Here is a 71,390-nt window from a genome sequence, read left to right on the forward strand (position 1 = left end):
GTGGACCTCACCTCAGCATAAGCAGAGGGAAACCATAGAGGCCCATCTTCAAGTAATTCTAATCTCATCAAGTTGATAGTTGAGATTAACCATCACACACATGACATTTACCTTCCTGATTCCTCTCCTTCTGTGAATCACCTTCAGCTGTGGTGCTGGCCATGCTATGATGTCATCCTTGATGGTGGAACACAGGGTTTTACAGGGACAGAAACCACCCCCTCAGGAAAGGAAGGTGCTCCAATCTGTGAGGTAGTTACTGTAGCTATTGCTGTAAGATCCCAGTGAGAGGTCAGAGGACACACACACACATGCATACACACATGCCCAGAGCAAACAAGCAAGCAAACAAACAAAAGACAAGAAGTCAGTGCATGGGAAAAAAAAATCTTCAGAGGATCTAGACAGATGGCTCAGTGGCTAAGAGCAATGACTGCTCTTCCAGAGGACTCAGGTTCAATCCCAGCACCCACATGGCAGTTCACAACCATCTGTAATTCCAGTTCCAGGGAGCTGATGCCCTTTTCGGGGTTCCAAGGGTACTATACATGTATGTAGCACACAGACATATATGCAGGGAAGATGTACAGAGAGCCGGTGTTGCACACTTTTCTCCCAGCTGAACCAGCTGTTGCCTTCATGAGCTCGGCTATGCTTACAGAGGATCATCCCAGCTGGGTTCGCCGAGTTTCCACTCCCTCACAAAAGGAAGTGGCAGAGAGGGTCACGAGGCTCTCACTTGAGGATTCAGACATTCCTCCCAACCAGTTGTGTGTAATTCTGCCCTCACTGTACACTGAATCAGGGTCTCAGGGAGGGCCTAAAGTATCTGGGCTGGGAAGAACTAGGGGAAGGGGCTCCATTCGCACAACCAGGGAGAGTCATCTTTCATTCTGGGTGCTGACCTCCTAACAAGGCTGCCTAAGAGTGACCAAGGCATAGCCCTCGGTCTCTGCTCCCAAACTCGTTGGCTCCCCCAGGAAGAGGAAGGTCAATGCTTATTCTGTCACACACACCCCGGCTCCACTCCCAGCCCTAGAGACAATTCTGGCAACAGACGAGGAGGGAGGGGAGTGGACTGACAGCCTGTAGCTGCAATCCTCTCCTTAGTGGCGATAAGATCAGGCTGCGGTTTATTTAAAGAGACAGAGACAAACTGGATGTCTGTCTAAGATGTTTGTTCTTACTGTGTGTGATCTGTTGGCAGAAGCGAGGCAGTTGTTTGGGGTAAACACTGCTAAATGTAGTAGCCGTGCCCCACAGAGCACATTTGTGAACTCGATACTGAAAATAAATGAAAAATTAAAAATACCTAGCATGTCTTTGGCAAGCTGCCCCAACTGTATTCTCTTGGAAACACAGGCACCTTTGTCAACAGAATTCCAAGCACATTCGCCAACAGAGGTCAGGGTGGGAAGGTAAGAAAGGGACCATCACGCTCTGGTTCCTTAGTAAAGGTCGCGTGGACTCTTCTCCAAGAGCTAGTCAGGTGTTCTTTTTTAGTTTATGTTTGAGACAGGGTCACAGCCCAGGCTGGCCCCAAACTTGCTATATAGTCAAGGATAAACTTTTATTTATATATTGTGTGTATGTATTTGTTCATGTATCCATGTCACAACATGCCTGTGGAGGTCAGAGGACAAATGTGGGGACTAGGTGGGTTCTGGGAATGAAGCTCAGGTCAGCAAGTGCCCTTGGCCACAAGCAGTCTTTCACCTTGACCTTGAGTTTCTGTCTGCCTTGCTGGGATTACAGGTGTGCACCACAGAGCCTGGTTTCTGGAGTTGTGGGGATTGAACCCAGGGCTTCATGATGCCAAGCGAACACTCTATCACATGAACTACATCCTCAGTTGTATTTTAATTTTGAGACAGTATCTAGCCTATGTGGCCCAGGTTGCCCTCAAATTTGCAGTGATCCTTCTGCTTCAGTTTCCCCAAATGCTGGGATTGCTGGGAATGTACCACACCCTGCTTGGATAGTTTTGATAAATTCCAGACACAGTTGCTTAACACACAAAGACTAATTTTTTTTTAAAAGATTTATTTACTTTTATTAGGTATACAGTGTTCTGTCTGTATGTATGCCTGTAGTCCAGAAGAGGGCACCAGATCTCATTACAGATGGTTGTGAGCCACCACCATGTGGTTGCCAGGAACGGAACTCAGGAACACTGGAAGAGCAGTCAGTGCTCTTACCCTCTGATCTTGCCAGTCCATTTCAGAAAATAAGTTGAAAAAAATTGGGGGTGGGTGGGGAGGAAGGAGGCTTGGAAAGTTAACTCAGTGGTGGTGTTAGTCCAGTATGCACCAGGTACCGTGTTCAAATCCCAATACCACTGGGGGAAATCCAGTGTTGCAGGTTATGTGGTGTATGACTCTAAACTCAGCACTCAGGAGGCAGAGGCAGGGAGATCTCTGTGAGGCCAGCCTGGTCTAGATAGCAGGTTCTAGGCCAACTATGGCTACATGGTGAGACCCTGACCAAATAAAAAAAATAATTCCAGTTACATTTTTTATAGATATTGCTGAAACTGATGAATGGGTAGCTAAAGGGTGTAAGTCTCTTTTGAGGTTGTAAAAATGTTTTAAAACAGTGCTGTGGGGGGCTGGAGAGATGGCCCAGTGGTTAAGAGTACTGTCTGCTCTTCCAGAGGACCCAGGTTTAATTTCCAGCACCCACATGACAGCTCACAACTGTCTGTAACTCCAGTTCCAGGGCACCCAATACCCATGGCAAAACACCAATGCACATAAAACAGAAGTAAATTTTAAAAAGAAGAGTAAGAAATAAAAGGGATTAAAAATAAAAAATAAGTGAAAGTATTTTTTTTTTTTTAAAAAAAATAGTGCTGTGCTGGATGGTTACATTTACGTCAACTTGACAGAAACTGGAGTCATTGGTGAGGAGTTGAGAAACGCAGTTGAGAAAATACCTTCATAAGATCAGGCTACACTGGGGGAGGGGTGATGCACATCTCTCTGAGATCAAGGCCAGCCTGGTCTACTGTGGGGCAACGGTCTGTTCCCTGTCACTTGTATTTTAAATAAACGCTGATTGGCCAGTAACCTGGCAGGAAGTATAGGCAGGGCCACCAGGCAGGAGGTAGAGGTGGGGCAACAAGAATTCTAGGGAGAGGGAAGTTTTAGTCTGCAGTTGTGACCCAGACAGAGAGGAAGCAAGACACAGAGCAAGCAAGATGTGACTGCCTCGCTGAAAAAGGTACCACGCCACAGACAAGAATTATGGGCTAATAGAAGTTATAAGAGTTGATAAGAAGCCTGAGATACTAGGCCAATCAGTTTATAATTAATGTAGACCTCTGTGTGATTTCTTTGGAACTTAATGACTGTGGGAACTGGGAAGGACAGAAACCTCAGTCAACACTGGTCTACAGAGTGAGTTCCAGGACAGCCAGGGTTACACTGAGAAACCCTGTCTTGACAACCAACCAACCAACCAACCAACCAACCAACCAACCAACCAACCAATCAACTATCACCAACAACAAAAACCAACCAGGCTCCAGGCCAATTCTTAATTGGTTATTGATGGGGAGGACCCAGCCTGTGATGGAAGGTGCCATCTTTGGACTGGTGGTCCTGGGTTCTATAAAAAAAGCAGGTTGAGCAAGCCATGGGGAGCAATTCAGTAAGCAGCACCCCTCCATGGCTTCTTCATCAGCTCCTGCCTTCAGGTTCCTACCCTGTTTGAGTTCCTGCCCTGACCTCCTTTGATGATGGACAGTGATGTGAAAGCATCAGCCAAATAAACCCTTTCCTCCCCATGCTTTGGTCATGCAGTATATAACAACAGTGGTAACCCTAACCAAGACCAATGAGTTATATATGTGAACTGTATCTTAACAAGGCTGTTTAAAATTACTGACAAATCTTGGTAGCATACAAGCTACAAGACAAATCAAATATTCAAAGAATATATATTCTACACAGTATTTAATGTAAGTGCTATATTATGGTCATATAATTTGCATATATGTATCACTTGCAATATAAAATATAAATGCTATATAACAAGTCAAGAGCAAGCTGACTTTAAAACAGAAGGGATGAGCTAGGGAGGTGGCTGGGGGGCACAGCACTTGCCAGGCAGGTGTGAGAGAACCTGAACGCCTTCTCTAGCACCTATGTGAAAGGCAGTGCGCTTGGCAGACAGAATATGACTGTCAGCCCAGCTGAGGGGGCAGCAGGAGGGTCCCCGGAGCTTATGAAGCCATCCAGTCTGACCAAATTGATGAGTCCCAGGCTCAGTGAGATATTGTCTCAAAAGATAAAGTAGATCTGCGTGTAATGGCGCACGCCTTTAATCGCAGCACTCAGGAGGCAGAGGCAGTTGGATCTCTGTAAGTTAGAGGCCAGCCTGGTCTGCACAGAAAGTTCTAGGACAGCCAGGGCTACATAGACAGACCCTGTCTCAAAAACACCAAAATAAAGTGGAGAGCGATTGAGAAAGACCCTTGACTTCCACCTCTGGTCTCCACATGCAGCATCCCTATGTGCACAATCCACATAAACACGCACACACACACACACACACACACACATCAACAGTTTGGCAGAAAAATCACCCGAGGAGACGTAGTCAGTTCCCAAAGGAAATCAGAAGAATCCATGAAAAGAAAGAGGCTTGAACCTCTTGAAATGAGAAGTAAACTTTGAAATAACAATCAGATGCCATTTCCATCTTTCTATCCTACTGGATTGACAAAAGGCTATACACAACTGGAGGATGCAGGGTGCCAGCCAGAGCTTAGGGCGGCAGAATGGACTAAAGAAAGGTTTGGGGGTAGGGGTAGAGGTGGGGACTGTTTCTTTCTTTCTTTCTTTCTTTCTTTTTTTTTTTTTTTTTTTTTTTTTTGGTAAATTTGAAGTTAAGAGAAGTTTCACCCATGTTTGTGGGAGGCAGGCACAGAAATTATTTTTTCCATTGTGTATGTGTGTATCAATACAAAACAATAGACAATTTAATTCACAACAGTAATGAATTACTGGAGTGTATTGTTATAACAGAAAATTAGATAGCAGAAAAATGGGTTTGCACCGAGGTGGAGCATTTGCCTGGAATGCACAAGGTCATGGGTTTAATCCCCGGTACTGTCAGATGAGCAAGCCATTATATGCATTGAAAACACTTAGAGCATGAGCCATATTTTGTCTCCTAGAAAAAGCACATTAAAGAGAGTAAAGGATGGGGCGTGGTTGTAGCTCAGTTGGTAGAGTGCTTGTTTAGCATGCAGGAAGCCCTAGATTGCATCCCAGCAGCACATAAACTAGGTCTGGGGAAAACGGCTATAATCTCCACACTTGAGGGTGGAGGCGGGGTGATCAGAAGTTCAAGGTCAACCTCAGCTGTGCGTAGAGTTTGAGGCCAGCCTGGGATACGTGAGTCTCTCTCTCTCTCTCTCTCTCTCTCTCTCTCTCTCTCTCTCTCTCTCTCTCTCTCTCTCTCACACACACACACACACACACACACACACAGAGTTATGGAGTAATCTTCTTGTACACTATGAAGATGCGTCTTTTCCAAGGTGCCTTCTGATTGGATTAATAAAGAGCTGACTGGTCAATAGCTAGACAAAAAAAAGATTAGGCAGGAGAGCCAAACTGAGAGGATGCTGAGAAGAAGGGTGGAATCAAGAGTTGCCAGCAGAAAGAAGCAAGATGAACATGCTGTGCTGAAAAAAGGAACCACATAGCAGAGTGTAGATAACAAATTTGGGTTAAGTTGTAAGAGCTAGTTAGTAACAAGTCTAAGCTATTGACGAGCATGTATAATTAATATTAAGTCTCTGCATGGTTATTTTGGGAATGGGTGGTAACAACAAAAAACTGCCTGTGGAGGAGGAGGGCTGAGGAGGAGGGAAGGGAGAGGAGGAAAAGGGAGGTGAAGAGGGAAAGTTATGCATAAACTCATGTAACTATTGCTAGTCTGTGGCTTGCATCATTTCTGTCATACTGCACGGACTGAGTGAGTCTCAAGGGCAAATGTAGGTCTGCACAGCTGGAAAACAGTCACTGGGAAGACACAGATTAGGGTCAGTGAAGAACTGGGGCTGCGATGGAAAGCTGTTCTTTCACCGTCACTGCCTCTTTCTGGGCTGGAATGGCATGTCTGTGGTTGTCACCTCTGGGTGGACACAAAGGACACAGTGAGGATGGGCAAAGCCTCTGTGTTCAGAGAGCTCCACTCCATCCAGGAGATTAGGACATGTGCGAAAGAAATGGGTGAGACGTGGCGCTTAAAGGGACTCCACCCACCTGCTGGAGGTAGGATGTGAGGGCCAGTTCTGGGAGAGGTGGCTTGAGGAGATGACGGCTATGACAGTCAGCAGAAACTAGGAATGGGATTCAAGCCCTTGTCCCCCTCACACTCGCCAGTGTCCCTCCTCCATCACTCACCTTCTGGACTCTTCCTCATTGCAAGCTTGTCACCCTGTCCCCTTTCCTTGCCGCGCTTCTTCCTCCCCCATTCAACTATCTCCCTGCATTAGATAATTTTCTGGTTGATGTCACAGAAGCAAACTTTTGGGAGAAAGAGTTTATTCCAGCTTACAGTCCCAGGGGATGCAGCCCATCAAGGTGGGGAAGCTACAGTGGCAGGAACTTCAGGCAGCTGGTCATGTGCATCCACAGGAAGCATACGGTGCACGCTGGGGCTCAGCTGGCTTTCTCTTTATATTCAGTCGAGTACCCCAGCCAGGGGATGGTGCTGCCTGCACTCAGGATCCATCTTCCCATCCCAGTTAACCCATCTAGAAATTCCCATAGACATGCTCAAAAGTAGTGTTTGAAGGCTTACTTTATTATTTAATCGTGTGTGTGTGTGTGTGTGTGTGTGTGTGTGTGTAATAACCCTTGCAAAGTGCTACCCTCAAGTGGTGACTCTGGGTAATGCATCAGTTAACTGACACATCCCAATGGCTTTCCCATGTATTGGTCCAGATCCAAGTAGAACACAGCGTGGGATCCCGGACTTAAGTTTGATCCCTAAGACTCACATGGTGGAAGGAGAGTACTGACTCCCAGGCTGACCTCAAACCCATGAAGATCCTCCTCAGCCTCCTGTGTTTGGGGGTTACAGGTGTAAGCCACCATGCCAGGCTGAAGTATTTCTTTCAGAAAGTGTCCTTAATTTCTAGAAATGCAGCACAACTCAGGTTTTTTAAAAGAAGAACTGACCTATGTAAAACTATTAACTAAGTGGATAAAAAAAAATAGTGGCCAAATGTGTAACTCAAGTGTTACAGGAACCAGAGACACAGGTTTTGTGAGTTTGAGGTCAGCCTGGTCTACATAGTGTAATGGAGTAATGAAAAATGCTGCGGATCCCTGAATAGCTGCATTGGCAGAAATGCTGCAGGTCCCTGAGTGACTGGTCCTTGGCAGCGAGCCACGTGACAGTGGTGGGCGAGAGATAGACAGGTAGGCATGCCATGCAGAGTGAGGTTAGATATTTATTTAGTGGGTTATGGAAGGGACAGGAGAAGGGGAGAAGAGAAGAGAGGGAGAGAGAGAAAATAGAAGAGAGAGGAGAGAAAGAGAGAAGGGAGAGACAGAAGCTACCTTTTCAAGAGGGAGATGGAAAAGGAAGAGACTCAGGCTTCAGGTAGGAAGATTTGCCTGCCTCAGCGGAGGGGGGGAGTGGGTGTGGCTTGTCTCTTAGACCTGCATCAAAGAGGAGGAGGAGGAAGAAGAAAAGAGAAAAAGATGAGGAGGTGGAAAAGGAGAAAGTAGATGAGGAAGAAAATAAAAAGAGAGCCAGACATGGTAGTGCATGGCTGTAATCCTAGCTCCTGGGAGATAGAGACAGGAGGAACAGGAGAGCCACCTGAAGCTCTGTACCAAGTTTGAGACTAGCCTGAGCTACATGAAACCCTGTCTCATTAAACCAAAAAGTAAAGTCAGAGAGATGGCTCAGTGTAACTGTCCAGCCACGATGAGTTCATCTGTTCCAGGGTGGGGCATGTGGATTAGAAATGTTAGGCAAGCCAGGAGATGGTGGCGCACGCCTTTAATCCCAGTACTTGGGAGGCAGAGGCAGGCAGATCTCTGTAAGTTCGAGGCCAGCCTGGTCTACAGAGCTAGTTCCAGGACAGGCACCAAAGCTACAGAGAAACCCTGTCTCGGGAAAAACCAAACAAAATGAAACAAAATTGAAATGTTAGGCAAAATAGGCAGAGATACAAAAGAAACACAGAGACATAGGATAGTACCGGGAGGGCAACTCAGTGAATACCGAATCTGCCTGTGTTTATTTTCCATACGCTTTTATACCCCAATACAAAAGGGGGGGGGGAGGCAAAAGGCTACTTTAACATACACAAAGGACAACCAGGACAGTTACTTGCTTCAGTACTTGAGACACCAAGCCATTATTTCCTGAGTAAAGCATTTTGGTGTTTTGGGCAGGATATGCAGCAAATACACTCTAGACCAAGTATCCTGTAGGCAGCCACTCTCTGGGTCAAACCTATTTTAAAATGAAAGAGCAGGAATAGGTTAGAATTCTCTGACCTTTGGTCAGGGTGGAGCGGACCCACCTCTATGGGCCATCTTAATGTCCAAAACACCAAGAAACCACAGCCTAGATCAGGGCTTCTTGTTTGGTGCCATACCAACAGCTTTGAAAGAACAAAAATAAGTCCAAACTCTCTGCCCTTTAGTCAAGGTGGAACAGGCTTGTGTTGTGCGCCTCCACAGTTCAGCAGTTAAGAGCATTGGCTGTTCTTCCAGAGAACCTAGGGTGATTCCCAGGACCCACTTGGTGGCTCCAACCATCTGTAGCTCCAGTTCCAGGGGATCCATTGTCCTCTTCTGGCCTTTGAGGGCACCAGGCATTCTCATGGTGCAATAATACATGTAGGCAAGCATTCATATACTTAAAATGCAATAATAAAATATTAAATTGTAAAAACAAGAAAGGAGAAAAATAGGCTCCATGGTACAGGTTTGATCGGTTGTGTTTATTAAACCAAGCCTTTAAATTATGCACCCACCTACAGTCCACAGCCGTGCATACACAGTACATATGGAAGTAAGAGGCTCGTCAAGCAGAGCTGGCAGAGAAACAATTGTGTCTGGACACGGCTCCCTCACCTCAGCACCCTCCGTAGGCCAGGTCTTAAAACGCCAGAAGGCTGGCTTCCCAGACAGACTTGTCCCCAAGTGCTGCGGGGAGGAGAGGAGCAAGGCAATACTTTCGTTTTACATCCACAGATAAAGGATCTGTCTAGGTATCTCTGTTCCTCCTACCACAGCTCATGAGAAACATCGGTCAGCAGTGGTTACAGAGATAGGTAACGTATGGAGCGATGCTTCTGGCTATCGGAACACACGCTTAAGAACGGTATCTGTTTCCATCAGTGTGGGTTACGATGGTGAGGGGTATTCATGAAGGAAAGGAGGAAGGGCCCGGAAGGACGAGGCCTAGAGAGAAAGTGAGTGCCAGATGGGGATGTCCATGAGGATGCAGAACACAAGAAGTTACCAATTCCTCACTGTCCTACTTTGTAGACACCACAGTAGCTTACAGCCCTTTGGATATCTTAAAAAGTAACTCTTCGTTACCTATGTACAAAGTTTAAAAAAGATTCATTAGGAGACAAGGAAAGAACCAATCAACAACACCATTACAAAAACTGAACTTTCAGCTGTGCGCTTCCATAGGCTCTTAGGTATGGGACTCTACAGTGCTCCAAAAGTCTTTTTGGATAGTTTAAAAATTCCCATAAAAACTTATTTTTACAATCATTTCAGTTAGATAAGGGGTGTTGACTGGGGTGGGGTGGGGATACCAAACCCAAGATGAGGGGGAGGAAGTGGAGAATCTCAGAAGTTAGAAGCACATGACTATATGACATTCATTCATTCACCCTCATGGGATGCCCAACTTTTAAATAAAGATATGATCATTCACATTCTGATTCAGAATCCAAAGCACTTACTACATATCGTGTGCGTCTCAGTGAGGCTGACCTCAGCTTGTCTGCTCGCGACCCTGTCACCTGGTGACCCTGTCACCTGGAAGCTTCCTCAGGGGTTCAGAAAGTCTAGAAACTGCTATCCCAGCTGGGGATGGCAATCCCAGCTACCCAGGAGACAGAGGCAAGAAGTTGACAAGTTTGAGGCCAGCCCAGGCTACATAGAACAAACTCTCACAGGTAGTTAGTCATCCTAATTTACTGTGGGGAGCGAGGGCCACCTCACCCTATAACAGTCTTCTCTAGACATTTTGGCTGATACTCTGGTCCCCGTGTTGGGGACTTGTTAGCTTAGCAGGGTCTGTGGAGGTGCTGGCACCCAGCTTACACCCAGGAAAGTGTGCAGAGGCAACCATTCCCAAACTCACTTGGCCATCCCAGGGGCCACCTGGAATAGCCAGAAGACCTCAGGACACGTGCCCGAGAGAACACTGCACAGTGAAGGTCACGCTAAGGTATATTCTCTAATGTGGTGGCTCTCACTGTAGTGAGCATCAGAAACACATGGAAGGCATGTTGAAACACAGCCATTCTTGAGGCCTGGGAACCCACTTTCTTAAGAGTACCATGACCCTGCTGGATTGGGGACATCACTTGGAGAAGTGACCTTCCCCAAGACACTCTGCCCTACAAATCTCCAAGGCAGGAAACCCTCCTGTGGCCTCAGGAAAGGATGCACATAGCATTCCTATAGGCAAAGAGGCCCAGTGACATCCTAGCAGGTCCCGTCCTGGAAGGATGGAGGAGTGTGGATAGGCTCCTGTCTACGTCGCTGGGTGACCAGGGACAACTGTAGCTTCTAACATGAGGAGAGAGTGACAGCAGTCCTTCCGGGCTCCATGAGCCTGAGGGGACACAGGTGCAGAAAAGCCCACCCAACACAGAGCATGGTAAAGTGTCTGTCCCCAGAAGGATGTCAGCCACTGCAGGGATGTCTCCTCCCTCCGCCATTGCTGGGCAGAAGCCCATTCCGGCAGCTAGCGATGAGGAAAGGGGCAAGAAATGTGGCATCTTTATCGCGGAGAAATGTGTAAGTGGACTATCTAATTAAAACACCTGATTGTTAAGCGATCAACCCACAATCCAAGGAGTTCGCTGGATAACTGTATCAGAAAAAAAACAATTCCACCTTCTACTCACATGTAAGTGAGTCACATCCATACAATCCATAATGTTTAGCTGAGTTAGTTCCAATCTCACAAGCTTCCCTGCCTGGCAGGGAGATTTCAAATGTGATCATTAAAATAGACACCTGATTTGGGTTTAGAGACACACCCACAGAATGAGAAAGGAGCACACTTTCGCACACACATGCACACACGCACACACATGCACGCACGTACGCACACCTCTTAGACAGGGAAGTGCTTCTCCCAGCATGGGATCAAAGTTGGGACAATCTGTAAGTGTTCAGATCACAGTACAGTTCAGCAGGGATCTCACTGCCAAGCCCTGGTTTCCTGGGTGACCACAGATGAGACTGCTCCCTGCTGGCTGCCCGACTTCCTTCAGATGTGCTCCGGGTGGCTCTGCAGGCAAGACAGCATCTCTGTGACAGGCTTGCCTTCATAGCAGATCTGGTACACCGCCGTGAAGAGAGGAAACCTAGAGGGGCAGGAAGGGAAGGACACGTTAGGTTGTGCGCCTTGACTGAGTGAGTGTGTGTGTGCGTGTGTGCGTGTGTGTGTGTGCGTGTGAACAGGCCTCCAGACAACAGCACCACTGATGCCATGATGAAAGCACAATTTATGGCTAGAAACCCAACACATAGGCGGCATCACTTATCACAGGGAGAACAAAGATGTAATCCATCAACATCCATAGTTCTGGGAAAGTCCCTGAATGTACAAACCTTGTGTTTTTGGATTCTGTAGTTGTGATTCGGGCTAACTGAGGTGTGGAAACCCAGGATATGGTTTTTGTGCCTACAAACTCGCCCTTGAGAAATGCTCAGGGCTGTCCTGGGATCCTGAAAGACCAACATGGTCACCAGCTGGTTAATAAGACTTCCTGTTGGCCTAACCTGTGTCTGAGCAGTCTTCTCTGGTGGATACTTGCAGGCAGGTACTTAGGTACACATGTGTGCAGAGATCAGAAGACAACTTTGGATGTTGTCTTCAGAAACTGTCCATTCTTTGATTTGTTTGTTTAAGACAGGGTCTTACCATGCGGACCTGGCGGCCTGAAATTCACTATGTAGAGCAGGTTGGCCTCAAACTCAGAGATCTTCTTGCCTCTGCCTCCTGAATACGGGCATTAAAGTTGTGTGCCACCATGCCTGGTCCACGTTTTGTGTGAAATATGATCTCATGCCACCTCCTGAGTGGAGGGAAGTGCATGTACTGGAGTGGCCAGTAACCTCCTGCCTCCCTCCAATCTCTGGCATCAGGGTTTCCCCTCTCTAGAATTAGGGGACGGTTAATGCTACATGCCACTATGGTTTGGTACCTGAGCGCACCCCTTCATTCTTTGAATGACTGATCCCTACTCTATTGGGAGGTGCTGGGACCTTGAGGACATAGGACCTGAGAGAAGGAAGTGAGTCATTTGGGGGGTGGGGGGACAGGCCCCTTGGGAACCTTCCTGACTCTCTACCTCCTGGTCACCACAAACAGACCTGCTCAGCCATGTGCTCCTGTGGTGACTGATGTACTGCACCTGCGGGGCTGCACCTACAGGGACGTACAGAGACTATGCTCTCCTCTTAGGCCAGCCTCAAATCCTGGATGTGGACTCCTGGTCCTCCTGCATGCGCTACCATGTCCAGCTCACTCCCCTTCCCCTTTAAATACATGGTCTTACTCTGTAGCGAAGGCTGACTTTGAAATCCCTTTGTAGCCTAAGCTAGCTTCAAACTTGCAGCAATCCTCCTGCCTCAGTGTCTCCAGTGCTGGAGTTTCAGGCATGAACCATCACATCGAGCTATACTTGTATTCCTTCGTAAAAACCAAAAGTACCTGGGCATTGAAGCTTTAGGGTTAAGACACTTTAAGTCTTGACACTCCAGAGACAGATGCAGGCGGATTTCTATGAGTTCAAGGGCAGCCTGGTTTATATAATGAGTGCCAGGCCAACCAAGGCATGTAGTGAGACTCTGCCTCAAAAGAAAACCAGCTGCAAAGGTGACCCCTGTATAGCAAACCAGAACCTAGCAGGTGTGTCTAAAGTTCCTCAGGGTTGGTTATGGATATAGCCCAACACACAGAATTATATACTGACTTAAAACATTGAGACTTTTTTTTTTTTGTTACTCAACTGCAGAGTTCTCAAGTGTAAACCTTGCAGATGACAATGTCATGTCACAATGTAAAAAATGTTGGGCACACTTGACTAACATTTCATATTCTATACCATGCTTTTTCTAAAGAATTAAGCTCTTCTCAGTGAAGTTGAAATTGGTTTTGTGTAAGTAGCTCTTTCCCACCAGAGATGTCCACATCACATAAGACAGATCCGGTCAAACCCTGAGTACCCTGGCTGAGCAGCTTCCCGCACCCAACTGCGGCAGCTGTCTGAGGAACTAGCAGCCCAGATGACAGGCGACTCACTTGTCCAGTAGCCCCTTCTGCTTGAGGATGCGGTACACCTCAGCAGAGGTCTGAGGGCCCTGGAGCTTCTGCCCGTTCAGCATCTCCTTCTCCAGTTCTTCAATGGTCTGAGGAACAAAGGACAAAGAAAGGAGTCATTTGAGAATTGTTCCTCTCCAGAGAGGTAGAGAGGAGAGCTGACATGTCCTGTTTCTAGCCAAGGAAAGGATAAGGACATTTTGTAAGGGAAGATGAAACCATGAAATCTGCAGGCAAGTGGGACTGGAAAGTGTCACATTAAGTGAAGTGAGGTGTCACCCAGGTTCAGGAAGGCAAATAGTGCATGTTCTCTCATACGAGGCTCTTGCTTCTAAGTGTGTGTGTGTGCGTGCACATGTATGTGTTTGTGTACTTGTGCGTTCATGCCCGTGTGTGTATGTAGAGGCCAGCGGCTGATGTCTGTGTCTTCCTCAGTCACTTACTCTCTACCTTCCTCCCCGACGCTCACCAGCTGAGCTGGGCCTGCTGAGCTGGAGGCCTGGAGCATCCTCCAGTCTCTGCTTCCCAGGTTTACATGGCTACAGCCAGCTTTCCATGTGGGTGCCAGTGAGCCACTGTGAGGTCCTCATGTTTGTGTGTCTGAGCCATCTCCTCAGTCTCCTAGCTTCTATCGTCTATATCTATGCATTTATGTTGGAGTGGGTGTGGGCAGAGGCCAGAGGCCAGGAGACTAGAAAGGAGCCCCTGAGAAGGGGGAAAGAGGCTTCTTGGGATCAGGGAGGGTAGCAGAACACACGTGATATAAAAACGGAGGGGGGATTCTGGCAATAGAAGGGCACAGTCAGGATGGGGTGAGGAGAGGGAAGTTGGGAGGCAGAGGGCTTGGGGGAGAATCAACCTAAATTAAGTATTATAAAAATGCCATCACAAAACCTGCTAAAGTATGCTACTTTACAAAATAAAAAAGAAAGAAAAGATAAGGACATTTAAGGGCCAGAGCAGTCAGGCGAACACAACCAGGGCACACAGATCAGGTGCCATTATGGGAGTTTCTGTGGGGACAGGTCTCACTTCCCCCAGTCCGGGAGGGTTCAGATGAAGAGGGTCTCAGTATCAGGGAGAGCAAGTGGGGTTCGGGGTACCTTCCCAGTCCTGGCGAAGGCTTCTGCCACCTTGCGGTTCCGCCCTCCATAGCAGGTGGTGATGAGGTCAGCTACCCCACAGCTCTCCAGGAAGGTGGCCGTGGACACCTGGCCTTTACAAAAGATCTTGGCAAAAGCGATCATTTCCATGAGTCCCAGACGGATGACGGCTGCCTTGGTGTTGTCCCCACAGCGGAGGCCATCGCAGAAGCCAGCTCCCACAGCAACTATGTTCTGCAGAGACCACAGAGGAGGAGCTGACACCAGGGCTCACACAGCCCTCAAAGGGTCAGCATGTGGGCCAGTGTGGGCAGTGGGGGAAGCGTGTGGAGCATCGGCTGGACAGTCCTTGGGCGCATTCTCTCTGGATGAACGAGTTTGCTTTTTAGATTTTATTATTTTATTTTATTTTATTTTATCAAAACAGTGCGAAACTGGGCTTGGTACCTCACACCTTTAATCCCAGAATCGGGAGGCAGAGGCAGGTGGATTTCTGTAATTTTGAGGCCAGCTTGATCTACACAGTGAGTTTCAATCCAGTCAGAACTGCATACCCTGTCTCAAACATGCACCACCATCATTAACTCCATAACCACCACACTATACTACTACCACCACCATCACCACCACCAGCACCACCAGCACCAGCACCACCACCATACCACCATCACCACCACCAGCACCACCAGCACCACCATCATCACCACCACCATCACCACCACCTCCACCACCTGAGTTTAATCCTCAGAATTCATATTTTTAAAAAACAGCCCCCAAACTGAAATCCACCCCAGTCAAAGAGATGGGGAAACAGGCAAACTGCACTGCTTCACAGCAGTTAACGCAGCACCAGGAGCATCTGTTGGTGACACAGGTGGACCGTTCTCTTGGGTGTGGGCTGGGACACGGCTCTCAACCTTCCTGATGCTCTAGTCCTTTAACATAGTTCCTCATGTGGGGATGACCAACCATAAAATTCTCATTGCTACTTCATAACTGTAATTTTGCTACTGGTATGAATCATAATGCAAATAACTGTTTTCGGACAGTCTTCGGCAACCCCTAACGGGGCCTTGACTCACAGGCTGAGAAGTGCTGGTCTAGGAGATGGCTGGCTGGGTTACTAGGTAAGCAGACATGCAACTATAGTTTTAGCCATTAAAATTCCTCCCAATGAATATTCATGGGGTACCCACTCTTTCCGTTGTATTGCATCTGCTCTACTACGTACAGGTAAATCAGATACCCATAGTCAGATACGAGACTCCCCTTCCATAGGCGATGATCTGGTATAGAGGATATCAACCTACTAAGGCATCCTATGGGCGCCTGTCCACGCCGCCTACTGATGACAGCTGTGGATGGTGGAAATGGGGGCCAGAGACCTAAAGCACTTTCTATATAGCCCTTGCGGAAAATGTTTGCCAGTCGCAACAGGGAAGATAAAATGTGTGTACAAATGATAGTCCCTTTCTTTCTGGTGGTCCAGCAGCCCATCTGACTCTTGATGGACTTGACTTCAAAGGTTGCTGTCTGAACAATGGGCTTACCAAAGACAAGGGGTCATGTTCTGCATGCAGGTTGGACCCTCTATCATGGAACTTGGTTAAAGAGTCTAGGAAAGCCAAGGTTAGACCCATGCTCAGGGCACTAAGCTAGGCCACCTTGATATGTTTTATATCAGTTTCATCTAATGCAGTAGTAGCTCCTTGTGGCCACTAAGCCTTTGCAAAGCCCAACTTGGGAGCAGGCCAATGGCTTCCTTGAACTCATGTCAATGAACTAAGGCTTAGAGAGGGATTGTTAGCTAAATGATTGGATGTTTGAACCTCTCTGCTGTCTCTTGGACAGTGTGTCTGTGTCACTCATGCTAGAAGATGGCACGATAAAGCAACCCTAGTAACTACCTGTGGCTGACTGGGGATAGTAGGTCCTTTTGTGCTGCAAGGGTTCCTGCAGTTGAAGGCAGGGCCACACCACGGCCTCAGCAGTCATAACCCTGAGGCATGGGCTTACATTCAATCCCCTGGCCAAGAGATGGAAGAAGCAGGGCTCAGCCCTGAGGCCCAACCCCCAGACACGATCTGTGCCCCGTGTGTCACTGATTCCAATGCCTAGGGCACTTGTCTTCTTTCTTCCCAGGTTGGAGAGACTTCCTCATGCTCCTGCAATTCTGTGTCATAAGGGAAAAGCCTCTATGGCTTCTCAGAGGCAGAGGCAGTCGAAGGGCAGGCTGGGAGGAGAAAGACACCACCACTAGCAATGGCTAACCTGAACTCAGTGATAGACTGCTTGCCTAGCAAGGGCAAGGCTCTGCTACAAACACTAAAAATAAAATAAATTTACGTCTCGCGGATTCTCACATGGCGGCCCCTTCATCAGGCACAGTGAAGGATGAGGAAGCCAGGCACACTGCAGCTTGCCAGGAGATACACCATGCCCGCGGGCCTGGTTAGCAAAAGACACAGAGAGGCCTCCTCATAGTTCAGTCAAGGGCTTTCTTACTGGAGGAGCTGGCCCACTGAACCAAAAAGATTTGGCAGGAGTTCTCTGTCAACTGGCTAAGCCGGGTAGTGTGAGCAGGCCCAGAGCCCCAGTCCAGTTCGTCCAGTCACTGCACTCAGAGAAAAGGAAGACAAGGAAGAGGGCAGAGGGAGCGGGGCTGGGATTCCTCCCCAGCAGGACCCTGGATGCCTCAAGCTCCCAGGAGTCACTAACTTCCCAACTAGGGGGCCTTGGATATGCCAGCTCTCTTCTAATAGGACCCTGAACCCCCACCCAGTTACACACACACACACACACACACACACACACACACACACACACACACACAGCGAGTCAGCTAGAGCATGTGTGATCAGAATTCGAGCAGATGTCCTCTGAGAACACTCAGCTATGAAGATTATCATTACCGCTACCCCTTGATCATGCAAATCTGCTCTCAACAGCCACAGCTAAAAATAGCATGGTTTTTTTTTTGGAAGACAGGTGTGTTCATTTAAAATTTTATTATTAGTGTGTGTGTGATGTGTGCATATAGGCACATCACGTCACAGTGTGCATGTGGAGGTCAGAGGTCAACTTGGTGGCCTCTGTTCTCTCTGTCCACCTTTATGTGGGTTCTGGAGAGTTGTCCTCAGGCTTGTGCAGCGACTGCCTCTACCCCCTGAGCCACCTCATTGATCTTTCCGATAATGGCGACATGACTCAGGTTAGACTACACAGTGCTAGCTAGAACAGAAATTACTCCACACAGCCACTGACACTGGAGCTAAGTTAGCGGAAAAACAAGCAAGACATTTGGATGAAAGGAAATTAAAGGCTGGCCAGAGTATAATTGGTGTGTGTAACAGATGAGACCCACCACATGTGCGCCAGCCAGGCAGGTGTGACTGACCAGGGGGCATATGCAAACTGACCGTGGCATGGACATTACTCATCCAGGCACACGGCAAGGGATCATCCTGCCTGGGTAGCTGAGGTGAGAAGTCCCCCTCCAAACATGGGTGGTATTGTTCTCTGGGACAAGGTCCCACACTGAATAAAAAAGGGGCATCCATCTTTCTTGGCTTCCTGACTGCAGGTACAGTGTGACCTGCCGGGGCCCCTGTTCCCGTCACTTTGTCTTCCCGCCTGCCTTCATGTCTTTCCCGCCACGATGGTCTAATCCCCAGGGATGTGGGCTGGAGTAAACTTTCCCTCAGGTTATTTGGTCACAGCAATGAGAGAAGCAACTAAGACACCATGATTAGTCTGCAGACAGGCCCAGGAGAGGAGCTAGCCAGGCCAGGCTGTTCCTACCAGAAGGTACATCTGCAGTGAGAAGCTAATGTCCCAGTCGATGGACAAAACCAGGGTGTGCTTAGAAGATGTGGAGCCGGGCCCCACTGCCTGTTCTTTGCTGCCTGGATGTGTGTGCAGTGTGAGCTGCCAGCTTCCTGCTCCTGATGCCATGCCTCCTCCACCCTCTGGGAACTCTAAGCCCACAATGGTTGCTTTTGTCAGGGTATTTATTCTGTCAGCAGGAATACGTGGTCTCTGCTGACCAAACCTGAGATGCAGTACTTTAGAAAGCAAACAGGACAGTGTCTCTGCAGGACTGTGTGCTGCTTTTAAAATAAAGTCTGGAGGCTGGGGAGATGGCTCAGAGGTTAAGAGCTCTGGTTGCTCTTCCTGAGGACCCAGGTTCAATTCCCAGTGCCCACTAAACAGCTTATAAAACCTCGGTGACTCCAGCACCAGGGGATATGATGCCCCTCTTCTGGCGTCTGCAGACACGGGCATGCATGTGGTGCACAGACATACATGCAGCGAAAATACCTGCGTACATGACATAAGTCATCTAACTTTTATGTGCACTTACTCTTTTCCTCCGGCTGGCAAGTTTTTCAGAGTGGAGTTTCTAGGGCAACCTAGGTGTGGTGGCGGCTGCCTTTAACCCCTGCAGGAAGGCAGAGGCCAGCCTCCTCCGTATAGTGAGTTCCAGGCCAGTCGAGGTTACACAGTGAGACACTGTCTTAAAAGGAAATAATAAGACGTATAGAAGTGGTTTGTGGACATTCTGGGTGGTGCAATTGCAACATCTTCACCTCCACCTGTCCTTGCGGCTCTATGCCTCAGTGTAAAGCAATACTACTTATATTTTTTAAGTGATAATTTTTGAACATGTAAAAAAATAAGAGAGCACTGGGAAGATGTCTCAGTGGGCAGCTTTCAGGACAAACATAGCCACCAACACCCAGGCAGAGAGTGAGTGCATTCCCGAAGCCCCAAGTTTGGGGACAGAAACAAGTGGACCCCTGGAGCTCACTAGCCAGCCAGATTGGAGAGCTGCGGACTCAGTGAGGGGCCCCTCTCAGAAGGTAAGGTGAAGAAGGCTTAGAAGAGACACCTGATATTGACCAAGGGTGCACCGGTGTGCATACCTGCAAACACATATCACATACACGCACACAGGGATACATACAAGACAGACCCTAACTGAAATCTTCAGACATTAACACCACTTCTTGAGTGTTAGAGAAACATCTCTACCAAGGGCTTCTGCTGTTGTTTTTCTTACTCTGCCCTGTGCCCTGAGCCCAAGCTGTCCCGTGACGAGGTCACAGTCAAGCAACATGGGCTGGTATCTCCAGTGACAAGTAGCAAGCTAACCCAACAGAGCCAGCGTAAAAAATAGCTTTCCCCTGCCTGAGTTCAGGCTCTATCCCTTCTGCCAAAGGGGAGAGGTGAACATCAGGAGGGAGGAGCACCCAAGCAGGACTGGGAGGCAGAGGTGTGGACAGGGATGGTGCTGGTGAGAAAGGACACTCAGGTCATTTACTCTGGATTCTGATCGCCTTATCTGTGCCATGGGGTGCCATGGCTGGATTCAATTAACAGTGAAAGTTCCTACTTCTCGGTTTTTAAATCTCTAGTCCTGATGTAGGCTGGATAGCCCCTAGGGAAGAGTAACAAGGGGCTCTGGGCCCCCTCCCTCTGCCTCCACCTCCCTCTCTATCACTCTGTCCTGCATGCCCGAATCCACTCACATGTGCACAGCAACCCCCATTAACAGAAGCTTTCTAGAACCATCCATCTAGAATCTTCTCACCCAGCACCCTTTGTTCCGGGTGGGAATTCACATCATCTCCCTGCCGGTCACTTAAACACAGGATTGCACAGCTTCTTGCTTGTGCTAAGTGATTAGGCATTCACGATGTCCCCCGCTGCCGAGTGGTCATTAGTTTAATAGAGGACTATTAAAAGCCATAAAAGTCTCACCCAATAGAAAGCCACCAAAGCCAGTGCCTTGATGACTGTGGAAAGAAGCCCGCCAGCACATAACCGGAACAGTGACCCCATGTACAGAAACGCAGATGCGTGCCGCCTGGCAGACCAAGTCTTAGCTGGTTAGAAGTTTTAAAGTGTGCATTGCATTTTGTGACCATACAATCTTAATTCTAAAAAGTGGTTTTAAATTCTGACTAGAAAGGAGGATGTAGGCTTCCTGGGAAAGAGGGGGCAGGTGCTTTCCTTCTGGCTTCCGTGTTCACCTTGGCAAGTCTCGCTGGAAACAGACAGTTAGTTGGTTGCCAATCGCCGGGCACCCTTCCCAGCTGCTCCAACTCCAGAAGCAGCTTTGGACTAAACTGCTGGGTATTTGGGTTTGCACTGAGAAGTCAAGGGGGACAGGAGGCTGACTTCCAACTTCTTATGTAGCCAAGGATGGTCTTGAATTTCCAATCCTCTTGCCTCCAGCTCCCCAGTGCTGGGATTACAGGTGTGCACATCACATCCCGCTTATGTGGTGCTAGAAATTAAACACATGACTTCCTTCATGCTGGGCAAGCATTTTTACCAATAGAGCTACATCCCTACCACTCTGCTTTAAAAAATTACCTTTACTAAAGCCAGGTGTGGTGGCACACAACTTTAATCCCAGTACTCTGGAGGCAAAGGCAGGCAGATTGCTGTGAGGACAACCTGGTCTACATATCGAATTCTAGGACAGCCAGGGCTACATTGAGAGACCCTGCCTCAAAACCACAAACAGGAAAAGAAAGTGCCATTTATCTAATCTATCTATCTATCTATCTATCTATCTATCTATCTATCTATCTATCTATCTATCATCCATCCATCCACCCACCCATCCATCCATCCATTGTGTATATATCTAGTGTGTGTGCACACTACTGGCATGCATGGAGGTCAGAGGACAACTAAGTGTCAGTTCTCCCGTCACACCCACAGGGACTAACTGAGGTTGCCAGGCTTGGCAGAAGGTGGCTTTACCCAGGGTCATCTCATCAGTCCAGCCTCCATTTTTGCACTCCCAAATAGGCAGGGTCAACCAGTTCTGACTGCTGGGGAGAAAGCTCATGGACGCAGCTGTGGTAGCCCTGCTTCCTCAGACTGTTCTTCACTCAGGACAGAGGGACAAGTGCAGAAACATTTCCCTTGACCTATTCTTTTTGCTTTGGTTTTTCGAGACAGGGTTTCTCTGTGTAGCTCTGGCTGTCCTGGAACTTGCTCTGTAGACCAAATTGGCCTTGAACTCATACTGATTTGCCTGCCTCTGCCTCCCAAATGCTGGAATTAAAGACCTATTCTTAATTAAGATGATGGGAAGCCATTGCTTTGGACGGTACTTCTACAGGAGACCCCACAGAGCAGACTTGTCTGAATGGAGTCTCTCACCAAATGCCACCTCATCAGACTGACCCGACAGGAAAGCATTAGGTCCCAGAGTTTTTCCTGGAAGCAGGAGTCTATACCGACAGAAAGTGCTGGGCGTGGAGGCAGCACTCAGCACAGGGAAAGAGTGGGTTCCAGGTCGGTCTGGGCTACGTAAAATGTTGAAAGCCACTCTGGGCATTTTAATTCGATGCTACTTCAAAATAAACCCTAAAAAGGCTGGGGTGCATCTCAGCGGCAAAGTGCCTGCCCTTAGATTTGTAAGAAGGTTGGGGGTGTGGCTCAGCTGCCACCTAAACCAAATGTGGTGCACAGACCTGTAATCTCAGTGCTTAGAAGGTGGAGGCAGGAGGATCAGAAGCTCAAGGTCATTCTCACAGACTTATTGAGCCGGAAAGCAGACAGAGCTACTTGATGCCCTATCTCAAAAAACAAACAACCCCCATAACAACTGCATCAATTTTTGCAGTAACTGTGTAGAACCTACTGCTGCTGGCCAGGTCTCCTCCACTACTCTGTTCCCTTGTTTTAGCTTCACAGACTCCTCAGCCCTGCCCGATGGCAGGACACAGTTCTTGGCAGATGCAGGCCGCCTCTTGCATGTTTGGGGCTAGTGGCTGATTGACCCAGTAATCAAATCTGCTGAGATTTTTGCCCCCTGAAAACCCCTGATCACTGGCCAATCGAGAAGCTGTTTCTTTCCGCCCCAGGGAACAAAGATAAACTATTCTTTGAAAAAAGCCTCTCGTCATCAGGAGACAACTCTTTCATGGTGACCAGAATGAGAAGCCCACAGAGTGAAACGAGAGGAAATCAATTCCCACTCAAGATAACTTCAGGGTGAGGAAGGAGGATGGAAACCATCGAGAAACCAAACACAAGTGGCTGCCTTGGCACCCCCAGAGAACAAGACGCTGGAGTCGGAGGCAGAGCCAAGGGCAAGAGCTCTGGCTGCTTTGGCAGAGGACCTGGGTCCATTCCCAGCCCACACGAAGCAGCTTACAACCTTCTTTCTATATGCTAGTTCCAAGGCAGCCAGTGCCCTCTTCTGGCCTCCAAGGGCACTGTATACATTTCGTACACAGACAATGGTGCAGACATACACATATACACATAAACAGAAATAAATAAATGGGGGCTGGAGAGATGGCTCGGTGGTTCGGAGCACTTGCTGCCTTTCCAAAGGACCAGAGTTTGATTCCCAGCACCCATGTCAGGGGGCTCACAAGCACCTGGAACTCCAGCTCCTAGGGATCCCATGCTTTCTCCTGGCTTCTGTGGGCATCAGCATACATGTGCCCATACTCAGACTGACACGCACAAAAATAAGAATAAAATCTTAATGATAACAATTTTTCAGAACACAACAATCTGGGGCTAAAGGGGCAATGGCTCAGTGCTTAAGAGCAGCTGCTGCTCCAGCACCCCACGACAGTCTACACTCTTCAGAGGTCCAGTGCCCTCCTCTGGCCTCTGTGGCACCAGGCATGCATGCAGTACACATACGTACATGCAAGCAAAACATGCACACAAATAAAAGTCATCTAAAAACAACTTTAAGAAAACCGCAATTCACTGATACTTATAAATAAGAGTCCTGAGACAGAGCCTGCCATGTAGGAGGTAAGGTGAGGCTTGCTAGTTTTCACAGGTGCCTCTGGCAGGAGCAAGGTCATGGCCGGGGAGATGGCTCAGTGGCTGATGTATTTGTCATGCAAGCCTGGCCACTTGAACCAACCCCCAGCACCCAGTGAAACTGGACACAGCAGGGCACATCTGTAATCCCAGCCCAAAAGGGGAAGCCAGGAAGGCTGCGGGCCATCTGGCCTGCTGCACCATGCGGTGAATGAATGGCAGAGAGACCTTGTCTCAAACCAAGTAGAGTCAAGGACATGCACTGGTGATGTCCTGACTTCTGCGTGCACAGACCTGAGCACACAAACACAGAGATGACCAACCAGCCAGCACAAAGAGCCCACGCTCCACACTGACTGCCAGCACTGGTCTAGCCTGAGAGCCAACTCCCCTGGGTGGGATGCCAACACGCAAAGGCTAGCTCCACATTAGACTGCCAGCACTGGTCTAGCCTGAGAGCCAACTCCCCGGGTGGGATACCAATACACAGAGGCTAGCTCCACATTAGACTGCCAGCACTGATCTAGCCTGAGGACCTCCTCCCCGGGTGGGATACCAACACACAGAGGCTAGCTCCACATTAGACTGCCAGCACTGGTCTAGCCTGAGGACCTCCTCCCCGGGTGGGATGCCAACACACAGAGGCTAGCTCCACATTAGACTGCCAGCACTGGTCTAGCCTGAGGACCTCCTCTCCAGGTGGGATGCCAACACACAGAGGCTAGCTTCACATTAGACTGCCAGCACTGGTCTAGCCTGAGGACTTCCTCCCCGGGTGGGATGCCAAAGTCGACTTTACCTTCAGAGCACCACAAAGCTCCACCGTGTCCGCATCATCCACCACAGTGATCCGGAAGTTGGGTGTCTGCAGCAGCTCTTTGAAGAGAAGGCCGTTCAGCAGCACTTTGCTACCTGTAGGAGGGTTAGGAGAGAGGGAGATTAGTGACATGGCTTCTGTCCACTTTTTTTGGGTGGGAGGGAGGGGAGATTCGAGACTGGGTTTCTCTGTATAACAGTCCTGGCTGTCCTGGACTTGCTCTGTAGACCAGGCTGGCCCCAAACTCACTGAGATCCTCCTGCCTCTGCCTCCCGAGTGCTGGATTAAAGGTATAAGCCACCACCGCCCAGCCTGTGCCCACTACTACACCTAGCAGACATTAAAGTGTTAACTTTTATTACAAACGTAACACGGGCTCTTCACACACATGCCCATGCATGCATACACAATAGCTATAGACAAAAAACCATAGCTCTCACATCTAAGTAAACAGGAGTTTCAAATTAGTGACCACGGCTAGGAACACAGGTTCAAGCTACTCAAATACCATGTGCCACCATGATTAACAGTTTCATGAGCCATTCATAATTCCAGAACAGAAGAAAATCAAGAATCAAGGCGCTTTCCAGATACACTGGTGGGAATGTCAGGAGGGGTCACAACAGTGCAGAATGCTTTGTCACCGGCTTCAGGTGCCACTCGGTGACATCTTAGTTTCCGGGTTGGTAGATGCCAATGGCTGCGAAGCTGATGCATTCCAAAAGGTTTTACCTGGGTCACAGGTGGCTAATACGTGGCTATAAAGGGGGCTAAAGACAGACTGAGAGAATTTGGATCTATAGCACCCCAAATCTCTACAATAACTAAGTCGGTGAGCAAGTCAGCGAGCCTTGCAGAATTTTTAACACAGGTGTGGCTTTTTTAGGGTAAACTTCAGTTCAGATAGCAGAAATAGAAAATAATGATATCCCTTGCCTAGCACTTGAGAGGTTTAAGCAAAGAGTATAGGGGTTCAAGGCCAGCTTATGACACATAACACCCTTGTCTCAAAAATTAAAGACCACCATGGGCCAGCAAGGTGGCCCGGCAAGGTGGCCCGGCAAGGTGGCCCGGTGGGCAAATGTCTTACTGTGGAAACCTGGAAACTCGAGTTCTAGCCATGTAGAGGTGGAAGGGGAGGACCAATGCCACAGTTGCCCTCTCACCTCCATGTGTCCTTGGCATAAACACCCACCCTACACAATAATAATTAATTTTGAAAAAAAGAAGTTTGGTTATTCCTAATACTAGAACCAATTATTTACAATTCACTAGATACCTTTAACTTACTGAATGTAAGTACATTTGACGTACATTTTAAGCTTATTAAACATGGAAAGTTTTTCTCGAAATGGAACGTAAGCTCTCTGTGTGATTAGAATCTGCTGTCCACAGATGCTGTCGGATGGACACGCAGTCAGAGAACCTATCCTCTGGAACAGGACATGGCATGCGGGGTTCTCCTCGGCTTCATACACTCAACTGCTTTATCCTCGCATGTTCTGGACACCTCTGATTAAACAGTAGTGTGGCGGCTATTCGTGCTTGTGGACTAGGCTATGTCTGGGATGAAGTGTGATCCAGAAATGGAGGGCACACTTGTGATCTCGAGGAAAGTCAGCGCCTTTAATCCAGACCTCAACACTAGAAGGCTCACCTTTAGCCTGGGCTACACCTTCTGCTGGAAGCCTATATAAGGACAGCAGAAGGAAGGGTGTGTTCTTAGCCTGCTGGCCCACACCCTGTCAGCGCATCCTTTCCTTCTTCAGGATTTTAGCAGACCAGCTGAGACACCCAGACTTGTGGGGCTGAGCAGCTACTGGATTCCTGGACTTTCCATTTATAGCTAGTCACTGTGGGGCTGCAGCCTGTAAGGCATTTCAGCAGATTCCCTTATAGCTATTTAGAGAGACATTCATTCCATAAGTGCTGAGACTCTAGAGAATCCCGACTAATACAAGTACAGTCAGGTGTGAGGACAGCAGTCTGGAGGCAGATGTGGGTGGATGTCCATGAGTTCAAGGCCAGCCTGGTCTACAGAGTGAGACCCTGTTTCAAAAACTGAAGCAAGGCAAACCATCAGAAACCAACACTGGCAATCCATATGCTGCATGTAAACCTAGTGTCTGTGAGGCTGAGACAGGAGCCGTGAGCTCCAGGTTAGCCTGGGCCACACGGAGAAACTGATTCCTAAAACACCAGATCACAACAGCAGCAACGAAGGAAAAACAAACCAAAGTAAAATCTTACCCATAATGTCATTGTGTGAAATCTGCCCTGACTGGTGGGGTGCCGGCGGACTAGGCTAATCCTCTTCCCAGGTTCTAAGTCAGGACTGTAGGCCACAAGCTGGTAGCAACTATCAGGACATTGGAAGACCCCAGAAGACTCTAGCCCAGGGCTCCATCTGTCTCCAGTGGGAGACCAGCTGTTCCCAGGCTTGCCTACACACGCCACCACCCCGGGAGCTAAGAACACCGGTAACCAGGTCATGGCCCAGATCTATTAAATCACAGCCCCAGCGTGGAAGAGTGTGGCTAGTTTTTGAGGCTCCCTAGGTGATTTCAGACAGAAGCCAAGCTTGCAGATCTTTGATTTAAACTCCTCCTGTTGCCTCCTGAGAAAAAACACTGGGTACTCCCAGGATGGCTGCAAAGTTAAGTAAGATTCAGAAAGAAAACAGTCTTGGTGGGAACAGGGCTCTGGCCCCATAATTATGAAGTCAGCTGACATTTGCTGGTGTGCGTGTGCGCGCGTGCCCAAGCATGAGTGAATGTGAGTGTGACTGCGTAATTGTGTGTCTTGTTTGTGCAAGGTGCTTGCCTGTGTGTGTGAAGGCCAGGTGGGCAGTCCCCCCCTCCATTCCATAATACTTTTCGGATCACATGATGTCAGGAACAATGTTATATATCTAGGGTGTGTGGCCCTTGCAGTATGGAATCCTGTTTGCTTTAAAAAGCACACTGGTTTTGTAAAATAGGGAGCATGAAAGGCATGTTCTCCACGAGGGGGCAGCACACACTATGACAGCATTTCTGTCTCCTCAGAATTCACAAGTGAGCTGAGACTCTACAGTTAAACATCTGCTGGTCCTTAATGTCATGCATCCAGAGACCTGGAGGCTGGAGACGGAGCTCAGTGGTAGAGCTGTAGCATGCCCACGGCCCAGCACCATCCAATAATGAAGTGAGCAGAAGCGGGGACTCAGTGGTTGGGCTCCTATGAGGACCTGAGTTCAATGCCCAGCACTCATGTCCCGTGGTTTACAATTGCCCCTAAATCCAGCTCTGGGGGTATCCTGCACCTCTGGCTTCTGGAAACAGCTGCATTGTGTGTATACCACCCTTCCCCAGACATATAGATAAAAATAAATCTGTAAAGGCATGGAGGCCAGACGTCAATTCTTGGTATCTTCCTCAATAACCTGTCACCTCGTTTTTAGATTTATTTGCTTTATTTGGAAACACGTGTGGGTGTTTTGCCTACACGTCTGTATGTGCGCCATATATATGCCTGGTGTCCATGGAGGCCAGAGAGAGCATTGGATCGCTCTGAAGTTACAGGCATTTCTGAGCCTCCATGTAGATGCTGGGGACTGAGCCTGGCTCTTCTATAAGAGCAATAGGTGCTGAGCCATCTCTTCGGCCTCTCCAGCGTTTTTTACAGGTAGGGTCTTTTGTGGATCTTGGAGCTCAATGACTGGCGAGGATCCCAGCAAGTCCTTGGGATCCTCCAGTCTTTGCCTCCCGGACTGGGATTACAGACACCTGATTCTGAGCCTGTTTTTTTCCCTCTAAGGATCTGAACTCTGGTCTCCTGTAGCAGACACTTTACCGACTGACCCATCTCCCCAGCACCTCTTCCCTGCTTTCTACTCAGGGTCGCAGGTAGCCCATGATGGCCTCAAATCCACCAGGTAATCCTAAACCTCCTGCCTCCACCTATTAGAATACTGGAATTACAGGCTTGAGTTCATAGGTAGAACATGTGTGTAGCAATATGAGGCCCCGAGCCTCCAGCTCCAAAGCAGGGAAGAGAGGAAGAACCAAGCAGGGGCTGGAGGGGGGCAAGTAGTACAGGCTAACCCCAGTAGTGCTAGGGCCCTCTGCAGCCTCACCAATGGTGGTCTCGCAGAACTTCTCCGCAGCCACCTCACTGGCGATGTTGGCCCCCATCAGCACGCTGATGTCAATGCCCATCTTCTCTCTGATGATGTCGGAGATGAGCTTCAGCCCTTCGGGGCCCTCATCTATGCCCTGGAAGGATGCAGAGAAGTCAGGAGGACTGTGAAGCAAAGAGGCGAGAGACGCTTGTTTTGTAAGTAGTCTTAGCTGAGCATGGGGACTCATACCTGTAATCCAGCTGAGGCAGGAGGACTGCTGTGAGTTCAAGGCCAGCCTTGGCTGCATAGAAAGTTGGGAGTCGGCTTGGGATACATAGCGAGACTCTGTCTCTATCAAACACACAGGAAGGAATAGAATGAAGCAACCAGCTTTGTGTAAGATGGTGTGGGAGGCACAAATGAGCACCAGGGCAACCCAGAATGAGGACACGTGGGGTTGGCTCATCAAAGCGAGGATGTATAACCTGTCTCCTGACCAGAAGGCTGGGAACAGATGTGGTTAATAGCCTGCTGACCTTTGCACTATCTGTGTGGTGACACCACACCAGATTCTCCCAGATTCTCCCCCAGGCCCTAGTGTGAGTGTGTTTTTCTCAGTCAGTCTATAAAGCCCATCTTAATGGAAAATGTCACGTGTCTTTACACAGAGCTTTGGTGCAGTCATGTCTTGGGCTTTACTGTGTACACAGGATTGAGTTAATTATCACCAGGATTTTTTTTTTTTTTTTACCAAATTGTGCTGTGCTTAAATATGCCTAAAATAAATGACTCTCAAAGTTTGACCCACCACCAGCTGAGTCTGAATCTCAACGTTAGAACCAACACCAGCTGAGTCATGCTAAACCAGACTGTCTTCTTATCTCTGGAGAATCGACAGTCTGCTGGCCACAGTGTTTGCAGAGACCCCTCCGAGGGAGTTAAGGTTCCTTTGAAGAATAGGAACTCTGACCTGGGAGCACCCAGGCCCAGTGGCTCCTTCCAGGGCTCCTGGGGGCTCCTGATGAGCAGGCTATTGGATGGCAAGGGAGGTCATGGTTGCTATACAGAAGGGACTGGACCCATAGCATACACCACCCCCAAGGTGGACCCCACCAAGCACCAAGGAACACCCCAGTTTAGTCCCATCCGTCACCAACAAGGGAATAGTGGGCAACCCCCGTGACAAGGACAACCACACTTTATCTGGCTCTGGCTGCACAAAGTATGGAGCCTATTACAAGCTGGTGCCACACCAGCAGGCCCAGTCGCTATGACATAAAGATTCTTTTCTCTAGGGTGGGGGAGATAGACCTGCGCTTGGTTCCAGCTCCAGGGGATCCGATGCCTCTGCCTGCAAAGGCACCTTCACTCATGTGTACACACCCATACTTAGACACACACATAATTAATAAAATAAATTTTGGCTAGCTCCTTCATTGGTTCCTTCCATAACAGGCAGGGTGGGGGGGGTCCTCTCCCCAGGTTCCTCCTCTTCTTCCACCCTTCTCCCATTTGACAGAACAGCCATCCTGCATACTGTCTATACCTCACTCAATTTTCTTTTACTAAATTAATTTTTATAGTGCATAAACATTTTGGCTGCCGTGTATGTCTACTGTGCAGTTCCCATGAAGGCCAGCAGAGGGCATCAGGTACCGTGGGATTGGAGTTAAAGACAGGTGCCTCTAAGTGGGTGCTAACAATAAAATTCAGCCCTCCACTACAGCAGTGAGTGCTCTTAACCACTGAACCACCTTCGCAGTCCACCTGTTGATTTTCTTGATCATTTTATATGTAACTGTCCTCTTTGAAAGGTGATCACTTTTTTGCAGGTGAGCACTGCAGTGTCCGTCTGTGCTGTTGTCCTTGGCGCTGTATGACTGTGTTAGAAACTTACACACATAGGTGTGTGTATGATGCTGGCTCATATCTGTTCCCTGATTCATGGTGTTTATCACTCACTTTTTGATGAAGTTTATGGACTTGTTTTAAGAAGTCTATACGAAGAAAAAATGTACATATCTATCTATCTATAGATATAGATATTGTGTTGTTTGTATATGTTGTGTGTTCACACACATATAAGAATGCCTGGGAGCCAGGTAGTGGTAGCGCATGCCTTTAACCCCAGCACTTGGGAGGCAGAGGCAGGCCTCTGTGAATTTGAGGCCAGCCTGATCTACAAGAGCTGGTTCCAGGGCAGCTAGGACAGTAACACACTGTAACTGTCTGGGGGAAGGGGAAGAATGCCCAGGAAACCAAATTAAATGAATGGAAGGAGCTTTTTAGTTGAAGATAAAAAAATCAATAAAATACAACCATCAATAAAAATAATATCATTCCTGCCATAATACTGGGATCAAATTCAGGTCAAGATTCACAGCGGGCACATTTACCCACCAAGCCATCTCACCCAGCATGGATGGCTAACTCACCTTGACTGGACTAGTCATTGGTAATGCAAGATTAACTAAGAGAGAATAGTTAATCCTGAGAATGGTGGCGCCATCTCCTGGGCCAGGCTCCCAGACTGAATGAAAAAGGACGAGGAGGCTGGGGCTATGGCTCAGTGCTCGCCTGGTACAGAGTCCTTGCTTGGCACACACAAGGTTCCAGCATCAGAAAACAGATTAAATAAAACAAAAAACCGCAGGCAGCCAGCAGGTGCCGGAAGGAACTCAGCATTTCTCCATTCTGGTCTGCTGAGACGTGAACTAGCAGCCACCTTCTGCGGCTGCCTCCACGCAGCTGCCCACAGTCACGCCGGCCTTGCCTCCCTGCCCATAATGGACCGCCTTGCTTCTGACAGTGGGCGCCAATAAACCTCTCCCCGCTGACGCTGCTTCCTGCCAGGTGTTTGTCATGTCGATGCCCGACAGACCTTCGCGAGCACAGGAAAGAGGAAGTGAACTCTGGAGGAGGCAGGGTCCAGGGACCTGACTCCCGTCTGCTCTTCACGTGTGGTTACCTTGATGAGCGTGATGCCCAGGGCCTTCTTGGGCACCTTGCCCGTGATCTCATCGCAGATCTTGTGGATGAACTGGTGGGGGATGACAAACACCAGCAGGTCCGCATCCTGCACGGCCTCGCTGAGATTCGGGACAGCGACCTGCGACAAATCGGGAGAGGGGTAACTCTGCAGAAGGCCAGTCAGTAGTCAGTCCGTCCCCTCGCCCCTTCACAATGTGCACGGCCATGAGGCTCTGCCGCCTTCACCCCATTCTTCCTAGGAAAAAGACCCTGACGTGTCCTTTTAATAAGTGTTGCTTAAAAATTACATCTTATTTTATTTATTTATTGGTGTGTGTGTGTGTGTGTGTGTGTGTGTGTGTGTGTGTACATGTTGTGGCATGCATGTGGAGGTCAGAGGACAACTCAGGTGTCTCTTTCTCTGTGGAAGTTCTGGGCATCAGACTCGAGTCACCAGGTTAGGGTGCAGATGGCTGCTCTATTGTTCTTATTGTTTTTTTGAGACAGGGTCACCCTTTATTGTCCAGGCAGCCCAGGAGTCACCATGTATCCTGGGCCACCTCCTCCCTCAGCCTCTCTTTAATCCTGGATACCAAAGTGCTAAGGCAGAAGAATCAGGAGTCCAAGGTTATCTTTGGCCATGTAGCAAATTTGAGGCTAGCCTGGGCTATATAAGGTCAAAAGGTCAAAAACCAAATCCAACCAAAATCCCACTGATGTGTACAGACATATGGATTTTAATCTTAACGAGAACAATGCTTTTTTTTTAAAAAAATGTGCAGACTTGCTGGATGGTGGTGGCGCACGCCTTTAATTCCAGCACTTGGGAGGCAGAGGCAGGCGGATCTCTGTGAGTTTGAGACCAGCCTGGTCTACAAGAGCTAGTTCCAGGACAGGCTCCAAAACCACAGAGAAACCCTGTCTTGAAAGACCAAAAAAATAAAATAAAATAAAATAAAATAAAATAAAATAAAATAAAATAAAAAACGTGCAGAGCTCAGCAGACAGATGAGAGACAATGAAAAGCAACCCCCGAGGGTACTGTGATCAGTAGTTCCCATGTCACACTGGGGCAGCTGAAGCTGGCGTGCCAAAGCCTTCACCTGGCTGAGTTCCCAGTGGAAAGCAATGAAGCCAGTTCGACCACTGCTCTTCAACGACAGGAAATAACAAGTGTCTTCTCTATTTAGGTCTAGTGAAATCACACTCTCAGACCAGTCAGCTTTTAGTGAGCCAGTGGTGAAAATGGTAAGTCAAAAATGGGCAGTCACTGTCACAGAAGGTTCCTGAGCAGGGCCCTCAGGTAGGGCGAGGTGTGTGGTGGGTTAGGTCCACGCGACTTGGACCCTGAAGTCACAGCCTCACTGACAGACATACATAGCAGTGCTGGGCTAGCAATGGGGCTCCATTAGCAGAGAGCCTTCTCAGAACTCGTGAGACCCTGAGTTTGATCCCCAGTACCACCTAAGCCAGGGCGGGTGGGCTGGGGAGGTGGAGGCAGGAAGATCAGGAGTCCTCAGCTATATACCAGATTCTAATACATGGGACCTAGTGTCAAGGGTGCCAGAGAGATGGCTCAGCAGTTTCTGCTGCTCTTGCAGAGGGCCAGGGTTCGATTCTCAGCACCAAGATGGTGGCTCACAACCATCTATAACTCCAGTTCCAATGGGTTCAGCACCCTCTTCTGAACTCCATGGGCATCAGGCATGTATGTGGTACACAGACATACATGCAGGCAAAACACCCATACACATAAAATCTTTTCTTTAAATATAAAATCTTTTTAAAAAATGTTTAATTTAAAGGAAAATTACAGCCGGGTGGTGGTGGCACACTCCTTTAGTCCCAGCTCTTGGAAAGCAGAGACAGGCAAATCTCTGAGTTCGAAGTCAGCCTGGTCTACAGAGCAAGTTCTAGGGCAGCCTAGGTTGTTAAACACAAAAAACCCTCAAAAAAAAAAAAAAAAAAAAAAGAAAGAAAGAAAGAAAAAAAGAAAAAAAAGAAAGAAAGAAAAAGATCTGGCAACCCTGTGTATGTACTTTCTTCTCAAGTCACAAGGAGACAGTGCTTAAAAATGAGCCTGGGGTACAGAAGCCAGGGGAGAGCCTAGAGGAGAGAGAGGTGGTGCAGGAGAATTGTCTGTATTCTGTCAATCATGTTTTAAATAAATGCTGATTGGCCAGGAAGGAAGTATAGGTGGGACAACCAGACAGGAAGTAAAGGTGGGGCAATGAGAACAGGAGAATGCTGGGAAGGAGGAAGCCCATTCCTCTCAAGTCCTGGCCCATACATGGAAGAAGCAGGATGTGACCTGCCCCACTGAAAAAGGTACTGAGCCATGTGGCTAACATAGATAAGAACATGGGTTAATATAAGTTACAAGAGTTAATAAGAAGCCTGAGCTAATGGGCCAATCAGTTTATAACCTAATATAGACTTCTCTGTGTGATTTCTTTGGGGCTTACTGGCTGTGGGAACTGGGCAGGACAGAAACCCCAACAAGAAGGCCCTCATGTTACAGAGAGGGCCAAGAGATGAGAGAGAGGGCCTAGAGGGAAGATAGAGAGGGTCTAGAGGGAAGAGAGAGAGGGTCTAGAGGGGAGAGAGGGCCATGCATGTATTGTGACCTTAAGGTTCCAGTCCTGTGTACAGATGGCTTCCAGGAGCACTTTCAAGAATAGGGTCACATAAATGTCCACTCCAGAGAGCGAATGTTCATTTGGATACAACTGCAGGGCATTAACTGAGTCCTGGGTGTGGGCCTTTGCCCCATCTACACTCTGCCTGGGGAGGGCGGTGGTGAGTGAGGATGCCCAGGATGCCCGGCTGTCTTATTTGATGCCTGGGCAGGGAGGTGGTGAGTGAGGATGCCCAGGATGCCCGGCTGTCTTATTTGATGCATGGTGCTTCTTCCATTCCTCAGTGCACAGACTCCTAATCACCCAGCAGCTTCATATTCCCTACTATTAATCTACCTGCCCCCAGGGCACAGATTTATAATCTCAGCTACTCAGGGGAGTGAGGCAGGAGGATCGCAAGTTCAAGGCCTGCCTGGGCAACCTAGGGAACTCATGTCTGAAAATAAAAAGGACAGCACCATGGTAGTACCCTGGGTATCTAGAAAGTCTAAAGCGGAAAGCCAGAGTTACAGGCACAGGGCAGGTGGAGGGGGCAAGTTCCTCGGTGGCTGGCAGAAGGAAAGGGGCATTGATAGTGAGGTACCTGACCCACAGAGGGGAAGGAGCCAGCCTGGACCACAGAGACCGTCTCTCAGTCTCCCAACTCCCCTGCCCCAGTGAGCAGGTGTGACGTCCTGGGTTTGATTCTCAGCACGGCGTGACTTGAAGCTGCAGTGTTTGTACTTAGCAGGTGAAAGCAGGAAGACCACAAGCTCAGTGTTATAGGTGTACGAGGTCAGCCTGGGCTATGTGCATGCATGTCGTAGGGTGGGGGGAGCCTAAAGCTTCAAAAGCATGTTAATTAACTAATGAAACGGTCACTCGGAAGGGCTCTAATCCTACATGGTTGTTGTCCTTATAAAGGGAGCAATAAGGCTGGGAGGGGTAGCTAGGTGGTTAAGAGAACTTGCTGCTCTTCCAAGAGGACCAGAGTTCGGTTCCTAGCACCCTTATTAGGTCCTTCCCAGCCTGTCACTCCAGCTCCAAGGGATCCAGTGCCCTCTTCTGAACCTGATGCACACACGGGCACAGAGCACACATGCATTTCCACAGAAGAAACACAGGACCTGTCTCAAAGAGCAAACCAACCAGAATCCAAGGCAAGCAGAGCCAATCAAGTGACATCGGAGACATGGGGGAAACGGAAGGTTGCTTTGCCTCTCCCAGGTCCTAGTGCGACTCAGAGGGTCACAACCTGGAGAGTGAACCAAATGTGCCCCCCACCCCCACCAGGTCTTACCACGTTTTCTGGCAGCTTGTGTCCAGGGAGATATTTCACGTTTTCGTGGTCATTGTTGATGATGTCTGTCAGCTTCCTCCCGTTAACGGTTTCCTCGAAGACCCACATCTTGACCGTGGAGGCGAACTTCTGCAAGTTCTTTACATTATTTCCAATGATTTTTGCAACAGCTGATCCCCTGCAAGGAGACAGAAGAGGAAAAATATGTAAACTCACTGGAGAAGAGAAAAAAAGCATTTGCCTGAGATATAGATGTCTGGCTTCACGAGTCAGCTCAAGGTGAGTGGTGTGTGCGCGGACTCAGGTTTTCTCATACAACCCCACCCCCCGCCCGACTGCAACCCGTCCTGTTGTCAGGGAAATGCCAGCATTTGGTACAAAGTTCAAAAATAAACCAGAAGCCTGAGGCGTAGCTCAGTCAGTACAGTGTCTGACTAGCGTGCACAAAGCCCTGGGTTCGATCCCCAGCTCTGTGTAAACCATGCAGGTGGCACAAGCCTGTCATCTCAGCACTTAGAGGGTAGGGTTAGAAAGAGGGGAATTTCAGGGTCAGCCTTAGCTACACAGAGCTGAGGAAAGTCTGGGAGACAGGAGACCCTGTCTCCAAAAAAAAAAAAAAAAAAAACAAAAATCAAAACACTCCTTGAATCTACTAAGAACCAGCATGTCTTGGCACAGCGTCACAGGTAGGACAGAAATTCTGGAGAAAACGTGGAAAGGTATAAGAGAGGGTTTGGCGCCTGTAAGGAGGCTTAGTTACAGCTCAGATCAATCAAGGAGATTAAAATGTAGCCACTGTGGAATTAACTGCATCCTATTAAACTGCAGCAGAGCCACCTCTGTGTGAGAAAGGAGATGCCTCCACGAAAGGAAACAGGCCATAGGGTGGGTCCCCATCGCTTCACACCCCACACCTCTGGATGGCCTCTGGCCCCCAAAGTCCCTTCCTCTGCTTTGATATTCAGTGAGTGATGGGATTCTGAAATCCTAAGGAGTTACCACAGTCCTCAGGTGGCCCCATGCTGTGGGACAATGGTTTTACCCTGTAAAGATTTTATTCTTCTACTTGTTTAATAAAACACTGATTGGCCAGTAGCCGGGCAGGAAATACAAGCAGGGTGACCAGGCAGGAAGTAGGGCGAGAACAAGAGAATTCTGGGAAGAGGGAAGTTTCCGTCTGCAGTTGTCACCTAGACACAGAGCAAGCAAGATGTGACTGCCTCGCTGAAAAAGGTACCAAGCCATGTGGCTAACACAGACAAGAATTATGGGCTAATGTAAGTTATTAGTTAATAAGAAGCCTGAGCTAATGGGCCAATCAGTTTATGATTAGTGTAGACCTCTGTGTGATTTCTTTGGGACTGAACTGCTGTGGGTGGCGTGGCTAACAGAGGGACACGGTAGGACAGAAAACTCTGCTGGGTCTGGCTACTGTGCCCTTGTGTTAAGCTGTGATGGGCACCTGACCTCAGCTGAGCCGAGCGGCTTCCATCTGTGGCGTCTGAAATGAGAAACTGCCGCCTAGAGGACTTTCCTGGTGTGGGCTCCGGTGTAAGAAAATGATAAAGAAAGTAGATGCAATACTTAGTTCCTTCCCGTAACTCCAGCATTGAGGAGGCTGAGTCAGAAGGATGCCTGTCACTCATAAACAGTGGGCTCCAGGCCAACCTGGGTGACAGACTGAGACCCCATCTCAAAATATCAAGCAGGCAAAAGTGGTGAGGAACACTCTAAAATCCCAAGGAATTCCGAATTTTATGATGGTGTGTTCACATGAGTGTGAGGGCACGCCTGTGTGCAAGTGTGCAAGCAGCGTTGCTGGTGAGAGACAGAGACAACGTGGTAGGTGGGCAGAATTACATGGACCTTGCCTTGGGGGAGGCACCAGATGGGCCTCACCTGAGAAGAAGCTGCGCCACTTCAGGGACGAAAGTCCTGAAGCCAAGACCAGTCCCGAGTGTTTACTCAGAAGCATGGACCCCACCTCCCCACCCAAGCAAGAACTATGTTCAGCCTCAGGCCTCAGAACACACACTCGCTCAGTCAATTCTGCCTGCTGTGCCAATGAAATCTGTGATCCCAGCACTGGGGGTGGAGCTAGGGGGAAATCAGGTACTGAAGGTTGTCCTCAGTCACCTAGGGAGTTGGAGGATAGCCTGGGCTACCTGAGACTTCTTTGAAAAGCAAATCTGAGACAGAGGCAGGAGGACATCTGTGAATGTGAGGCCTGGGCCAGCCAGGGCTACATTTTTTTCTTTTCTTTTCTTTTGTTTTTAGGTCTTTCAAGGTAGAATTTCTCTGTGTAGTCCTGCCTGTCCTGGAACTCTGTAGACCAGGCTGGCCTCAAACTCAGAGATCCACCTGCCTCTGCTGGGATCAAAGGTGTGTGCTACCACTGCCCGGCTGTAAGACCCTCTCTTAAAACAACAAAACTCAAATCAATACTATACAAAAAAAACCCAACCACTGGATAAATACGTGGGAGATGGAGACATGGCTCAGTGGTTAAGAGCACTGGCTGCTTTTGCAGAGGACCTTGGGTCAAGTCCAGAACCCAGATGGTGACTCCTAATCATGTGTGACTTCAGTTGCAGGGAATCTGTGATATCCTCTTCTGATTTCGACTGTTACCAGTACAGAGATGGTACAGACATACATGGTACAGAGATGCTCATGGGGGAAACACTCAGAGGTAGGATAACTATGAAAATCAGTCAATGGAACGAACAGTGGGCTTCCGATAAGATCTCAGTCTTTATACCATAGGAGAGACACATTGTCCCCAGTTCACAGATGAGAAAATGGAGGCCAAGAGAGTACAGATGTGAACCAAAAGGACCCCGTGAGCACCAAGAGGCAGGAGTTCAAACCCAGATCTGTTTCCCAGGAGTCCTTTCCCGTTGGAAGGAAGGGAGGGAGGAAGGGAAGGAGAGAGGAAGGAAGGGAGGGAGGGCGGGAGGAAGGTAGGAAAGTAATTTAAGGACTGGACTGGTCAAGAGCCCTGGCTGCTCTTCCAGAAGACCAGGCTTCAATCTCCAGTACTCACATGGAGCTCACGACTGTCTGTGTCTCCAACTCCAGAGATCTGGCCTCCTTGAATAGCGTATGTATATTGTACACAGATATACATGCAGGCACAACACCATACACATAAAATAAAGTTACAGATTTTTTAATGCAATTTAGAATCTTGTAAAGTAAATAAATATATAAAGGGAGTTCTGTCACATGCTGAATTTACTAGTGGGCTGTGGGGACATAACTAAGGTCCTCATGCTTGTGCAGTAAGCACTTATACCAACTGAGCCATCCCCAAGCCCCTGCTCTCTCCTTTCACCCATGCCTGCTCTGAGCTCTGCGGTTTACCAGGCAATCAAGGACGTTGGTGAATTTTCTATTAAACAACATCTAGTCTCCAGTCCTAAGAGCAATACATGAAAGAGGCCAGAGCGCTAGGAATAATCCCATCCCGCCACCCAGGCAGAACCATGGTCGACACCGCGTGCGATTCTCTGCGGTTAAAGGGCTTTTGAAATACAATCAAGTGCCAGAGATACAAACGTGAACAGTGAAAGATTTTAAGAATAGATTCGACTTGGTGCAATGTTTATTTGATCTCTGGATAGAGAAGTTTTCCAAGTTTAAACCCAAAAGAGGAAACCACAGAGACAGGAAGGAAAAAAAAATCAATGTGAACATTTCACTTAAAGGAAAGGAGGAAGATAACAGGGCTTCTGGCAGAGGACGGTGCTCACCGTGGGATGGTCCCTTAAACAAAAGGCGGCACGTGGCTGGGGAGGAAGTGAGATGCCCCAGATTCCATCCCCAGCACCGCACAAACTGGTTTTCTAGGCAGCAAGTTCCTTTACCTGCTAAGCCTCTTGTCAGCCTCCCACCCCCACCCCACCCCCATTTCCCAGCTGCAACAGAGTATCACGTGGTCCAGGCTGGTCTTTAATTCCATTTGTAGCTGAGGGTCGAGTCTGTCTTCACCTCCCTGGGCTAGGATCACAGTTAGTGTCCAGGACCTCCTGCCCACCAGACAAGCCCTCTGCCAACCCAGTGTCACAGCGTTTGTGCCCAGGGTTTTCTGCCTTCGTCTTCTATTTACAGACTCTCCGCAGACAGCACATCCTGGTAAGAGAACAAGGAAGCCAGCTCCCGTAGCTGCACCATCAATTGCTGGAGAGATGGCTCTTGGATAAGAACTTGCCACACAAGTGTGAAGACTGCAGTTCAGATCTCCAGACCCCACAAAGCCAGGAAGGAGAGGGGACCACTTGACATACCAGTTCACAAGAGGCAGAGACCGGGGACCCCAGGGCAAGTTGTGTAGCTAGATAAACCAGAATGTGTGAGCTCGAGGCTTAGGCATGGAGATCCCCAGATGAGAGACTATGTCTGACAGCAGCTTCAGGCTTCCACATGCACACACATGAGAACACAAATATAAACACAAAGAAAAGGAGGAGGAGAAGCCAGGCTATGGTGGCATACGCCTTTAATCCCAACACTCAGGAGGTAGAGGTAGGCTGATCTCTGAGTTCGAGGCTAGCCTGGTTTGCAGGGCTAGTTCCAGGACAGCTAGGGCTGCACCGAGAAACCCTGTCTTGAAAAACAAACAAAAAAAAAAAAAAAAAAAAAGAGAGAGAGAGAGAGAGACCCCATGACTTAAGAGGGCTCCTTTAATCTTAGATGAAGGTGGCTAGGTCTGTGGGACATAGTGCAGGACATTGCTGTACAGCCAGCCAGTGTTCCGGCTGCTAGGCAGAGTTCTTGAAGACGCACGTTCTTTGGTTTTGTTGCCTGTAGCCCATACAAACCGCTTCCTTCTTCTAGCACTGGGGAAAAGCAGGTAGAAGCAGTCAGATGGTAAGAAGCAGAAGCTGCTCTACTGCCTGGGACAGCATTTCTCAAGCTTGGGAGGAGGCTGGTATGTAAGCAGGGGAAATGGGGGCCCAGTTCCTCACCCCACTGACATTACATACAAGCAACACTTGTTCCCACTTGTTTGCTGAGCTCCCCAGGGGTGGTGCTAATTGATGCTGGTTAGTTATAAACCAAGGGTATTGGAGACAGCTAGGCTGGTGGAATGCAGGTCTAGCATGAACCCAGGAAGGCCTGGGTCCGTGAAGGGACACAGTGTAGCATGGCTGTAATCCCAGCACTAGGGAGAAGAGGCTGGAAGACCAGAGCCAGTCTGCACTATGATGAGCTGCCTGCTGAAACACAAAAATGAATAACAAAATCCAACACTTAAAAAGCAAGCAAACCAGCCGGGTGGTGGTAGCGCACGCCTTTAATCCCAGCACTCGGGAGGCAGAGGTAGATGGATCTCTGTGAGTTTGAAGCCAGCCTGGTCTACAGGAGCTAGTTCCAGGACAGGCACCAAAGCTATAGAGAAACCTGTCTCGAAAAACAAAAACAAAACAAAACAAAAAAGCAAGCAAACCAGTCTGGAGCAACAATGGCTCAGTCTGTTAGACTGTTTACTATGGAAACACAAGGACCTGAGTTTGAATCCCTGAACTCACACAAAAGAGCTGGGTATGGTGGTGCATGCTTGTAATCCCAGCTGGGGAGGTGGAGGCAGGTGAGTTCCTGGGATTTGCTGGCCAGCCAGCCTGGGTCTGCTTGGTGAGCTCCAGGCTAATGGCAAAGCAGCAAACACAACATGAAGGTCAACGATAGCCATCGAGATGGTTCAGTGGGTGAAGGCACCTGCTGTTGAGGCTGAGTTGGATCCCCAGAATCCACAAGGTGGAAGGAGAGAATCGAGTCCCACAAGTCGTCCCTTGATGGACGTCATTCATATGCTGTGTGAACACACACATGCCCACACACTGAATATGTAAAGGTAGAAACATTTTTTACATTAATTGTATGGCCACATAAACAGGGCCTGCATAATGACAATACCAGCTGATATCCTAAAATGGGGATCTCTCACAAGGTCTCACCTGGGCAATTAATGGCTGCTAAGCGAGGGTGGATCAGTCCTCTACGCGCACATGCTATTTGTATACTCGTGTATGTAACAAGTTAAAGAATGAGGTCATGAAGTTGAGAAGGAGAAAGGAGGACAGGGGAGGAGTTGGAGAGGGGAGGTAAAAATGATGTAGATATAAGATTCGTGTGAAATTCTCAAAAAATATTAAAGTATAAAATTCATAACTAAAAATAGCAACGTTGAACACTGTCCTGAGGAAAACAACCAAGGACGGACACGGACACACACACACACAGAGAGAGAGAGAGAGAGAGAGAGAGAGAGAGAGAGAGAGAGAGAGAGAGAGAGAGGGAGAACATACTCATTTGTAATCTCAGCATTTGGGAGGCAGAGGCTGGAGGATCAATGGTGCAGGACAGTTGTCTCAGGCAGGAAGTAGAGGTGAGTCCATAAGAACAGGATAATTCTGGGAAGAGGAAAGCTTGGTTAACAGTCCTGGCCCATCCACTGAAGAAGCAAGATGTGACTGCTTCGCTGAAAAAGGTACTGAGCCATGTGGCTAACATAGATAAGAATAATGGGCTAATATAAGTTGTGAGAGTTAATAAGAAGCCTGAACTAATGGGCCGATCAGTTTATAGCTAATGTACACCTCTGTGTGATTTCTTTGGGACTTAATGATTGCAGAAACTGGGCAGGACAGAAACCCCAGACAACAGATCAAGAGTTGAAGATCATTCTAGAGAGGCAGTTCAAGGCCATCTTGGACTACATAGTGAGACCCAGTCTCAAAATATCAAAGGGGGGGTGTGGATATCACAGCAGTAAAACACTTGCCTACCACATGCAAGAACCTGAGCTCACTCCCAACACAGCAAAAAGTGAGGGAGTAGAGGGGAGGAGGAGCTGGGCAGTGGTGGTGCACACCTTCAATCTCCCAGCACTCCGGAGGCAGAGGCAGACAGATCTGTGATTTTTGAGGTCAGCCTGGACTCAAAAACAGTTCCAGGACAGCCAGAGAAAGCCTGTCTTGAAAAACCAAAAAAAGAAAAACCAAAAAAAGAAAAACCAAAAAAAGAAAAAAAAAAAAGAAAGAAAGGAAGACAAATAATAGTAAGATATATAATCCCGTCAGTTTTGAGAGATTTAGGTAGAGAGAATGCCAAAAGTTCAAATCCAATCTGGGCTATATCATGATACAAGGCAAGCCTGGACTACGTAACACTGTTTCAAAAAGAAAACAAAACATGTCTGGTGCATGCCTCTAGTCTGAGTAACAGGAAGCAAAGGCAGGCAGACCTATGAGTCCAAGGTCATCCAGGGTAGACACTTTAGTCCTGGTCACCCTAGAATGCACTGTGTGGACCAGTCTACTGCCAATTCTTGATCCTTCTGCCTCAGCCTCACCAGTTGTTGGTGTTGTGGAATATTATTTCAACTTGGCAAAAATGTGTTACATTTGTTTATGCCGCAGAATATTACGGGAACTATGTAAAGATGTGCTAAACTTTTGTTTATTCTGCATGTGTTTAATTATGAAAGGATGTGCTGCATTTGTTTCACCTTGCCTGCCTAAGGCACCTGATTGGTCTAATAAAGAGCTGAACAGCCAATAGCTAGGCAGGAGAAGGATAGGCGGGGCTAGCAGGCAGAGAGAGACTATGTAGGAGGAGAAATCTAGGCTCAGGAGAAGAGAGGAACGATTAGGAGGAGGAGAAGAGAATGAGGGAGATACTCAGGGACAGAAGCCAGACAGGTCAGCCAGCAGACATGAGAAGCAGCGAAAGTAAGATAGACGTGAAGAAGCTAAAAAGCCCAGGCCAAAAGGTAGATAAAGAGAAACAGGTTTAAGTTAAAAGAGCTAGCCAGAACCCACGCCTAAGGTAGGACAAGCATTCAGAACTGATAAGTGACCTTGTCGTGATCTGGGAGCTGATTGGTGGCCCAAAAGAAAACACCCAGTGCAGTTGGGATTAAAAGCTTGAGTCACTACACCCAACTGAACCACACTGCTGAGGCAGGGCAGATTGACTCTGTTTTCAATTAAGAGATTCACGACAGGAAGGTGAACTGAGTAAAGATCCTATCAACTGATTCTGGGGCTGGGACATTGAGCTCTCTTCCCCAGCTCCTGCAATCCACAATTACAACCCTAATCTCAGACAGCAGGTACCTTCGATATTCTAGATAAGGATTTATAGATGCATCAGTGAGATAGAGACCCTGGGGGCTGTCCCATCCCAGCTGCTCCTAGGTTACTTACTGCCCTACCCTACCTGTCTGGGAAGGGTGGGTGCTTTTGGTGTTCTATCTCGTAGTGACCTGGGGTCTGTGTTTTACTCTATGACTGAGTGATCTTCTCCGGGCTGATTTTTGTTAGCGATGGTTCTTAATACATTTTATTACATTTGCTTATTTAGTTGGCTAGAGTGTGTGTATGTATGTATGTGTGTGTGAGGCAGTTGGGCTAAGACTTATCACTACAGCTTAGCTATACATGACCACACCTCTATTTACATAAATGCTCAATTGCTTAAGCAACATTTACATTCCTGTGGCGAGGACCAGATATGGAAGAGAGGTTCAGCTCCTGCTTGAAAATGAGTAAAAGGCTAAAGTCCTTTCACAGGGAAAATCTGCCCTTTCCTAAGGAAGGACCCGGCAAGACTGACTGCAGAGGCAACCCTGGTGTCACAATATGCACGTGGCAACACTGGGGAGGCTGAGAGGCAGGCAGATCTCTGTGAGTTCAAGTCCAGCCTCATCTTCATAGCGAGTCCCTGTCTCTCAAAAACAAAGCAACAAAAACCAAAACCCCACATGGTGTGGCTTGCCTGTAATCTTAGTGCTGGGGAGTTAGAGGCAGGAAGATTAGAAGTTCAAAGTCAGGGCTGGAAAAAAATGACTCAGGTTAAAAACACTGCCACCCTTCCAGAGGCCTTGGGTTTAATTATCAGCATCCACATGGTGTCTCACAATTGTAACTTTGGTTCCAGAGGATCTGATGTCTGCTTCTGGCCTCCAAGGGCACCAGGCACACATGTGGTACACAGACATATGTATAGGCCAAACACCCTCACAAAAGAATAAAACTTTTTAAAAGTTTATATAGATAAAAGCCTACAGTATAAATTAAAAAATAATTCAAAGTCATCCTTATTAACCTGGGCTATATGAGAACCTTCCTTTTTTTTTTTTAAAAAAAAAAAAGGGGGTGTGTGGGGGGATACTGTTTAAAATGTAAAATCTAGGCTTGTGCCGGACTCCAGTTAATAAAGTTTGTATCTTTGAATCTTATCTTCTAAGCCCTTACTTATCTCATACCTGAGTTGCTTAATAGTAGAGACCAAGTCCTGTTCCTGAAAAGAACAGAGCACCCTAAAGAACAGAGCACCCCAAAGAACAGAGCACCCTAAAGAACACAGCACCCTAAAGAACAGAGCACCCTAAAGAACAGAGCACCCTAAAGAACAGAGCACCCTAAAGAACAGAGCACCCTAAAGAACAGAGCACCCTAAAGAGCAGAGCACCCCAAAGAGCATGCTACCTGCCGGGCAAACCCTGGAGAGTATACTAACTCAGAGCTGAACACTCCATCTTCACCCCCTTTATTTTTTGAGGTTCCACTGTATTCTGGCTGGTCTAGAACATGCTACGTAGCCCAGGTTAGTCTCCTATTTGTAGTGGTCTTAATGTCTCAGCCCCTCATGGGCAGGATTACAGACAAGAGCCATTCCGCCCCTTTCTGGCCCCTTCCTCCCTGTTCATAGTTCCTCTAATTGGGACGCTCTTAGGAAGTGGGGATCCTCTCTCTAAGACCGAGTGACTCTGTACCCAGGGTGATGGCGTGAAGCCAACAGCTGTTACTGTCTGGTCTGGTATTTCATGGAGGCAGGCAGCCAGCACAAACCTTCCGAACAATTCTCAATTGCTGTGTCGCAGGCCAAGTTCTACTCCCTCCCAGAGCCGGATCGGACCAAGAATACAGCCAAGTACATCAGAATGAAGATGCTTCAGGCTAGCCGCCAAGCCTCCCTGAAGGGCCAGAAAGGTTGGCTTCACGATCCTTGTTTGAGCTCAGTCTAGCATGGCAGAGCTGGGCCACTTCTGCCTGCAACTGACAAGCTGGGGAAAGGGCTGTCCTCTGTGGAATTGGAGAAGACGGGGAACCTGGAGTAGGTGTCTGAGGCTAGCACCAGGGGGACGGAGGCAGGAGAAGCAAGAGTTCAAGATCGTCCTCATTTAGGACAAGGCCAACCTGGGCTAAGTGAGACCCAGTCTCAAATCAACAACAAAATGTGCTCAGTGGGTGCTTACCCGGTAGCAGAGCCAGCAAGTTAGCTGACATTTCTCTGGAGTGCCCTTGATATTGTAAGTGTGTGCTGTAGTAGTCCCCTCTGTATTCTATGAATATTTTATTTCCATTGGTTAATAAGGAAGCTGCTTTGGCCAATGTAGAGCAGAATATAGCCAGGCTGGAAGAGATAGAGTAGGCAGAGACACCATGTACTTGCCGAAGGAGAAAGATGCCACCGGAACCTTGCCGGTAGACCACAGCCTCCTGGTGATACACTGATTAATAGAAGTGGGTTAATTTAAGATGTAAGAGCTAACTGGAAATAGGCCTAAACTGTTGTAATTAATACAGTTTCTGTGTGATTATTTGGGTCTGGGAAGCCAGGATGAACAAGCAGCCTCCACTTATAGTGGTGAAGCCAAGCTGAAGGTCCATATGAAGCCCTGACGAGGACGTCTAAGAGTCCCATTTAATGTGACACAGAAGTGCATGGGGGCAACAGGTAAACACGCTTGCCACGCAAGCCTGATGGCCTGTGCTGAGCCCCCAGATCTACGGAAGAAAAGAACTCCCAAAAGTTATCCTCTGGATTGCGCAGGAACCCTCACTTTCTCTCACAAGCACACTTGTGGCGGCACATGCCCTTAATCCCAGCCCTTGCAGTTAGAGGTAGGCGGGTTTTGTGAGTATGAGGTCAGCTCTGTCTACATAGTAGCAAGACAAAGTTACATAGAGAAGCCCTGCCTTAAAAAACTAAAAATTTAATAATCAGCTGGCATAGCCCTTTAAACCTAGCACTCTGGAAGTGGAAGCTGGAAGATCTCTGAGTTCAAGGCCAGCCTGGTCTACATAACAAATCCCAACCACCCAGGGTTGCATAGTAAGACCCTGCTACAAGAGCTAGTTCCAGGACAGGCTCCAAAAGCTACAGAGAAACCCTGTCTCGAAAAGTAAAACAAAACAAACAATAATAAAAAAAAATAGAGGCTGAAGGGATGGCCCATTAGTTAGGAGTACTTGCTGCTCTTGTAGAGGACCTGAGTTCAGTTCCCAGCACCCATATGGTGGCTCCCAACTGTCTGTAACTTCAGTTCCAGGAAATCCCATGACCTCTTCTGACCTCCACAGGCAACAGGCACATATTTAGTGCACTTACATATTTGCAGGCAAAACACTCAGACACATAAAAACAAAACTAAAAAATCAAAATCAAAATAAAAAGTATGACTTTGAATTCCTGATTCCCCTGCCTTCCCCCCAAAGACTGGGATTCCGGGCAAATGCTACCACAACCCTAACACACATGGAGTCTGGTTTGGAGTGAAGCTTCTTCTTGGAGATAGGAGGAAAGAGGCCTTGGGGCTTGATCAAGCAATGGCAGAGTGGATGTATTTTAGCAACAGTATTCTGTTTATGTTAAATGAGAGTGGGGTAGTGCCGGGAGTTTCCTCTGTGGTAGAGCGTTAACTAGCACTCAGGAGGCACTAGGTTCAATCTCCAGCATAAACAACAACAACAAAAACCTTCCCCTGGGCAGGCTAGAGCTTACACTTGCATTCTTTAATGCCAGCCCTCAAATGTCTGTGGATTGAGACCAGCTTGGTCCACGCAGCAAGTCTCAGGCCAGAGCTGCAATAAGACCCTATCTCAAAAGGAAAAAAAAAGTTTTCAGACATTCATTATTTAGCATATGCCAGGCACCAGGTAAAGAACTGGGGGAGAGTGGAAACAGATAAGTAAAATGCAAGGGCAGAGGTCAGCAATGGGAGCCTTGGAGAGGCCACCCGCCCAGCCTCAATGGAAAAGGACAGCCAGGTAAGGTTTCTTCCAAAACTGCTTTCTGAGCCAGGTCTTCAAAGAGTGTGACTAAGACCAATCAAATGGCCCCTACGACTCCTGCACTGTACAGCTTCTAGAAGCAGGAGCCGTGGTGTGAGTCAGACCACAGGAAAACATAAGGGGACAGGAGCTAGGAAACGTTCCACCTTCCTCCCTGGGCCACGGGAAAAGTCTGGAACACACCAGCACTATGTTCTGACTCCTTGTCACCAAGACCCCCAACTTCTGTGTCAAGTATCACCGAGTTATCGAAACTACTGGAAGAGCTTGAAAGCATCAAGCGCTTTATTTGAAGTCAAATCCAGCCCAGTGGAGAAAGAAGCTCTGCAAACACCTTCCCCCAGGACCTTCATGTCCCAGCAACGAGGCCACGGGGGACCTGGACCCCCTCCCTGAAGTTAGCATGACCGGGAACCAGTTACTAGAGGAGGTGAGAGCCATATCTTGAAGGACAGCGCCTGCCCCAGGTAGTAAGAACCCTTTTCCACCTCTTGTGCCTCCAAACTGCAGTAAGAACGACTGAGCCCTCCTCCAATTCCTCCACGGGGTGATCGGTCGGGAACGGAGAACGCCCTTAGGGTGTTTTGCTAAATCCACGGGCGTGGCAAGCAGGTGGCCAGCAGCCGCACAGTTACTAGGGCGCAGACAGGTGCCCGCAGGCACGGTACGCGCTGCCACCCTGGCCACTCGTGTCAGGCACCTCGTGCGCTAGTGCTTTGGTGTCCTCTGGGCGTGCAGTGCCCAACCGGGACATGCGATCGCAGGCCCGCCTCTCTGCCTGCCCGAGGAGCTCTGGTGTCCATACTGAAGCAGCGGGCTAGCAGCCCTGGCCAGCCCGGAACCGGGGCTTCCTGGAGGCGGAGCCCGCGCCGCCCACCCGCCGCTGCTCACCAGTTCCCTGAGCCCACGATGCACACTTTCAGAGGCGCCGCTGCCATGGCCAAGCCGGATCGCTGCAGCACACTCTGCTTCCCAGGGCCCAGCCGAATCGCTGCTTGCAGGCGCAGTGCCTCCCAGGCCAACTGCTCACCTCCACTGGAGCGGCCTAGTGTAGCGGCTCGGGGCGACCCCGCCCCGCCCTCCTCTCCGCCAATGGCCACCGCCACCCTGCCTGGGCGCCTAGGGCCACAGCTGACAGCCGGGAGGACCCGCCCCACCACTCCCAAGAACCACTGCGCAGGCCTGGCCCAGCCTGGTGGCCTGGTCAGCCTCCCGTGTCGCCCCACCCCTGCCCGAGGAATGTTGGGATGTGTAGTCCTCCTCCCTGTGGGCTCTGGGACCGTAGTTCTAGGTGAGCCACGTGCAGGCCGAAGTCATTGCGCAGAGACTTCAGCTCCGAGCTCCCGCTGCTGTGTTGCACTACCCGGAAGGAGCAGGACCGACCCGGCTTGCAGAGGTGTCACCTATTCACTCGGCGCAGGGAGAGCTGTCACTTAACGGTGGACAGCCCAGAGAGGCTAAAAGGTTGACTCTCAATTCACTCAGATTTGGGCTCGATGCCTGCACCTGCTTTAACAGCGGCTGCCAAATTCATATAAATAGGACAGATCCAGGCACCCATGAAATTCTTAGCGAGCCTGAAACTTCTGAGGCCTTCTGTCCTTGACCTGAGTTTAATTGGTAGTGGAAGCTAAGAGTTCAGTCCCCAGGGCCTGGTGGCTCTGTCCTGTAATCAAGGCATAAGGGAGCTGGAGGGAGGAGAACCTGAAATCCCGAGTAATTCTTGGTCACATAAATAATGGGAGGCGGGGCTGGAGAGATAGCTCAGAGGTTAAGAGCATTGCGTGCTCTTCCAAAGGTCCTGAGTTCAGTTCCCAGCAACCACATGATGGCTCACAACCATCTGTAATGGGGTCTGGTGCCCTCTTCTGGCCTGCAGGCATACACACAGACAAAATATTATATACATAATAAATAAATATTTAAAAAATAAATAAATAAATAAATAATGGAAGGCCACCTTGTCACCGAGTCTCAAACACCCGTGCATTTGAGGATGGAAAATTTGTCTTCACAGGATCAAAACAGAAACTTGAACTGTCCCCTCATGCACTCAGGGCAGGACTTGCCTCTTCCCTGTCCATGTCTGGGCTTCACTGATCTGTACGTGGTTGGTTTGTGTTTTGTGGTTTGAAGCCCACACTTTCCTCTTCCTTCACAAACATCTATCCAAGCTAAGCACGGGTCTCCGAAACATGATAAAAATTGTACATGGGGATGCTCATGCCGAGGCCACAGAAAACAGTAATGGAAGGACTGGCTGTAATCCCAGCTCAAGGGAGGTGGAGGGAGGCCCAAGGACCAGCAGTTTGAAGTCATCCTAACCCTACGCAGCTGTCCTCTGACCCTCTCTGTGCTCTGCCATGCGTGCACTCACTCACACACAAAATCATCATGATTAAATCATTTTAATTCACTTTCTGAGTCAGGGTCTCACAATGTAGCCCTGGCTGGTCTGAAATATGCTAAAGACCAGGCTAACTTCAGACTCAGAGATCTGCCTGCCTTGATTAAACTAAATTAATTCCTGGATTAAAATAAATTTAAGTTAAAAATAGAATAAAGTTAATCCCAGCACTCTGGAGGCAGGAGCAGATTAATGTCTGTTAGTTGAGGCCAGCCTGGTCTACCTAGCAAGTTAGATAGCCAGGGCCAAACAGTGAGATCATCTCAAAAAACAAAACAAAAACAAAAATAAGTCAAACTGAGAGTAGTGATACATGCCTTTAATGCCCAAATAGGCAGATTTCTGTGAATTGGAGGCCATGCTGGTCTATATAGCCTATTGACACAGTGAGGCCCTGTCCTACAGAAAAAAAAGACAAAAAAGGAGGAGGAGAGGGGGAGAAGAAGAGGAGGAGAAGAAAAAGGAGAAGAAAGAAGAAGGAGGAGGAGGAAGGAGGAGGAGGAGGAGGAGAAGGAGAAGGAGAAGGAGAAGGAGAAGGAGAAGAAGAAGAAGAAGAAGAAGAAGAAGAAGAAGAAGAAGAAGAAGAAGAAGAAGAAGAAGAAGAAGAAGAAGAAGAGAAAAATAGAAGGACAGACCTAGAATTCTCAAACTGCTAACTGCTATGTGTTAATCTTGAATCCTGGCGTTGTCTAGGCATACCCTGAACCAGTGATCTCAGAGTTTCCAGGGCCAGGTAGGATGCAGCCCTGAGGATTTCAAAGTTCAATGGTGGTTACACGTGGTGCACAGTGGCTGTAATCTCATGCCTGGGATGTGGAGGCAGGAAGATCAGAAGGTCATCGGTGCTGATAATGAGTTCCAGACCAGCCTGGGATGCGGAAGATCCTGTTTCCCTCCCACAGAAGGCAAACAGCTTGAGTGACTGGAGCACTCTAAAAAGGGAAGGTTTCTGGGGAGCTGGAGAGTGGTCCACAAATAAAACCTAGAACAGAAAAGAGGCTGTGGAGTAGGGGTCCCCACGGGGTACAGGGAGCACCCCACTCCGCAGTGGACCCCACAGGGAGCACCCTGAGCAACAGTTGACCTCAGCACCTCGTTGGTGAGCCTAAGGCAGACATTTCCTAATAGGTGGACACGAGAAAGCACTGAGTGAGCGAGCCTTAGCCCTGCATGCTGCTGGCACTGGTCAGTTTAAGTCTGAGTGCAGGAGTAGGTTTGAGTTTTGCTTCCAGAAGGTGTGGATATAAATGGATGGCAAAGAAGTGAAGTTTGGCTGTTGAGACTCAAACTTCAGAGTTGGAGAGATTCTCCATGAAGTCAGAATTACTAGAAAACATGTCTTCCTTCCTTCCTTCCTTCCTTCCTTCCTTCCTTCCTTCCTTCCTTCCTTCCTTCCTTCCTTCCTTCCTTCCTTCCTTCCTTTCTGTTTTTCTCTCTTCTCTCCCTCTCACCCTCCCCTCTCTTCCTTTCTTTCTTTCTCCCTCCTTCTTATCTCTTTTTCTGTTTGGTGGTGTTAGAGTTAGATCCTGGGCCTTGTGTGTGTGGTAGGCAGGAATTCTATAACTTAGCTATGTAGCCACCCCTTTCTTATTTTGAGACACCTCTTGATAAGTTGCCGAGGCCCTTCTGAGCTTAGACTTGATATACAGTCCACTCTGACCTAGAATTCATGGACCCTTTGTTTCTGCCTCCAAAGTACTAGGGTTACAGGCATGCACTAACACTCCAGGCTCTCAGCCCACTTAAAAATATTTGCTTATTTATATTTATTGTTTGGCCTTGGTGTTTGTATGCAGGTGTGGTACATGCATCTGTGTGCCCAAGGTTGTCATTGGGTGCTTTCCTATAAGCAAAGCCTTCCCGTCCTAGCAGTTGCTTCCAAATGACCACACAGAGGCTTGTATTAATTATAAATGCTCAGCCAATAGCTCAGACTTGTTACTAACTAGCTCTTACTGTTTAACCTTTTTAACCTTTTTGTTATTGTTTTTCAAGACAGTTTCTTTGTGTAACAGCCCAGACTGTCCTGGAATCCTGGAACTCTCTTTGTAGACCAGGCTGGCCTCGAACTCACAGAGATCCGCCTGCCTCTGCCTCCCAAGTGCTGGAATTAAAGGTGTGTACCACTATTGCCCGGAATCTTAAACCATTTCTCTTAATCTGTGTGCTGCCCCATGGCTCGTGGCTTTTACCTCTATCCCATTTTGTGTGTCTGACATTCTCTGACTGGCTGGCAACTCCTCTAATTCTGCCCTTCCTCATGCGTCATTCTTAGTTTGGCTTTCCCACCTAATTTTATCCTGTTCACCTATTGGCCAGTCAACTTGTTTATTAAACCAACCATGGTGACACATATTCACAGTGTACAGAAGGCTTATTCCACAGCACTTTTCTCTGTAGATCTCTATTTTGTGTTCTGAGACAAAGTCTTTCACTTAACCTGGCGCTCACCAGTTTGGTTAAACTGATTGGCTGGCATGGTCTCTCGGTTCTTCCTGCCTCTTACTCCCAGGCATAAGGGTTACAGATCACGCTGCATATCTGGTTTCTTACGTGAGTATTTGGGATCTGAACCTGGAACCTCAGGCTTGCACAGCGACTGAGAAACTGACCCAGCCTTGTTTATTTATTTTTCCCTTAAGGTTTATTTTATCTTTGTGTGTATGTATATGTGTATATGTCACTCATGTGCAGTGCCCACACAAGCCATAAGAGGGTGTCAGGTCCCTGGAGCTGGGGTTAAAGGCAATCGTAAACCGCTGACAAGGGCACTGGTAACTGAGCTATCCTGTGGAAGGGCAGCCGTGCTCTTAACCGCTGAGCATCTTCCAAACCCCTTGATTTTTCTTCTTTTGAGACGGGTCTGCCTGTGAAGCCTGGCTAGAGACTTTATCTATACCCTCAGTTCTGCACCTCCCACCACCGTTTTTGCCTGAACACATCCCGTGTAGTCTCTGAGGGTGATGTTTGTACTTGGTCAGTAGGCTACATGTACAATTGTCCATTTTCAAAATTGCTATTGACAGTCCAATGAGAAATTACAGACTTTTGGCTGAAGAAACAATGCCTGGGTCTGGAAACTTCTAAAGGGCTTTGATCTCCCTTCGTTAGAGGGATACAGACACAATAGATGAAAGGTAGCTTTGTTGGATCACAAGAGCCAAATAGAGCTGCAGACACTTAACAGTAGGGGGTGTCAACTGTCATTTGTTCACGTCAAAATTCATTAACTTGTCAAAGAGGTTTGTGTATTAGGTTTTATCCATTAACTGCACTTTTATTTGACAAGTTTCTTAAATTGGGATGCTAGGGACTCTGTGTATCTATGTATGTGCCTGCGTGCCTTCCTATGTATTTATGTCGAGTCAGGCTCTTCATGTTCAGCTCTGGCTAGCTTGGAACACAACACAAAGATCCTCTTGGCCTTGAACTGTTGGCTATCCTCCTGCCTCTGTCTCCTGAGAACTGGGATTGCAGGTAAATGCTGCAACCATGACCTGCTGTTGTTTCTTTTCTTTGTTTGTGCTTTTATACAGTATTCTTGTCACTTTCATGGTTTTATTCTTGGATCTGGAGATAGAAGCCAGGATTTTACATCTTCTAGGAATGCAGTACCACTCACTGAGTTACAGCCCTGAAGCCCTGAGTTCTGTTCCCAGAATCTGTGCTGGGTGACTCACAACCACTTATACCTCTAGCTCCATATGATCCAGTACCTCTTCTGGTTTCTGTGGATACACATGCACGTACGTGCACACACACACACAGAGACAGAGGTTTTTTTTTAGGGGAAAGTGAATGACAAAAAGGAGGGGGGAGAGGGGAGACTGGCCTGTGGGGACGGGAGTGGCAGTGACTCTCTTTTTACAGTAACTCAAAACATTTTGTTGTTGTTGACAGAGGTTTCTGTCCCACCAGGTCCCACAGTCATTCAGTCCCAAAGAAATACACAGAGGTCTATATTAATTTTAAACTAATTGGCCTATTAGCTCAGGCTTATTAACTTTTATAACTTACAGTAGCTGATGGGAAAACTCTGTCAACCAATCACATCTAGTTAAGGCGTGGCGACCTGGAGCCCAGGAAGAAAAACTGGGAGGACCCCAATGTGCCCCCCCCCCTCTGCGTGGCACTCGCCAGACAGATAGGAAGTTGGACCTCCCACTTTTGTAACCTGAGTTTTCCCCTTATAACCATTAAAATACAATTGTTATTCTTGAGCTGGCCTGGTTATTTATTCTGCCAACCGAATCCTGAACAATTAGCCCATAATACTTGTCTGTGTTAGCCACGTGGCTTGGTACCTTTTTTGGTGAGGCTGTCACATTTTGCTTCCTCTGTGTCTGGGTAACGACTTTCCTCTTCCCAGAATTCTCCTGGTCTCATTTCCCCACCTCTATTTCCTGCCTGGTTGCCCCTTCTCTACCTCCTGCCTGGCTACTGGCCAATCAGCATTTTATTAAAATACAATTGGCAGGGTACAGACCATTGTCCCACAGCTCTCCTCATTTTTTTAAGCAAGAACTCTGAATTGAATCTCTTTTGTTTAGCTTTTCTCCTGACCATTATCCATAACAACTTGTAACCAACATTCTAAACAAAACAAACATCCATAATCCATTTTTTTGAGAACGTGGACATACTTTTCCAGGCTAATTCCTGCTGATTGGGGGTGCTGATAATCTTATGGGGACCTAAAGAAAATTTAGAATTATGGTCAAGTCCTGACTAGAGTATCCTGTCAGACTTGATCATCTCAGGCAGCAGTGTTTGAACTGTTTTGAAGCCATGCTTAACGCTGTTATTTTGTGTCTAGAATTACTTCCCAAGCTCTCTCAGATTTTCTGTGGATGCAGTTGTCCACACGTTGGGCACCATTTGTTGACTGAGGTTTCTGTTCCACCAGGTCCCACAGTCATTCAGTCCCAAAGAAATACACAGAGGTCTATATTAATTATAAGCTTATTGGCCTATTAGCTCAGACTTCTTATTAACTCTTAAACTTATATTAGCCCATAATACTTGTCTGTGTTAGCCATATGGCTTGGTACCTTTTTTGGCAAGGCAGTCACATCTTGCTTCCTCTGTGTCTGGGTAATGACTTTTCTCTTCCCAGAATTCTCCTGCTCTCATTTCCCCACCTCTATTTCCTGCCTGGTTGTCCCTCCTTTACTTCCTGCCTGGCTACTGGCCAATCAGCATTTTATTAAAATACAATTGACAGGGTACAGACCATTGACCCACAACATTTTTTCTTATTTATTATTGTATACTTATATCATTTGGGACATAAAAGGACAACTCACATGTACTATTAACTCAGAGAAAATATTACATAAAGACAGAAATCGAATCCATTTCTAAATATTTCGCAAAACTGAAACTCTATGCCTGTGTGCCTCTTCATTGCCTAGTGGCTTTTTTTTTTTAATTGTTTTTATTGAGTTATACACTTTTCTCTGCTTCCTTCCCTCCCTTCTCTCCCTTGCCCCTTCTACAAGCCAGTCTGGAGCTCGGGTGGCTCTTGAGCTGTGAGACAGTCTGCAGCTGTGTGCTCAGCAGCTCGTGCTGACTCACGACGGCGGCACTCAGGCCGTCATGCCAGCTTAAGTGCTCCTACCCCCTGAGCGGTCTTCTTGGCCCGCAAAGCAGGTGGTGTCAAGTCCCCCCTCAGCACAGTAAAGTCTGACATATTGCAGCCACAACATCTCAGTTGGCTTCGTGGCCCAGGTTGGCCTCAACTTTACTATGTAGCTAAGGATAACCCTGGACTTCTGATCCTCTAGCGCCCCCTCACCCCATCTTCAGAGCTAGGCATAGAGACATGTGCTGAAGGGGCCCGGTGGGTACCCCGACTAGAACTCAGGTCACGTGCTTGCGTATCATAGTGCATCTCCCAGTACTAGATCATAATCTTATCAGCTTTTTACAAACGTGGTTATTTATTAATGAATTTCCAGCAATTCAGAATGCCATATCTCCTCTCAGGTCAGAGACGTGACTCAGACCTCAACCCTCTGACTGGTAACCAGAGTCCTGTGGCTTTGAATCCCTGATTTGCGAGCTGATTACAACAAAGGGGTCCATCCTTAGTGACCTGAAAGTTTGCTGGTGTTTAGCTTTGCATACAAGATGCAGGGTCTCCTGCAGTACAAGGCTTCCAGGGGCCAGTGAGCTGCTCAAGCCTGAGGAATCCGAGTTTGAGCCCCAGAACCCATTGAAGAGGCCAAACTTAACATCACTGTAGCCATGACAGGCCACAGACTAACAATACTGGGACTAGGCCTCACCCTTAAAACAGCCAGGGAAAGCCACAGACTGTACCCTGCAGGGGACCAACAGCATTGAGACAAACAAGTACTAGATATTTCAGAACATTAAGAATAGCTTACCTCACTTGCATATAGGCTGCCAATTTCCTTATAGCAACGCCAGTACCTGTTTGACAAGACTTCTGTTACCCCACTCCTGCCCAATCAGGAGTTCAGCCCCCGTCTGAATCTGGAATTCCCTGACCCCTGCATCCTTTACTCCCTAAAAACCCTGCCATACCTGAGTGCGATGTTCTCCCTGATCTAATCGCTGTGTGGCGAGAGCCCAAGCTCAGGCCTGCAATAAAGGCTCTTTGCTTTGGCGTACGAACTTGGATTCCTAGTGGTCTCTGGGGAGCTCCTGAGGGGGGAGGGGAGAACTAACTCATAAAGTTGTATGCTGGCCTCCATACATGTACCATGGCACTTCCTCACGTACACATTGTGCCCACATAATAATAATAATGTTTCTTAAGAAGTTAAAAAATATAGCCGGGTGGTGGTGGTGGCATACACCTTTAATCCCAGCACTTGGGAGGCAGAGGCAGGCGGATCTCTGTGAGTTCGAGGCCAGCCTGGTCTACAGAGAGAGTTCCAGGACAGGCTCCAAAGCCACAGAGAAACCCTGTCTCGAAAGATAAAAGACAAAAGCAAAAACAAAAAAGTTTTTTTTTTTTTTAAAAAAAATTATCTGATGAGTGAAGTGTCCCAGAATAAGAATATAAAAATGTAGATTTCAGAAATAGGGATGTAGAAATAAATATAAAGTTGTAAGCCTAGGAAAATAAGAACAGACCATCAGCAGCTTTCCCAGTAACTTAAGGATTAACTATTAACAGTGGGTTATTTCGCTTTACAACCCATAGCTCTATTTACAAGGCCAAAGCATCTCTCTGCAAACTGAGAGCTGGCTAGGTCGTATGAACTATGATATGATAGTTCATATCATATGGATATGAGCTGAGTCAACTTTCAGGAAAATAGCTATATGACCTCTGGGTTATGCATTACCTCTGCTATGTGAAGCTGGCAACATCAAAGGAGAGAGCACAGGGCTTCAGTAACACTACCTAGAAGTACCAAGAAAGACAATAGATTAAGTACAAACACTAGTTTAACTGAAAAACTCTGTTAATGGAGATTGTAAAGTAAGGCAATCTGTATCTGAGTTTTACTTTGAGACTGTAAAAATTCCTTTGTTCAGACCTAATGCTTGGTGCCCCTATAAAAAGCCTCACAAAATCCATCTCTGGCTATGGTCTCAGCTAGCTGATAAGCTTTTTGTGCCCTATGGAGACTTTTAATTTTATTTTTTTATTTTTTCCTGGATTCTGGTTGCTGGAATAAAGTTTGCTTCTGGTTTATTAGACTTTGGTGTTCTGTCCCCATCTTTGTGTGACCCCCCTGGACCCAGCAATGAGTTTTTAATGTCATTGGTTTTAAACTCCCCATCCCATAACATCATGAACTATTTGAATTGTCTTTCCATCACCAAGCCCAGGCAGCTAAAAAACAAAAAACACCCACTCCCGACAATTATCCTTGCTATGGGCTGGTCCTTTGCATAGGTTGTTTTCCCAGGTCCCAGAGCTGAGGGCGCATGTGCTGGTCACACACATGTGCTGGTCACGCACGTGTGCTGGTCACGCGCGTGTGCTGGTCACGCGCGTGTGCTGGTCACGCGCTGTGCTGGTCACGCGCGTGTGCTGGTCGCACACGTGTGCTGGTCACATGCGTGTGCTAGTCACATGTCTGACCCTTTCTGTGCCGCAGCTCCTCAGGGTCCACTATGGAGCTACAACGATTGAACATCCTACAGTGGGCACAGCAGCCCTCGGGGCAGTAGTGTGGAGCCTGAGCGTGTGAGAACAGGGGTTAGGCTGCACTCATCATGCCTGAGGGAGAAGACACTGGGAAATGTCCACCATAGGCTTATTCGTGTTTGAGCTCTTGATCCCCAGCTGGTGGCAGTGTTTGAGGGAAGATGCAGAACCTTTTGAGGGTGCCTCTGTCAGGAAAGTGACTCCCTGGGAGTGGCCTTGAGGTTTTCTAGGCTGGCCCTACCTCTTGTTAACTCTCTACACCCTGTCTGCCCATGCAGTGTGACCAGCTGCCTCACGCTCCTGCCTCCAGGCTTTCTCTGCCACGACAGACGACTGTGAGCTAGGAGAAGCCCCGCCTCCCTTGTTGGTTCTAGTCTGGCATCTGGGCACAGCAACAAGGAAAGTGGCAGAGTCTCGGGCATTTAGAGCCGAGGACGAACGCTGAGGAGTGAGGCTGGGAAAAGAGGTGGTAGAAACCACCCAGCGTGGTAGTTTTGTGTGGGATCCACCAGAGAAGACACTCGGACACGGGTTTAAGCCAATAGGAAGTCTGTAGTAGCCAGCTGGCACTGCCCTGGGTGAGCTTTGAAGCATAAAACTCATATCTTGGGTTGACACACTTTGGTTAACAAGATCAGTTAGCCAGAATTAGAACTCCAGATGCCAGAAAGCAAGGTTAGTACATTTAGAGACTTTCCCTGAGCAACTGACTTGGATGGATCGGGTCTTTGTTTGCATCTCAGCAGGTGATGCTGTCTAATGCTGAATTTTGCAGCCTGAAAAGGACTTTCACTATGGTGTGGGTTGTGCTAAGTCTGGGACCCGGTACAGTTAGAGCAATGGATTGCAGTTTGGGGTTTTGTTCCTGTCTAGGGGCTGGCTGCTCATTAGTTACATGCTGGGGTTCTTTGGTTTTGAGTGTGTGTGTGTTTAATTTTTATTACCGTATGTATGTATGTATGTATGTATGTATGTATGTATGTATGTACGTGTGTGTGTATGTATACCTGTGTATGTGGATAGATGTATAGCAGTGTGCATAAGGAGGCCAGAGGAGGCCAGGGTCTGTCTTAGTTAAGGTTACTATTGCTGTGATGAAATACCATGACTAAAAGCTACGTGGGGAGGAAGCCATTTATTTGGCTTGCATACATGTCCCTCATTAAAGGAAGTCAGGACAGGAACCCAGAAGCAAGAGCTGATGCAGAGGCCATAGAGGGGTGCTGCTTACTGACTTGCTCCTCATGACTTGCTCATTCTGTTTTTTTATAGAACCCAGGACCACAAGCCCCAGAGGAGGAGGGGTGGACCCATCCATAATGTGCTGGGACCTCCCCCACCAATCACTAATTAAGAAAATACCCTACAGGCTTGCCAATAGCCAGATCTTATGGAGGCATTTTCTTAATTAAGGTTCCTTCCTCTCAGATGACTACAGCTTGCGTCAAGTCAAAGTAGACAGTAGAGGGTCTCATACCAATCCTGGGACTAGGCTGGCATTCTACAAGCCCTAACAAGCCCTCCTGTCTGTCCTCTAAAGCATTAGCGTATGTGAGTGTGTAGTCACATCTGACTTTTTACCTAGGCTATCTGAGTGTGCAGTCACAGCTGACTTTTTACCTAGGCTGTGTGTGTGTATCACACCTGGCTTTTCACCTAGGCTGTGTGAGTGTATCACACCTGGCTTTTCACCTAGGCTGTGTGAGTGTATCACACCTGGCTTTTCTCCTAGGTGCTGGAGATTTGGAGTCATCCCCCTCAGCTTGTGCAGTAAGCACTCTTGCTTTCAGAGCCATCTCCAAAACCCTTTGTTTTGGTCTCAGGTCACCTAGGTTGGCTTCAGATTTGCTAGGGAGCTGACACTGGCCTTGAACTCCCGCTCCTCTGTCCCAAGTGCAGGAATTACACCACCCCTAGCCTGGACTCCTGGCCTCAGGCATTGTGTGGTGAGTACTTTGTGGCTGAGCCATACCCCACCTCCAGTAGCTGTGGAGTGTTTTAGCTTTGTGAGAAGATGGTAACTCCCCCCAACACCCCCAGCCATTTGGTTTGTGGTTCCTGTGTGGTTGGAGGGGTGAGGGAGCACTTCTTTTCAATGTTAGCCTTGGACACTTAGAGCAAGAAGGGCTTGGTGCCTCCCCACTCTCATCACACACCCATGCACACACACACACACACACACACACACACACACACACACCAGCCTTTTGTGCTTGTGAATTAGGATCTCCGTAGCTTTTTTTTTTTTTTTGGTTCCGGTCCTGGAACTAGCTCTTGTAGACCAGGCTGGCCTCGAACTCACAGAGATCCGCCTGCCTCTGCCTCCCAAGTGCTGGGATTAAAGGCATGCGCCACCACTGCCCAGCTGGGAGCTGTGATTTTAAAGTGGATTTCATTGAAAATGCCCAGAGCCAGGCGTGGTGGCACACACTGTAATCCCAGTGCTTAGGAGGCAGAGACCTCTATGTGAGTTCAAGCCAGCCTGTTCCGCATGAATAAGGAATTGCAGGTCAGTCAGGTTGGCATAGTGAGACCCTGTCTGAAGAAGAAAGAAAAAAGAAATGTAAATCATGGGTCTTCAATTTTTAAATAATTTTCTAATGTTTAAATTTTATTTATTTTTTTAAGATAGGGTCTCAGTATGTAGTAACCCTGCTTGTCCTGGAACTCACTATGTAACCAGGGCTGGCCTCAGAGATCCTCCTGTCTCTGCCTACGTGGTACGAGGGTTACAGGTGTGTGGTATGGCATCCTGCGGGCACTGCTTTGCTCATGGTTGCCCTTGCCCATGGCCCTCTCTTGAGGAGGGCATAGTTTGCAATGTGAAAGCAAAACTATTCAAATAAAACTGAGAAACAAGATTCAGAAAGCCTGCTTTCCCTGTTGGCTTGGGAGGGAGGGCTCCATGCAATGGGTAGGGACCTTCCCACTGAGCTGTGTCCTCAGCTCCTAGCAGAAGGTTCGGAAGTCCTGCTCCTTGCAGGGCTGCCTGGCAGCTACAGCACACCAGATGATACCTTGTTAAAGGGGAAGTGAAGACCAGACAGCTATGAACTACCCAAGCTGGATCTGGAACTCAGGGTGCGCTGCCTTTGCTGGGCCTTTGGAGGTGATCATGACTTTGAAACCCCGTTTCTACCTGAAATGGGTGCTACTGTTACAAAATGGACTTCTTCATGATTCAGTAGCATTAAACGACCATTTGATTATGCTCAGAGACGGAGATGTGTGTGTGTGTGTGTGTGTAAAAAGTTCAGTAACAAAGTCAGGCATGGTGGCACACATCTGTGATTACAGTACTTGAGAAGTAGAGGTATAATAATTGTGAGTTCTAGGCCAACCTGAGTTATATAGCAAGATCGTGTGTGTGTGTGTGTGTGTGTGTGTGTGCGTGTGTGTGTGTGCACATGTGTGTGAACTATCTCTGGTTCAGAGATAGACGATTGGTACACAATTTGGACAGCTTATTAATAGGTTTTTATGCTCCTTACCCCCAATCTGTTTCTCTGTCAATACAACAAACCAGATCAAGAAGAATTGAGAAAGTATAACAACAGGTTTATTTGAGCAAAGCAACTCTGGGGCAAGTTCTCCAGTCCCAGAGATTGAGGCCGGAGAAGTCTTGCTCACAAACGGGAGCAGGGAGACTTTATCGGTTGTAGGTAGGAGGTGATGGTGTGTCTGCCACAAGCTGGGTTTGTGCCCAAGTGTGGTCAAAAGCTGAGCAAGCTGGAGGTTCCAATTGTTATGGTAAAAATAAAACGGGCACCGTTCCCAGAGTGGCTGTTGTGGGCAGTGGGTCCCAAGACCTTGGCGGGTCACAAAGGTAGCCATCCCAGGCAGGGTGCCTCCCCCCCACAGTGGCCCTCGGGCCATGAGGGCCAGGTAGGGAGACCAAGAGCAGCAAGTCTCACGAGGAGCCACAGCCACAGCAGGTGAGAGACAGACAAATAGGCATGCCACAAGATCATGCCACAGGTCTCCAAAGGCAGCTGGTCCTGGGCACAGAGCCACATGCAATGGATGAGAGACCAAGATGGATAGGCACGCCATGCAGAGTGAGGTTGGATATTTATTTAGTGGGTTATGGAAGGGAAGAGGAGAGGGAGGGAGAAGGGGGATGAGAAAAGAAACAGAGGGGGGAAGAGAGGAAAGGAGGGGGAGAGGAGAGAAGTCACAGCAGCAGCTACCTCTTTGAAAGAGAGACAGGGAAAGGAATAGATTCAGGCTGCAAGCAGGAAGGAAGATCTGCCTGCCTCAGTGGATGGAGAGGGAGTGGGTGGGGCTTGTCTCTTAAAGGGACAGAACAGACCATTACACCAACTGAACACTTACATTAACAATACACCACCAAAGGCCGGGCGGTGGTGGCTCAGGCCTTTAATCCCAGCACTCGGGAGGCAGAGGCAGGTGAATCTCTGTGAGTTCGAGACCAGCCTGGTCTACAGAGCTAGTTCCAGGACAGGCTCCAAAGCCACAGAGAAACCCTGTCTTGAAAAACCAAAAAAAAAAAAAAAAAACAATAACCAGGTCTCTAACTATACTGTAAAACTGGGGTGAGGGCATTGAAGCAATGGCTCCTTGGTTAAGGGTGCTGGTTACTCTTAAAAAGGATCTGAATTTAGTTCCAGGCCTGGTCTACACAGTGAAAACCTGTCTCAGTAGCAGTGTGGTCTGGCCTGGAACTCATAGAGATCCACTTGCCTCTGCCTCCTTGGTGCTGATATTAAAGGATGTGCCACCACCATCTTAGTTATGGTGGGAAGGATGAAGTCATTTAATACTGCTGTTGGACTGGAGAGATGGCTCAGAGGGTAAAGGTGCTTTCCAGCAAGCCTGGTGACCTGAGCACCTTCCCCAGGTCCTCTGGGGACAAGCCCAAGGACAGATAGTTCCTAGAATGCTGGAGGCTATTGTTTATGGGAGGTAACAAGCCACACGGTTTCACTCCCCTAAACGTTTGTTTGATCTATTTTTTTGTTTTAGTAGATCTCTAAGGTATAGTAATTAATTACATAGTAAAATGTAACTTCAGCCCTCACAGAACCTTCTCTCCATCTCCTGCACCAATGAATAAGTGTTTAAAAAGTTAAACAAAAATCCAGCCACCTTGGATAGAGGGTTCCTGGCTAGCTTACAGCAGTCGGCTGAAAATGTGATCAGGACCCACAGACCTAACGGAAGCCACAGAAGAAGTTCAACATTTGTTTTTCTTGGCTTCTGTTTACTTTTATTTTCTTCCCCGATAGAGTGTGACTCAATCTCTCTTCTGGTCAGTCCACGTCACTTGGTGGCCTGGCTCCAGTCCTCCCTCATCCTCCTCTTGGTCATTGTTCCAGGAGTGGCTTGGAATGGGTGTGGTGGGAGCAAGCTGGTTCTGGCTAATCTCTCTCTGAGCTGGTTTCTGCCTAGATGAACCTGGACCCTGGACCCTGGGTCATTGGTTCCACTGGTTTCAGAGCTGTTGTCTCTAATTACAGGGCTTTTGGTTTTATTTTACTAAAAGCCTCTTTACAGGGCCACAGAGGAACAACACGAGGCCAAGTCTCTTCTTCCGTTTTCTGTGGTGCCAGCCCAGATCTGAGAGCAGCCATGAAAACCGCATTGTTTGTAATAGCCTGGCCCCAGAGGTAAATAAAGCTGGGAGTTCTGCGCGGTTACCTAATTGTAAATTATCACAAAAGCCTGCCAGGCCGGGTGTGATGGTGTATGCCTGGCTCCAAAACTCAGGAGGTGGAGGCAGGAAAAATAGACGTTCTAGGTCACTGTCAGCTACATAGTGATGGAGGCCAGCCTGTGCTACATGGGACCCCATCTCAACAAAGTAAAACAAAACAACAGAGAAAACTGCCTGATCGTGAATTTCTCCAGGAACCACTGTGACCGCATACAAAAAGCAGCTTGTCTTGTTATGTTACAGTGGAGCTCAGAGCCAAGGCTTCATGCGTGCGGGTGTGTGCTCCATCCTTGAGCTACAGCTTCAGGCTCAAAAAGGACTTCTTTTAAAAATAAATTATTATTATTATTATTATTATTATTATTATTATTATTATTATTATTATTATACAGGGACTAATCATGTAGCCATGGCTGGCCTGAAACTCACCATGTAGAGCAGGCTGGTCTCGAACTCACAGAGATCCGCCTGCCTCTGCCTCCCGAGTGCTGGGATTAAAGGTGTGGCCACCATGCCTGGCTATAAAGTTCTTCTACAAGGACATCTATCTTGCAGCTGTAGCCTTGGCCTTTTAGACAGTTTCATTGATCATTTATTATTGTTACATGTGTCTCTATGTAATGAGCCTTTTTCTGTCCCACCAGTCAGCTCCCAGATAACAACACGGAGACTTATTGTTTGGTTGGAGGCTTCACCCCAGCCCCTGGCGTCCATTCTAAAATGTTTGAGAGGAACTTTCCAGGCCCCCTCCCCTGGGAGTTGCCACAGTCCAGACTCTACCTCCAAAAAAGCCCGTCTAACAGTGACTTCTCCCCAGAGAGGGTCAAGACCACTCCCACAGGCTATTTAATCTGCCCCCCCCCCCCAGATTGAACGTGTGGTCTTCCTGGTTCTCCTTTCCTCAGTGTTTTCCTGGAGGGCCACCTGGGAGCGCTGGCATCCATTAAACCTGGGCTTTTTCTAATTCAGTTTGATTTAGTCTGATTTGGATTACTGTGTGGGTGGAAAGGCTTATTGGGCTGCAAAAACTTTACCCTTATTAATTATGAAAGCTCGGCCTTGGTTTAGTCTTGTTTCTAACTCGCTCTTAAAACCTAAATCAATCCATTTCTGTTAATGTACATTCTGCCGCATGGCTGTGGCTTTTACCTCTCTTCCTGCATGTCCTGTTTTTATTTAAACGTGGGTTCTGGGGTCTGGACTTGCATCAAGGGCACTGTATCCCCTGAGCCATCTTGAGGACCCCAATACCACTCTTATTGCTGATCACTGTGGCTCAGGTATATTGTTTCAAAGTGTCTGACGGGATCTTCCTTATCTTCAACTCGGAAAGCCTTCCTCTGAAGCCTTGTGTGGAGGCCCAACCTGTCACCCAGCACTTGTGAAGTACAAGCGAGAAGATTGCCAGTTTAAGGCCAGCCTCAGAGGCTGGGCTCCCGTCCTAGCTAAGTAAAAGGAGAAAGAAGGAGTGGGGAGGCAGGCAGGAAGGGGAAGAAGCAGAGAAAGGAAAAGAGGGGGAAGGAGGGAGAGTAGGAAGGGGAACCAGGCAGGCAACCCAAGAGCAATGGCTCCTTTGGTACTCTCCTTGGTTGAGCTAGCTGTCCCATGAAGCCCAGCAGAGAGCACTAAAACCTTCAGTGGCTGCGATGTCACTTGAGTGAGTGAAGGTCAAGTCTAGCTGGTCTCAAGTGTCTTCTGTCACGACATCATCGGCTAACCAGAGTTCTCGCCTGCCTTTAGGGGCTAGGCCTGCATTCATTCACCTTGGTTTCCCCCCTCTGGTAATTGTTTGTGGGGTGCCTTCCAGGTGCTGGACTTCGTAATGAACTCTACGCTTGTCAGGTTTGAAATTCTGCAGGAGCACGTAAGTTCAAACTCATTAATTCTGGATGTTAAAATGTCAAACTTTCTGTTTGGATGAAATTTAATCATACAAAATTCCCTCAGATTTTGAAGCATTTTTGGAGTTAAAGGAGCTCTTGGGCTGTCATAGTTTGATGCATACAGCTGAGTCCACAGAACAAACTCATCGGTGAGCTTTAACACATTTTCCAGTTGTTTTATGGCATTAGTAATCTAACTCCTCCGGTAAGGCTCAACTTACATAAACCAGGGTGGCGATGGCTGTGTTTTGTTTGTTTGTTGAGAGAAGGTTCTACTGTGGACTGCTCATACTTGGAATCCTCTGCCGCAGCTTTTCAAGGGCTGCGATTCCAGCATGCTGCTTTTTAATTTTTTTATTATTAAATCAAGTATTGTGTAGCCCAGGCTGGCCTCTGACTTACAGTGTTGCTGAGTCTGGCCTTGAACTTCTGCTCTCCCAGCCTCCTCCCATTTCCAGGAGCTGGGACAACAGGTGTATGCCACCAGGCCACCTTATTATTTTTAAATCTATTTTGGTTATTCAAGGATGAGTCTCAAACAAAGTGAACCTCCTTCCTCAACACCCCCAGTGCTGGGATTGCAGGTGTGAACCACCACACACTGTTCCTCGTGTGCTACGTGAATGGCAAGTTATTAAAAAGCTAAAGTGGATTCATTCTTTCCCTTCCCTTTACTGTGGGAGAGGAAGGTGTCATGTAAGTAGGAACTTGTCCCTTACACAGGACAAAATTTATGGGTTGCTTTGAGATTTTTATTTTATTTAAAGGTTTTCTTTTACTATATTTATTTTCTATGCAGGCCCAGCCTTGGGTGCAAGGCCTCACCTTCTGCCTTGGTAGAGATAGGGTCTCTTGTTCTCTGCTACATACGCTAGACTGGTCCTCAAACTTGTGGAATTTTGTCCGCACCACATCTCACCACAGAGCTGGCTGGCCTTACAGATGTGAATGCTCAGGCAGCCACAGACCTGAGCTCAATCCTCACTCTGGAGTAGTGAGTGCTCCACCCACTGGGCCGTCTGCGCAGCTGTATTTTAATATAGTAAAGGCTTTTCATGCTAGGTTTGCAGGTGGAACAAACATGCAAAGCATTGGGCTTCACCCTCAGCACTGCAAAAAATAAAAAGTCAAATAAAAACCCTTTTGTGCCAGGCAGTGGTGGCACACGCCTTTGATCCCAGCACTCGGGAGGCAGAGGCAGATGTATCTTGTGAGTGAGTTCCAGGACATCCAGGGCTACACAGAGAAATCCTGTCTCAAAAAAACTAAAAACAAACAAAAAATAAAACAAACAAACAACAAACCCCAAACCCCTTTCAGATTGAATAATTGCAGATAATCTATTTTTCTTTCTTTCTTTCTTTCTTTCTTTCTTTCTTTCTTTCTTTCTTTCTTTCTTTCTTTCTTTCTTTCTTTCCTTCTTCCTCCTCCTCCTCCTCCTCCTCCTCCTCCTCCTCCTCCTCCTCCTCCTCCTCCTCCTCCTCCTCCTTCCAAGAAATATACTTCTGACTCTAGGAGAAAGTTCTATTTTTTTACATGTATTTTTTGGATTAGTGTCTCACAAAGATTATATTCCAGGCTGACTGTGGTGGTTTGAGTAAGAATGACCCTTATAGGCTCATATAGTTAAATGATGATGATAGTCATCAGGGAGTGAAACTACTTAGAAGGATTAGGGAGCTGGGCGGTGGTGGCGCACGCCTTTAATCCCAGCACTTGGGAGGCAGAGGCAGGCGGATCTCTGGGAGTTCGAGGCCAGCCTGGTCTACAAGGGCTAGTTTGGGACAGGCACCAAAGCTACAGAGAAACCCTGTCTTGAAAAACAAAAACAAAAAAACAAAAAAGAAGGATTAGGGAGTGTGGCCTTGTTGAGGTAGGTGTGACCTTGTTGGGGCAGGTCTGGTCTTGTTGAGGTAGGTGTGGTCTTAATGGGGTAGGCATGGCCTTGTTGGGAGTAGGCGTGGCCTTGTGGAGGTAGGCTGGTCTTGTTGGGGTGGGCATGGTCTTGTTGAGATAGGTGTGGCCTTGTTGGGGTGGGTGTGGCTTGTGGAGGAAGTGTGTCACTGCGGGTAGGTGTCGCGGCCCCCTTCGTCCAGCAAGGATGACGCGACCACAGGAGCTCTTCTCACTGCAGTTTATTCCAGGACTTTATTCACAGCAATCTTTTCCCTTCTCTTTCTCTCCCTCTCTCTCTGGGCAAACCTCTCCTAGCCCTTAAGTAGGCCTGGGCTGCCAACCTCAGATTGCCAGGTGGGCACTGCCCATAGGTCCACGCATATGCAAGCAGCTGACAGTCATTGCGTGATAATAGCATAAGTCAGGCTTTAGCCATAGGAGTTGATTATCACAGAGAGCACTCGCTTTCGGGATCGCGGAGGGCGGGAGCCAGCACCATCAGGTGCGACTCCACGCATCTCTCTACATTGCCATCAGGTGTGGCTTCACGCAGCTCACTACAGGTAGGGGCTTTGAGGTTTTAGGATCCCAAACCATGCCAGTGGCTCTCTCTTCCTGCTGCCTGTGGATCCAGATGACGATTTCTCGTTCAGCATCATATCTGCCTGCATGCTGCCATGCTCCCCACCATGACGACAAGGCACTTAAACCTCTGAAGCTATAAGCAACCCCCAATTAAATGTTTTCCTTTAAAAGAGTCACGTTAGTGTGATGTCTCTTTACAGCAATGGAGCACTGACTAAGACACTGGGCTAGAATTTGCTGTACAGCTCAAGCTGGTATTGGTGTGTAGCTCAATGTGTATCCTCAGCCTTCTGAATGTCAGAATCATGGGTAGCTCCATCAGGCCTGCCTGATTTTACTTGGGTTTTTTTTTCTTCTGATTTTCTAGACTAGCCTTGGGTGTCCTGGAACTCACTGTGTAGACCACGTTGGTCTTGAACTCACAGAGATCTTCCTGCCTCTGCCTCCCAAGTGCTGGGATTAAAGGGATGTGCCACCACTGTCTGGCTATTTTACTTTTTAAAAAGTTAAAGTTATTTATTACATATGTGTGTATGTGTGTGTGTTTATGGTTGCACATGTTATAGCGCTTGTGTGGAGGTCAGAGGGCAAGTTGTGGGGTCAAGTTCTTTGTTTCCACCCTGTGGCTCCTACCTAGGTCGTGAGAATTGGCAGCAAGTGCCTTTATCCATTGAGTCATCTTACATGCCCCTTATTTTACTTAAAAAATTTATTTATTTTTATTTTATGTGTAATGATGTTTTGTAACATATGCACATGCAGTACACCAAAATGCCAGAAGAGGGCATCAGATTCTCTAGAACCGGAGTTACAGATGGTTGTGAACCATTATGTGGGCTCTGGGAACTGTGTGAACCTGAATCCTCTGTAAGAGCTGCCAGTGCTCTTAACTGCTAAGTCATCTCTCCACCACCATTGTTTTCTTTCTTTCTTTCTTTTTTAATTGAAATGTGATTAAAGTTTGTCAATTTTTTAAAAGATAAGGTCTTATGTAGCTTAGGCTGGCCAGGAGCTTACTGTATAGCCTCAGCTATCCTTGCACTTCTGAATCTCCTGTGATTACAGGTGTGCACCACCATGCCCACTTTAGGGCCTTACCCTCATCCATGTTGGGCAATCATCCTACCAACAGCTAGGCCCCAGTCCTCACATTTATTTTCAGTTATTTCCACATAATTTATCTCACTGTCTCTGTTCTGTTCTCTTGGGACTGTCCAGCACTTCAATCTTGCCTTTGCCTCCTTCTCAACTCAATTTAGAGGCTTAACCTTTGTTATGGTAAAAAATAAAATGCTGCAGGTCCCCGAGTGGCAGCGGTGGGCAGCAGGCAGGAGAACACAGTGGGCCAGGAAGGCAGCCAGTCCCAGGCAGGGAGCCACGTGGTGGGTGAGAGACTGAGACCTGGATAGGCACGCCACGCAGAGAAAGTGGGTATTTAGTGAGTTATGGAAGGGAAAGAGAAAGGGGGTAAGGGGAGAAGGGAGAAGAGCAGAGAGAAAGAGAAAGAGAGGGGGGAAGGGGAGAAGTGGGGAGAAGGGAGAGAAGCAGAAGCTGCCTCTTTGGGAGAGAGCTGGAAAGGAAGGAGCTCAGGCTGGAAATGGAAGGAAGATCTGCTTGCCTCAGTGGATGGGAGGGAGAGTGGGCAGGGCTTGTCTCTTAAAGGACAGACCATTACAACCTTATCTATGATGACTTCAGTGGGGTTACTGTTGTCTTCATTCTCAGACCCTCTCTGTCCTCTAAATCATCCAGTGAGTGCTCTCCTTTCAAAGCTGGCTCATCCAAAGCCCTGCCCATCTGTATGACATTTCTGGGTCCCAGCACTCTTGATGCTGATGTCATCAGGTGGCACAACTGCCCTTCCTTTCTGTCTTCAGTTCTTCGGGGCCACCTGTGGGAAGGGTCTGAACTGGGTCTCACGGTGTCACGGTGGACCTCTAGGTCTGACCTGTTTGAAGATTGGAGGGTGTTCTGGAATTGGGCTTTGGGTTGACTCAGCCTGCTGCCTGTGTACCTTGTCAGCCCTTGTCCCCTGTGGTCAGCAGTTTCCTGGAAACCAGGCATTGGCTCTCATGGAGCTCCACCCTCCCATGTATTGTCAGTCTTTCATTTCCTTGTTAAAGTCTACATATTAGCTAGGCATGCTTGTGACCCCAGCATTTTCCAAGTTGAGGTAGGAGGATTGCTGAGAGTTTGAAGCCAGCCTGGATAAAGTCTAGCCTCTACTACATTGTAAGCTCAGTGTTAGTCTGATCTATGGACTTTGGCCTTGTTTCAAAAAATAAAAATTGGTCAACAATAAATAAAGGCACATGCCTTTAATCCTGACAGGAGAGAGGCAGAGGTAGGTGAGTCTCTGTGTGTGCCAGGCCAGCCAAGGCTACATAGTGAGACCCTGTCTCAAATCCCCAAAACGAAAACTTAAAAACCAATGCCCCCCCTCGAACCCAATAAGTAAATAAAAATGAAAAAATAAAACAAAACACTTTATTTCAGCATGCCATTCCCTTTAGCTGGTGTGACCCAGCCTAAGTATGAATATAATTTACGGATTGTGCTCCGTAAAATTTTATCACTTCTTCTTTAAGAAAATTTAGATTTTTTAATTTAGCCTCTAACCTCCTTCAACATAATCCCCATTCTCACTTTATGACACCCACTCTTCTGCTTTTATTTAATGGTTTAATAGAGCTGTGCCTGACACTGGCTGGAAGGCAATTTCAAGAAAGGGTGGCAGGCTACTCTTAATGGGCACTCTCGGAATATTTACTGCCTCAGATATAACATTATTGTTATTATTATTAAAAACCATTTGGTGATTGCCATGGGTTGCCCCAGAGCTACAGAGATATAAAGAAGCCATAGCTTGCCCCCTACCCCGTTAGCTAGCTAATAAAAATGTGTTTCCAAAAGGTTTGTCTGGATCTATGTCAGATATTCTTGAGGGGATGGATGGGCCCTATGAGTGTGGGGGATGGGCCCTATGAGTGTGGGGGGTGGACCCAATGAGTGCAGGGGATGGGTCCTATGACTGTGGGGGATGAGCCCTATGAGTGGGGGATGGACTCTGTGGCTGTGGGGGATGGGTCCTATGACTGTGGGGGTGGGTCCTATGACTGTGGGGGATGGGCCCTATGACTGTGGGGGAGGGATGGGCCCAATGATTGTGGGAGATGGGCTCTATGGGAGTAGGATGATGTATTTTCCCTCTGCATTAGTAACTGCCTCCTCACAGTATTAGCATCAGTCAGAGCAGAGGCACACCCAGGACCTTTGCTGGAGCGGAACGTGCATTCATGAACTCAAAATCTGCTTTGGGTGCACAAGAGTGCCCAGCTTGAGTAAGTGCTGGAACCTCGGAGGCTAGAGACATGTGAAAGTCATGGGAAGCATGTTTGTGGTCCCGTGCAAAGGGTAGGGAAGGGGTGACTG

At 48.0% G+C, this 71,390-nt stretch overlaps 1 protein-coding gene across 2 annotated transcripts; it reads right to left on the reverse strand.

Annotated features, from left to right (window-relative positions):
* Positions 1 to 8,239: 8,239 nt before the first annotated feature.
* Positions 8,240 to 48,529, reverse strand: Gpd1l (glycerol-3-phosphate dehydrogenase 1 like). 2 transcript variants are annotated; one of them, XM_057768558.1, is made up of 8 exons: positions 48,407 to 48,529; positions 35,291 to 35,468; positions 31,371 to 31,511; positions 28,418 to 28,556; positions 24,283 to 24,395; positions 14,670 to 14,903; positions 13,549 to 13,655; positions 8,240 to 11,605 (listed from the first exon to the last, which is right to left on the reverse strand). In XM_057768558.1, exons 2-8 carry the CDS (start codon positions 35,396 to 35,398, stop codon positions 11,509 to 11,511), a joined length of 939 nt encoding a protein of 312 aa, XP_057624541.1. In that variant the 5' UTR covers positions 35,399 to 35,468; positions 48,407 to 48,529; the 3' UTR covers positions 8,240 to 11,508. The 2 variants fall into 2 exon arrangements, with proteins under 2 accessions (XP_057624541.1, XP_057624540.1); XM_057768557.1 differs by having other exon boundaries at positions 48,268 to 48,523.
* Between the last annotated feature and the right edge of the window lie 22,861 nt (positions 48,530 to 71,390).

The sequence above is a fragment of the Chionomys nivalis genome, chromosome 4 (assembly GCF_950005125.1).
Source record: "Chionomys nivalis chromosome 4, mChiNiv1.1, whole genome shotgun sequence".
Taxonomy (NCBI): Eukaryota; Metazoa; Chordata; class Mammalia; order Rodentia; family Cricetidae; genus Chionomys; species Chionomys nivalis.

What these genes read in the sequence shown, in the direction of transcription:
- Gpd1l (XM_057768557.1), bottom strand. Translation starts at nt 48,314, where the DNA reads ATGGCAGCGGCGCCTCTGAAAGTGTGCATCGTGGGCTCAGGGAACTG. An exon ending in TGGGCATCACGCTCATCAAG is followed by an intron (nt 28,557 to 31,370) that starts GTAACCACACGT and finishes GCATCCTTCCAG; the next exon opens with GGCATAGATGAGGGCCCCGA. An exon ending in GTTCTGCGAGACCACCATTG is followed by an intron (nt 24,396 to 28,417) that starts GTGAGGCTGCAG and finishes ACCCTCCTACAG; the next exon opens with GTAGCAAAGTGCTGCTGAAC.